This window comes from Perca fluviatilis, chromosome 15 (assembly GCF_010015445.1).
Source record: "Perca fluviatilis chromosome 15, GENO_Pfluv_1.0, whole genome shotgun sequence".
Taxonomy (NCBI): Eukaryota; Metazoa; Chordata; class Actinopteri; order Perciformes; family Percidae; genus Perca; species Perca fluviatilis.
In genome coordinates, this window is record NC_053126.1 from 33,174,156 (window position 1) to 33,240,472 (window position 66,317).

Below are 66,317 nucleotides of genomic sequence, written 5' to 3' on the forward strand. Positions count from 1 at the left end.
ACAAGACCTACCAGAACCCTCTGGGGCACCTTTGTAGTTGGCTTTGTAATGTGTGTTACACTGATTGTATACCTGACAAGACCATTAAATGCACAGGCTGTGGGCGCATATGCAAATCGCAACAGTGTTTTGAAAACCATAAAAACCCGGCGTGAAACCGGGCTTATACCCTGCAATAAAATCAAATATTGCCGAGTCCTGTCCGCACAACATATCGTGTGTCGAAAAATCCACACAGCTGTAAAAACCTAAATGCCTACCATTGTAGAGAGCCTTTAGGGGCTACTCCGCACTCTTGCTATATAACAACCCGTTGAGCGCAAAAGTAGTGATAAGTATATCTTTTACGATTTGAAACACGTTATCAATGTGAAGGGCCATGAAGCTAATTTTTGTATGCGTTATGGATATGGGCCGGTCAAAAAACTGCTCTGAAAACAACAAACTGTGTTCGCATCATTCATTAAGAACTACAGACAGGAGAAATACAGAGGCTATACTTTTATAGCACACAATGCATCAGGTTTTTGACAGTTATATAGTTTTAGAGTATCTGGTGAGTCAGAAACTTTGTCCAACTATTACTATCTGCGGTTCTAGGGTGCTTCTGATGATCGATTCTACTTTCAATCAGCGTTGGATCGATTCGTTCAGTTTTATCCCTATGGCTCTATCTAAAACACCGGCAGCCATGGGGTTCTCCGATCTTCTCAAAGGCTTCTTCCCCACGAATTTAACAAGCGAGAGAATGAAATTATATTGGTCCATTATCCTGCACCAGCTCTATATGGTTATGATGCTATGAGTGGCGCCTCTAAAAGCGTTCATGGAGTTAGTACGTTCCGGTCAGCGACACACCTTTTGACTTTTCGAAAGAGCTGCTCAGCTATTGTGTTAGCGATGTAGCGGTTTTGATTAAAGCATGCAAAATATACAGAGAGGCCTTCCACGAGTGCACAGGCCTAGACCCGTTTGCATACGCTACATTGGCCTCCTCATGTATGGGTGTATTTAAAACGTTGTTCCTCCCCAAAGATTCTGTTGCTCTGACATCAAGAAGGGCCTACCTTAGGCAAAACAAGACATGTTCTGATGTTTCAATACAGTGGCTTGAGTATGTTTGCAGACAGAGAGGGCCTTGACATACAGCACGCTCTGAACAGAGGTGAAAAGTCATTTGGTCAGTTCTTTGTAGATGGCTATTGTGAAGACACACACCGCGTGTTATGAATTTAATGGCTGCTTCTTTCCCGGCTGTGATAAGTGCTATCGTCAGGTGAAATCAATCCTCTCACCAAAAACAAAAAAAACACAGGGTGAACTGCTATCGAGTTCCATAACAGAGTGTCTGCTCTAAAAATAAGCATCAGCTGAAAGTTGTGGTGATGTGGGAATGTGATTGGAGACAGGCTGTGGACAATGACCCAGGCGTTAAGGAGTTCATGTTAACATATGAAAAGCCAGGCGTCTCAATCCACGAGAATCCCTCTTTGGAGAGCACACAAATGCAATGAAACTGTACCACAAGGTAGAAAATGATGAAAAGATCAGATACTATGATTTCACAAGTTTGTACCCAACTGTTCAGTCCAAAAGAGATTATCAATAGGACACCCCAAATAATACACAAGGATTTTGATGACATAAACAAATACTTTGGCATTGTGAAATGTACAGTAGCACCTACAGAGGCCTGTATCACCCTGTGTTGCCCTACCACTGTAACGGTAAACTGATGTTCCCTTCCTATGTGCGGCGTGTGCCGTTGAGATGAATCAAACAACACCATGCACACATAGCGATCAAGAAGAGGTTGTTGTCCAGCGTTTGGGTGACGTTTGAATTACAGAAAGCCATAGAAAGGGTATAAGATTGTTTCCATTGCTGAAGTTTGGCATTTCCCAGAAAAAACTGATCAGCTTTTTAAAGCCTATGTTAAAACATTTCTTAAGCGTAAGCAAGAAGCTTCAGGATACCCTGGGCATATCAAAGCGGAAGGCGAAAAACAAAAGTACATAGATGACTATTATGCACCACGAAGGCATTACGTCTTGATCCGACCAAGATATGTTTTAACAAAGCTGTCAGGCATACAAATAAATTGCTTCTGAATAGTCTTTGGGGCAAATTTGCCATCGCGTAGCAACATGACTACTGCTGAGCTCATAACCGAACCATCCCGCTTCACACAGCTCATGTTCAGCGACACTTTTGATGTTACGCCAGTTCTCATTCATCTCACCAGAAGTAGCGATTGTCCAATGGCGATACACAGAGGGTCGCATCCAGAGTAAAAGATGTGAATGTTTTTATAGGGGCCATGACCACAGCCTATGCTCGCATGGAGCTATATGATTTGTTGGATAAACTGCAGGAACGTATTTTTATATGTTGACACTGACAGCATTCTGTTCACAAGCAGAGGCGGCGAGTGGATCCCACCTCTAGGTCCTTACCTTGGCGATTTAGCGGATGAACTAAATAGGCGCCCAAGTCTGTGGGGCTCCTACCGAAGATTATATAACTGAGTTTGTTTCGGGGGTCCTAAATGCTATGCTTATAGGACCGCTCAAGAAATACACAGGTTAAATGCAAGGGGGTGTAACCCTCAATGCCACAAATGCCAAAGTGGTTACACATGAATCGTTAATTGGGCTTGTTCAATCCTTTGTGACCAAGCAGCCGCAGCTATCTAACCATCTGACCACAACGGCCTTCACAATAACCAGCGACAAAAAACAGTTCCATCTCAAAAAGCGACACACTCACCAGGAAAGTACAGGTTCGTTTACAATAAAGCGGCAGCGTGCTCCAAGACTATACAACTGTACCTTATGGCTACTAGGGATGTTTCAGGATTTGATGGTAGGCTTCAACACCCTTTCAGCCTTGTTATCAGTGGTCCCTCTAATTGTGGAAAAACATACTTTGTCAAAGACATTATTGAAAACATGTCGATGCGTTATTTCACAAAAATCGATAACATTGTATACATCTATTCATGCTGGCAACCAATATACGATCAATTGCTTAAAACGTTGAATATAAACTTTTGTACAAGGTCTCCCGGAATCGTTCTGCGCGACGAAACACTCTTGCCTACTACTAAGAATAATTTGCTCATTATAGGCGATTTAATGAATCAAGCCAGTGATAATTTGGAAGTTCAAAAAGTTTTCACCCAGTATGTCCATCATAGGCGTCTTAGTTGTATATATCTAGTGCAGAATCTGTTTATTCAAGGTAAAAGCTAGTTCGTACAATCAGTTTGAATACAAACTATATGATTATTTTTCAAAATGCTAGAGATCAACATCAGATAAGCTTACTGTACGCAAATGTTCCCCGGTAATAGTAAATATTTTTTAGAGGCTTTTAACGATGCAACTAGTTACACCTTTGGCTATCTATTGATAGATTATAAAACCACAACCCCGATATTTTAAGACTCAGAACCGCTCTGATATCCCCACAGCAGGTTGTATACGTTCCTAGAAAAAGGTGTAATAATGTCAAACCCGAATGGAGATGTTTACATTGTTAGACATGCTACATAAGGCATCACCCGAAGGCGAGGTGTCATTGTGAACAACGCTAGTCAGACTTTATTAATGCCCTTTGTGAAATATCTTTGAATGTCTTACAAGGTCACATACCGTTGTCTAATATTCAGTACAAGCTGTTAAAAGAAAAAGAAGTTATTAGACTGATAGCTGATAAAAAAGTTAAACATTTAAAAAAAAAGACAATCAATCAAACAGGAGGGTTTCTACTGCCTCTACTGGGGGCTGCTATCCCATTCATAGCAAGTCTTATCAACAGGAGTTGAGATGGAACACACTCAGAAAATGTTTTTGGTTCCACAAAATCAATTAGCAGCATTACAGCATCCTCAAACATCGGACTCCTCAAATGTATCTCTGCGACAGTCTGTACAAAGAAGTGAATTGGACCGAGCCATGAGTGATATATTGAAACAGCAGGACATTGATGTATATGAAAAAGCTAAAAGATATTCAAGTATTCTACAGAGGTACCTGGTCATGATAAAACAGGGTGAGCAGCGAAGCGTGTGATTACATTATCAATGCCTGAAGTTGATTCAAAGGATTCAAAAGATGGAAGAAAATATGTTAAAAACAGAAGTGTTGAAACATATGCCTATAAGAAACAAAAGAAATGCCGGAATACATATTGGCTTCATTATCCCGACACAATGACCAGATATCTTGGACAGATCAAGGGGAAATAGTTGTTGGAAATAAGAATGTGCCAGGTAGTCATCTGTATGATCTGCTGAAAAGTGTCACAGCCCATAATAATGTTGCAGACCGCTCTAGACCAAAAGGGTGGAACATATTTTTAAAAACGTTAGCTAGTTTAAATGTGCCAATATCCGTAATCCCAAACACAAGAGTACGCCGTTCTATTGAGGCTTTTAAAACGGATACATCATCTGGAAGTAATACACAAGCGCCTTATGATGGCTTTACGATCCGCGCACTCCTAGAGCATTAAGAATGGCCCTGTATTTAATACACAAGCGGCATCTGATTTGTGGCGCCCTCGTACTCCTAGAACCTTTAGTATTACACCATCCATTACTAAGACTTCGTTGGGCTAGTTTTTTAATCTTTTCTATTATTACACTAATTTTTTATATTCTACTTTTTTAACCTATTTTTATTATTTTTTATTATTACACTAATTTTTTATTATTTTACTTTTTAAACCTATTTTTTATTATTATTTTTCTATTGAGATGTGTTTTCTATTGAGGTGTGTTTTCTTTATTCAACTATGTGAAAAGTCAGTGTTGTATGTAAACTGGTGACATTAAATGAATGTTTTACATAAATTTATTTTTATTTTTTAAATCTGTTTTTATTATTATTTTTTTCTATTCAGGTGTTTTTTTCTTTATTCAACTATGTGAAAATGCTGTGTTGTATGTTAACTTGTGACATACATTTTATATTTTATTAAATTTTTTTTTTTCCATTGAGTGGGTAATTTCTTCAGGCATATGAAAATGCTGTGTTGTATGTAAACCTGTGACATTAAATGAATGTTTTACATTAATTTTATCTATTGAATGCATTTTTCCTGTATAATTTGTTTTAAAAATAAAAAGGAATGCAAAATTGAGACATGTGTAAGACATGTATATTCCACATTCTTTATTTTTTTGAAAAAAAAAACATCATTACACCATTTTTACACAATTTTTTTTTTACCTATAGGTGGCGCATGAACATTGTACACATTTAAATTTCTGAACATGACACACATCTGGATGTATTCTGCTAACAAAATGACTAACCATTGTATCGTTGCATACAAGATTGGCACCATACATGCTCAATACTTTTTGTATAAGGAATCTTTTTCTGAATGTGACATAAAAAGAAAACAACAGTGCTGTCCACATGTTGTAGAATAATTATTTTTGAACTTGTTTTGCTGAATGGCACATCTCCACACTGTTTTTAAGAGGGAATTGCTAATTTCCTGAGGGAAAAAAGGTAGGTGGATGTCCAAAGCTATCAAAGAACAAACCATGCTTGTTCTCTGTAATGTAAATACCTAGCCAGTGTTCACCGGGCATATTACTGGGTTGTGTATTTACAACTAACATAGCGGGGTAATTTACAAACTACCGGTTTTGGGAGATGATCACATGGCATTACTCCTAAGAAATTTGTGTCTCTATTCATTCTTTTTCTGAGTGCCGCTAGTGAGTTCTATCGTATTCATCTTTAGTAATGATCAATAGGACTTGCCTTCTGTTAGATATTTCGATTACAGAATCAAAAAGCGGAATAGCAGATAAGGGTCACAGTCCTCGGAAGGGGGTTTCTGAACCGCACTTCCAAGCGAAGCGTTACCGTTCTTAATCAGTGAAACGTTTCCTGACCCCACCGTCGGGTTCCAAATTAAAACAAAATAGCGTATAACCAGACCCAAAATCAGATCGGTGTTATGGCTAGTGACCGGTCTTTTAAATGGCGTCCTGTTGATTCAATCAGTTGATAATATTCCCGTACATATTGTCCTCTTTGAAAAAAGGGCTGAAAAGGACGGGCTGGAGTGAGACTGTCCATCTGCATAAAGGCTAATAAATTCTGTATTATAGTTTCCAAAATTAAAGGGGTTACGGGCATACGATCCTGTGTATGCTTCATTATCTGAAAGCTATGACTACAAAATTTAGGAATCTGTCCTATGAACAGGTTTTCTTGGTTGCAAACACGTGTGCCTGTAGGTATTGAGAAGGTTTTTAGAGATACTCTGTCAATAGCATATTTTGCATTAGTATGCTGTAAGGCACGACTATGAGCTAGTCTTACAGTTAGTGTACCTATTATTTTCTTGACAAATAGACTAGCAGACATTATTTTTACAGCGAATTGGACATTCCCAGGGGTCATTAGTACAAAGTCGTCTTTTTGAGCGGATGAATTTCAAAGACATGTCAACACCATTTAGCAATAGTTTTTCTTGAAAAACAAATCTGCATGTACTGGTGCTATTAATTCCACAATATGGCTTTTCGGATGTGTATTCACCCCTTTGTGCCAACCCCTCATTATACGCCTGTGATAGATGTCTCATCCATTTTGCCAGCTGTGTCCTTACAAAATAGCCCTGTGCTAAATTGCGTAATAGCGTGTCCTCTCCATAATTCAGAAGACATTCTATAAGGGGCTCTATAAGGATGCGTATTTGAAGACTGTGTGATCAGTCTATCACCCAACATTATATCTACTTGTGAAAAAGACTGCATCAGGATAGTTTATAAAACCTACATCAGCTGCGTTAGCCAACAATGTGCCATCAGGGTTTGTAATCCTTACACGTGTATACAAGTATGAATCGTTAAGGTCCTAGATAATCCTCTCCGCTAGCCGAAATGAAAATTCAATAGGACCGGCCGTCCGTTAAGAGCTGACATTGGGGGATTTCTACAAATGTTGATTTTTCGATAGATGTTTGTGTGTAATACGGTACTGTAAACAGATCCAATTCTGTCTTCACACACTCTTCGGACTGATTATGAATAAGCGCCATGATTGATTCTGTAAAATTAAAATATGTCTTTTGTCAGGGGCCAGAGGCGCCGGTTCGGAGCTCGCCTGCTGACAGATGCCTTCTTTTGACAATCCTCCGTTTTTGGTGGCGTTTTTATGCTTTTTGTTCACAATCCGGTTACGCCCACATCCTGGTGGGGCTCTTTTTAATGCTTGCGTCTGTACACCATTAGCCCATTTCCCTGTTGTCTGGATGCCACGGCATTCCTGACATTAGTCCTAACATCACCAATAAAACCACTTGCTGCTGTTTTCAGATGAGGTTTGGCTATATTAAACCCCTTTTAAAGGGGGACAGCCATCGAAATAAATTTCTGAATATCCCCCTAATCCATGTCCGTATTATGTGTGTGGCGGAGCCTATGAATCCCGGCAACTCTCCACCAGCTTGATTCATGTAATAGTGCATATATCTTCCATCATCGGATGTGTAGCGTTTCCTCATCATTTCAATGCTGTTTCACAGGTCTAAAATGTAGTTTGACAATTACTTTTCCTTATGAGAAAGGGATGTGTGTTGGTTCTGATCGTCTCCGTAGTTCTATTTGAATATCAGTAAATACCCCGTCGCGTGGGCCAACGATGTGTAGTGAGGACTGTCGTAACTAAGGAGTGGGCATACGTTTGCTCTCATCAGAGATATTTATACAGCGAGTAGGGGTACATGACTATCACCGACTAGCTGGTAGTCCACAATGTCACTATAAATAAATATATTATAACGACCCCCATGAATGTCTGCGGGTGTGGAGCTGCACATTTTAAATGAGGGGCCAATGTGAATTCGAACACAGAGTCTGGAATGAACCCAAGAATTTCGCCAGAGGCCCTTAAACACAATATTCCAACCGTCTCCTCCCGTGAAAAGAATCTTATTAGTGATAGGATTGTGGGTCATAGTTATGTGGGCTAGGGTTGGGTTAGCAGCACATTTCATATTATATTCTTTAACAATGCTGTCGATGCGTATTATAAGAACCAACTGTTAGCCTTAGCTTGTTGAACATTTTCGTTTTCGGTTCGATGAAATCAACCTTGGCATCATTCTCAGTGAAACTATTCCAGACCCTGGGGTATTGAATTTCAATAAGACCAACTTCATACGGCTCTTGTAATATGAGTGGTTTTAGCCAGTTTTGTTCTGAATTGCCAAATCTTATTATTTGGATAAACTAATTGTGAGGCATTACTAGGCGGCGTAACAAAAAATCCGTTCTTATTCATAGCTCAATACCTTTCACTAACAAAACACAATGACTAATATTACAAGACTGGTACAGCGCTTTTATCTTACATCAACTATGTCTTTTTCAGAGAGCCATGAATTGAATTTCTGGGGCCATCCTAACCATTTCACAAGTACCAAGCTTTTTCGTCCTGTTTTCTTTCGAGCCAGCACTTTCTCAATTTTAAACACTTTGTTTTTGTCTACAATTACAGACTGTAACTTCGGCTTCGTAAAGGTAACTGTCACCGGCTCCCCACTATTGTCTTTCAGTATATAAACAGGAGGAGTTCTACCTATACGTTTTGATATTGTAAAAACTCATCTGTAAGCGTCTGTTCGTAACCTTCTGAAAACGCCTCTGTGCTTTGATATCCTAACGGTGTCCCCCATCTGAAATTTAAACAGCACTGTTCCATGTGGTTTCAGTTTGTACAGAGTGTTAAAGACAGTTTTCTCATTGTCTTTACATACGGAGGACGGAGCCATTTTTATTGACCTATGGTATGCAGAGTTGTAAGCAGCAACCATATCTTGTACTACCTCAATATAGCGGTGCGAGTTAACAGCCGTTAAATATCTCCACATTCTGGTTTTGAAAGTCCTATTGAAAGCGGCTCAACAACACTTGCTTTTGTTTAGATTCGATGTGGAAAAATGGTGAATTTTATATTGTGTCATCAATTTTTGAAAAACCTTATTATAAAATTCTTTTTCCAGAGTCTGTTTGAAGCTTCCGGGGTATCGTCCTTGTTCCAATATTTCCTTAAAGGCACTTGTCACGCTAGGCCCGATTTGTTTTAAGACATATTACCCAGGCATATTTAGAAAACACATCAATACATGTCAATAAATACTGCATTATCGTTTTCCGTTGAATATTCAGACATATCGACCAAATCAGCCTGAAATTGCTTATCGATACCATTAACAATCACTCTGTTTCTTAGGAAGTGTTTCAATGCAAGCGTGCAGTGTATATGCATCCTGCCTCAGCAGAAACTTTTAACCCGTGGGGATAGTTGGAGACAAGCCGGTACATTCTTTGACGGAATCACGGAGCCTCTGTACACCTCCTAACCCTCCTGGGTTGGACGGATCATAGTATATTTTGTGCATAACCTTCTCCATGATTCATTTAAAACACAAGTGAAACACATTAGAGTTATGTCATTCTTTTTTATTTTTTACAAAACACACTCAGCAGCGTCCATATGCATATCCATTTATGCCACACAACACATACCAATCAGTATATCCACCTTATTTTTCAACTTTGAAGCTAATTAAAGCTATTTTCTGTGAATGTGTGAGACTTTGGTTCGCGGGAAATCTTGAGATGGAAGAATAACAAAGTGCTGCTATTAATGATAAAAATTGATAGGAGCTTATTGACCCAGAGCAGCAGAAGATATCACGGCAAATAAAGCAGTTAAAAGGTTTAATGGAGCAAAGGGTATTATGAGAGAGAATCTACTGGGTAGTGTCAGGGTGAGAACCTCCCTATTTAGTCTGAGGGCTTGTGGCGAGCCGACAGGGGAAAGGAGATCAGGTCATTGGACAGAGAGGGCAGAGCAGAGCGAAACATGGAGGGTTTTCCCAGGTTTGGAGACGAGGCTGGTGGTGAAGGGGCTTGAAGCCAGCTGAGCAAAGCAGGAGAGGCAACAGGGCAGAAGCCCGGGAACTCATGGGTTGTACCGCCTTGAGAACTGGCACAGAAGAGGTGATCAACCGGGTTTTAAGTAATATTACCAGGAGTGAATCATGAAGATGAGCTACAGCTGTGAAGACCGGCTGTGTAGTGTTGAATCGGTCACGCCCCTTGACCTACTACCCTCTGGACTGTCTCCAGCACTCCAGGTGGAAAAACACAGAACACAGACAAACAGGGAAAAAATCACCCAACTCAGGGCGGAGAGAGAGCAAACCATAACAAAAAATATTTGTGCTACAAACTAGTGTTTACAATTATGACAAATTCAATACATCTAAATAATAGGGTAGGGTAGAAAAATACCAGTTTCCAATATCAAGAAGCATAACAAGCTTTTTTGTACAGCTAGAAATAACTGTAAGTGGATCACATCGGAAGCCAGACACATTCCATTTACAAATGTCCGTGAGGAGGACACACAGGTTTCTTAATTCAAAACCAAAAAGCATTTATGGGCAATGTTTGTTTTGTTTTAAACTGCCACAACGATGACACAATCTGACCTCTGTTGTGTATCCTGTTTCTCCCCTGTTCTGTGTGTAATTCATTGTCGTTTTCGTAGTGAAATTGCTAAAAGTGAAGGAGGTGAACGACATCAGGGAGTACGAGGACGAGGAAGGCAACAACGCGGCAGCTGGCCTGCTCAGGGAACCTCAGGCAGAAAACCACGATGATGATGATGATGCTGCTGCCCAGGGGTGAGCTAACACCAACAGACTGCGTGTCATTTGAGACCTTAGCGCAGGGTGGAATAATGCCACCAGCAGACTGCTGAGGTTTTCACTGTAAATGTTGAGTTTGAAACCAAACCAGCAGTAGCTACAACCAGGGCATGAAATTAACACCCGCCCACCCGCCAAATGCGGGTGAATTTTGCAATTGGCGGGTAACACTGTCAATCTACCTGCCACTTTGGCGGGTAGCCAATGAGAATTGAGTGATTCAGATGCCTAACTATCGGTAAGCAGGGTACGCGGTTGCTTACGGGCCTGGTCCAATCAGGGGCCCGCATCACTGGAAGACATTGATTGACAGCCGGGGCTCCATATCGCGCAGCAACTGACCAAGCGGCAGGGAGAACGGGTCAAATTCATTTCCTTGTTTATGTTATGAAGACGAGACGTGTGTGACTCGAACATCTCACATTACCAACAAAACGTACAGCGAAAGACCGTGCAAAACATTTAAGACCGTCCTGCCAACATGTAGACATTGTAACATCAATGTACGCTGGAACGATTTTTCACTCTTAAGTCTCTGAACCTTGCTGCTGTTTCATCTTGTCAGCTGTCTGCAGCGGGCGGGCCTGTTGCTCCGTTTCCCCCGTGACTGACGCTCACACACAATCACACACACACACACACACACACACACACACACACACACACACACACACACACACACAATCACACCCGGTGGATGCAGGAAAAAACGCAGATGAGACCTACAGGATGACCTAAATTGTGGATAGCTACTTAATTGTAAGTGCAATGATAAGTTAAAGTCCAATATGAAACCGTATGAATGTGAGTCCCAGCCCAGGTAAGGTTCCTAGAAAATCTCAGCCCAGAGTAATTAATTAATAGTACTAATTATTATTCTCCCCAAAACAAGTTTCCTTTTGATTTATTTTTTTTTATTTTTAAGAACTATACAAAAAAGTTGCAACTTCTTTGCAACAACTCATGTGTTATGGTCCACATTCACCAGTGTTTTTTTGTTGTTGTGGTGCGCGTAGGCTACTCCTGATTTTGTCAGTCCTCTCATCTCTTATATGCAGTGGTGTAACGAGCCAACACCGGACCCCTATGCAGTATTATCAAGGCTGGACCCCCTACTACAGCACGTGTGCAATATCCATGAGTAGGCTACCATGAATAGGACAGGACAGGATCATAGAGACACAGAAAGTCCTGTTTTTCACCTTTTATGAGGCAAAAATAAAAGTAGCTGGTAAAAAGTCACTTTGGCAGGTGGATTTAAAAATCCACCTGCCAAAGTGGCTGGTGGTCAAAAAAGTTAACTTCATGCCCTGGCTACAAAGTTCTTTTTGAAGAATGTCCACAACAATAAGTCATTACTTGTAAGACAGGTCATTATGGAGATATTAACTCCAGTAAACAGTGGCTTGTTGCAGTGTAGTTTGACACCAGTGTAGGTAGTTCTAATCAGGGTATCCGTGGGGTCTTAAAAAGTCTAAAATTTCAAAATAAAAATTTTAGGCCTTTCTATTATTAATTCTATTATTCTAGTATTGTGTTCTAGGTCTTAAATAATTTTAAAGAGTTTTTTTTTTATTCCATGGTGTTGTAGTTCTTTCTTTCGATAGTCCACATATAATTTGCTGTATATGTACAGATTATTGTTACTCTGTCGCTTTTATTCAATTTGAATGATTTTGTTTACTTTGCAAGTACTTTTGTGACTCTGCATTTCGTTGTACTTTAATGTTGTGATATATAGTAGGTCTTAAATTTCATTCATAAAGGTCTTAAAAAGTCTCAAATTTGACTGTGTTGAAACCTGCAGAAACCCTGTCTAATGCCAGTGGCAGACCTAATGCCACAAGACAGAGAACTTTAACGAAATAAATATTTCATGAATACATTTCAGATTTTATTTTATTTGCACACTTAGCCAGGTGTATTGTACTATTCTTAATAAACAAAAGAGACTACAGCCATGCTAGCAGCTCTGTGAGACTATACAAAGGCACAGCGGTGCGTTGAGCTAAATGTTAATGCCAGCTTGCTAACATGCTCACGATGACAATGCTAACATGCTGATGTTTAGTAGAAATACTATTTACCTTGTTCACCATCTTAGTTTAGTGTGTTAAAATGCTAACATTTGCTTATTAGCACTGAATGAACAAAACACAGCTGATGTTAACGGACGTAACTTTTAGCTGCTAGTGTGGCTGGTATAACCGTGGTCTAACAAGATAGTTCAACATGCCAGCGTAGGCTCTAAAAAATAATAAACACAGGCCTCACACCAATTTACTTACAAAGAGATATGGTCTACATAATATCACGACATGACACAGTCTTCTTTCTGTTGTCAACCAAATTCTGCGTTATATAAAACCCATGATTCTACATAAAAAGCAGCTTTTTTTGGGAATTATGGCATTCATTTAGGAATTGGCTGTCAATGCCACTGCCATAAGTTTGATACCCCTTAATCATTCCATCTGTATTACCACTGCTTACAGACCATACATTTATGTTGTAAAATGGTACACACACACACACACACAGCACTTTTCAAAGTCAGTTTTGTAGCCAAACAAGTCGGTGTCCTTTTTTATACCCATCTTAGCAGTTATTGTAATAATTACTATGCCTCTATAAAAGGTTTAAGTATCTAGAATGATAAAGGGATTTTTATGAGAATTACACATAGTTTAATATTTATGTGTTACTTAATGGGGGTCTCTTCTAATGTGAAAAAAGTACTCAGCATTTTGCAATATTGAGCTTAAAACAAGAAAATGCTACCTTGACTAAAAACCAAGTTTGTGCCTTTTTATCTGAACTTATGGATTCATCTCTTTATCTAAGGAGTTGCCTTAGTGTCATGTCATGTGCAGCTCTATCATCTGCTGCTGATTATCATGGTAGCCTTTGGCCAGTTTGGAATACTCACAGAAAAAACTGACCCTGTCTCTAAACTGTTGTGTTGTGGTACAATCCAAAGATTTGATAACTCAAGCAGACACTTGCTCCTGAAGGTGTAGATGCAGAGAGAGCAGGTCTCCCACTGAGCTTGTGTAACTAGCGGCCCTCACAGGTAGATAGGATCAAAGAGCCTGAGACCGTATGGAGATGGGATTATGTGGCACTCCTTATCTGCCTGGCCTTGACCACTGCTGATATCCTCTCTGCCTGCTAATGCCTCACATCTGCTGATCACCTCTTCTGACAAGCTTATTCTCTCCTTCCCCTGTCATTTGCTCTCATTACACTGACTCTCTCTGTTGTCTGAACTTGTCTCTCTGTTGTAGAAAGCACGTGCAGAATGGACGTGCAGCAAGACAAGACGCCCTCCTTGGACGGCTCATGCTCAAAAAACATGGCTGAAGGGAAGAGGGTCACCAAAAGAAAAAAAGGAAGGAAAATATCAAGATTTTACTCTTTTTTTATTTGTTTTACAACATTTAAAGGTCCAATATGTAATACTGACAGCTAGTGTTTAAAATAGTTACTGCAGTACAAATTCAAAATACTGGAGAGAGTCGTCTCCCCCGCCCTATGGCGTTATATATGTGTCACATTCCTGAGCGAGTAATTGTATGTTTTGAGCGCAGAGAACTATATTTTGAAAGCACATTACATTACATTTTGAACAGAAATTTACACTCGCAAAAAATTATTTAGTTTGAGTAAAGAAAAACGTATTTCGGGCACAATAAATGTAAGCTGCTGCGCTCCGGTCCTGTCTCCCGCCTCTCAACCTCTTCTCGCGCTCACTCTAGACACGCTCGCTCAGATTTTCACAGCCAAGCAGTGTGCCACAAAACCAACCAATCGCAGAATCAAAAAGGTCAATTCTGATTGGCTGTTGGTCTCCAATTAGATTGCAATAAGAAACAAAAAAAAAAACTAGGAGGAACCGTCTTTTTTCAGTCAACACTTGTTGGTACGGCAAATACCGGTCTACAGTGGAGTACGGTTTGTTCACTAATGTTACTGGATTAAAACACATTTCGGTCGTATTTTGTTGTTACATAGATATATCTATACACAGAAATGTTTATATATTTTGTGTGTACTATAATGCCGTTGTTTTGTTTGACTCATATCTCCTTATGTTTGACTCATCCTTCGCAAGCAATCTAGCTAGCTCACACACAGCAGTTGACATGTCATCTGAACAGGCCTCGCAGCACTGTAACTAGCTAAGTTAGGTCTCGCAATCCGAGACTGAACAGCAGTAGACCTGTCACACTATAGCCACATGTACGTTTTTTTATATTTTTGGTTACATTACCGTATTTTATTAACCTGAATTATGTTGCTATATTAGCTTGCGAATGAGCTATCCGTTGCTAATGCTAATTTATCTCAAAAAGCAGAAACGTTAGCTAACTACTGCCAAGATATGATTTCACGAGACCAGAGAGGTGTTATAAGACTCGTCAAGTGTTGTCATCTGTCTTAAAATGAAATCATATCTTGGCGGCGTCGTAACGTTCGTCCACCCTTTTGACATAAATAAGCTAGCTAGCTAACGTTAGCAACGGATAGCTACTTTGCAAGTCAATTGAACCAACCTTAAAGAATTAAGGTTAATAAAACACCACATTGATGTAACCAGTATTACAAACTTCTTTTAAGTGGCTGTATTGTGACATTTTAGGTTTGTTCAGATGAATATGTTGGATGCATAGACTGTATCCATGCTGTGCTAGCTAATGTTAGATTTCTTGTGAAGGATGATGTTGGTCACACACGGAGATATGTACAGAAAACGGTGTTGTGATTAACACAACTATTAAGGCATGTCTGTAATATACCGGTCGGTCAATAATATAAAATACTGTGGATCAGTGTTTCCAACCCTTCTGGTCTGAGGTTCCCCACATCCCTGTCATATTAACTCACATACCCACCCCGTCAATTCCCAATGTGTTCACACTATCCTATTAAAGTGAATATTCTTACATTTTCATGCAATTGAACTATAAACATTTAGGTTGGTTTGGTCAGAAATTCTACTAGCTTGGCCTTTTACTTGAAGTGTGGTTAATGTTTTAAAAGTCATACATTACTTTTAACTAATCATTTAAACTGTTAGCTAAGTCAGTAGGCCACTTTTAGCTTTTATTTCTACCATTGATTACTTCGCTATATGTTTACATACATACATATGTGTTGAGCTGTTTCAGCTGATATATTGTTTTAAATCAATCATAATTAAATTATTTTGATTAGTTAAGCTGCTCCACAATCTTTCCAAGTACCCACTAGCTACAGCAGAGATACCCCTTGCTGGGGAATCACTGCAAGAGGTTGAGAGCAAGGGAGACAGGACCGGAGCGCAGCAGCTTTTACCTGCGAGCAGAGAAAGACATGCAAATACATTTATTGTGCCCGAAATAGGTTTTTCTTTACTCAAAATAAATAATTTTTTGCGAGTGTAAATTTCTGTTCAAAATGTAATGTAATGTGCTTTCAAAATATAGTTCTCTGCGCTCAAAACATATAATTACTCGCTCAGGAATGTGACACATATATAACGCCATACCGCCCCAGGTGTACATTAGATAATAGTCAACAAATTTTTCTGAAAGTTTATTAAATCATCACGTATGTCAGTATTAAACCTGTTTGAGTCATGATTCACTCGCATCTTTAACCCAAGTCTTTAAATTGAGTCTCTAGTATCATTAACTCGGATCAGTTGAGTCCTACTACAATTCAATCTAAAATGATAACAGCGCCACACATAAACCTCTTGCAACATTAGCTACTACTAGTCCTAGCCATCTTAGCTGCAAGAACTTTATAACAACAACTCCACAAGTCAACTCAAGCGACTGAGTGAGCAGAGAGACAGTCTGAGACAGGTTATCCGACCCGCAGACTCAGAGCCGGAAGCTCTGAGTCTTGAGACCATGATTCACTCGAGAACTTGCGAGCCCTGGATGACTCAAGTTGTAGATGCTTGCGCAAGTCAGTCAATCCCGCGCTTCAGCTGGCTACGTTGTCATGAGTGGATCTGTAGCAGACGAGCGAGTGAAGTCTCTCTTCAAGCTCAGGGTAAAACAAATCCACAACGAAAGCCATTCTTTCACTTCTGAAATAACTTACAATACAAAATTAGTTCTACTCGTAGCCTAGCTAGGCCTACTGTAGGTTTGGTCGATTTAAAAATATGTCTACATTGAAAGCCTATATATTGCTTAGGCTACACTAAGTTAAGACAATAAATAAACAGTCTGGCTCAAATGTTTTCTTTTCCGTGACTAAATGGCTCTCCTGTGAGCAGCAGCATGAGGTGGCGAGTGGGTGTGCGCAGTAGGACTGAGTTTCCTTTAGCCATTTAGTGATTCAAGTGACTCGCACAACCCTCAGACTCAGAATAACCCAAATCCTTAAAAGGAATCGAGTTTGCCAGGTCTAGCTAAGACACCTGTGTGTTTGGTAGCGGGATGTAATGTTACTCACACAAGCAAAGGATTTCTTTCTCTGGGTATCAGGCAGCAAAGGTGGAACAAGACCCAGACTCAACGGGAACATTTGAAAATGTAAGAAACAAACATTTATTCTCTCATCTTAGTTAGAATGTTTTCATGAGTTTGTAATGAAGCTCAGCGTAAATTCTTAAAGGAAAACTTCATATACCTTTTCCATCACTCATAGTGATCAGCTGTTTCATGGTACATCACTTTTCAGTAGTAATCAGATCCAGCTGTGTCGTGGTTAGTTAAACCAATCAGAGTCACGAGCCTATCGCAGCATGACATCCTGCTTTAAATGTCCTTTCTGCGTCGCGGTTGGCAGTTGTCGTTTTGGTATAGAATAGGGCAAAAGCGTCCTCCTGCCTCCTCCTTCTGCCACCGGTGGTCACACCCTCGGACTCGGGTATCGTTTGCGCTTGGCTGTCGATGGTTCCTCTGCTCCTTCATCACCACCAGTGTCTGGACTCCATCGGGGGATATGTTTGGGTTTCCTTAACCCTTTATGACATTTGGTTTCGATGGAGTCCTATATCCAGAGACTTGTTACATTTACATGTTTGTCTGTACAATAAATATGTTCATAATTGCAAGGAAGTCTCTCCTGATTGAATTATTTTTAGAATAACATTCAACACAGAATGACAACAGATATTCCAGTGCACCAATAAAATAAAATACTCTTTCACTTCTTACTCACTTGTTCTCACTTGGGGGGCATCATCGTCCTCTACCTCGTCAACGAGGGAGGAGGTGGAACCTCCCATGATGCCGCTGGCTCAGGAGGAAGTGCCCTGAAGGAGGAGGAGACAGACGGAGAGTCAGCATCTACTGGAGGAATCAACTATTCTAAAAAGTGATTCACTTGTTTAAATCACTTCTTTAACTGCATAGTGGATGGACCTGGGAGAATGTGCTGAAAATAATGCAACATTATGTTATTCCAATATGGTTATGGTATCACATTTATTAGTCATGTCTGTGGAATATAAAATCAGGTTATACTCTCTAAATTTGGAGACAGTAGTTTTGGTTTTGCTTTGGCCAAACACACTAAGGGCCCTATTTTAACGATCTGAAACGCAAGTATGAAATTAGCTTTGTGGGCGGATCTCGGCCGCTGTTGCTATTATACCAGCGGGATAAATGACTCTTGCGCCCGACGCAAATCTTAAATGGGTTGGTCTGAAGTAGCTAGGTGTGGTTTGGGCGTAACGTGAAAATAACCAATCAGAGCGTCATCTCACATTCCCTTTAAGAGCAGGCGCGCTTGTTCCATGGCTGATTGCTATAATAACGGCGGATTTGCCTGGCGCACGCCAGCGGGAGCTGTCGGAGATGCGGCAAAGTAATAAATGCCTGTCTTGGCCGGGTGGCGATGTTGCTGCGGCCTCTCGGGCGCATCTCCTCAAGTCTGGAGAGGATTGCTGCAGCCATGAAGTGTTAGCCTCCAAACGCACCACCTGCACCTGTTGTGCCCCTTCCTCCTCCACCCACTCCATCTCCGTCCACCCGCTCCACCAGGAGCGCATCGCGCATTACTCCCGGACCAGATTCCGTCGGAGTGTCCAATCCCACCGTAGCTCAACATTACGTCTCCTTAAGTCCTCTAATATTTCCTCATTTATGTCATCAACACATCCATGATTCATGGAAATGTTGTGTAAAACACAACAAGCCACAAAGAATGCTGCGACTTTTTGAGGACTGTACTGTAAAGTGCCTCCTGATCTATCCAAACACCTGAAGCGCATTTTCCATAATATTTTTCTCTGTAATTATGTATGGTTTGCAAAAATGGGAACTGCTGCGTCTGTTTAGATGAGAGAAGTGTATGCGCGTTGTGCACACGCTACGTTATGGCCAAGCATGCGCCCCTAAAATAGCATCTGAATAACGCGCTACTGACTTTAGACTAGCGCCACTGACTTTAGACCAGGTTTTTCCTGGTCTGTGGTGGAATTGTTTTCTGAAACTGCAAAATAGCACCAGGGAACATTTGCGCCGAACACGCCTCCTCTTTTCGCTGAACCGCGGAACTGTGGAGGGAAAAGTCTGCTGTGCGTTGGGTGCAAAATAGGTATGATACATGCGTCGGTGTACAAAGGCAATTGCGCTGAGTGCAAGATAGGGCCCTAAATGTTTCAGAGTTCCCTCAGAGATAGAAACCAGAATTTAAGTCTTTCATTTTCTATGGAGATTTATAAAAAAGATGTGTGGAACAATCACACTTGTGTTGTGTACATTATGATAAAACAGTATCACCAGTATTTGTAGGAGAAATAAAGTGACACACCCTCTAAACATGGATATATTAACTAAGAAATAGAAGAAATAAGTTCATATATTAAACCCTTGCCCCTATAACATACAAATCAGTCTACCAGAAATTGTTGGGCAGGGTCATCCCTTTTTTCCCATATCATTTTGGAGGAGTTAGTTAGGTTATTTGTAACCCAACTCCTGGGTTAAAAAGTGCCCGGGACCAACTAATTTCTGGGTTATTTCAACCCAGAAAACGGGGTTGTTCTTTTGACCCAGAAGTTGGGTTATTTTAACTACAATGTTGGGTTATTTTAACCAAACATTTGGTCAGGTATTTAACCCAGAAGTTGGGTCAAAAAGAGTAACCCCATTTTCTGGGTTGAAATAACCCAGAAATTAGTTGGTTCTGAGCCCTTTTTAACCCAGAAGTTGGGTCACAAATAACCTAACTAACTCTTTCATAATGATATGGGCAAAAAAGCATGACCCTGCCCAACAATTTATTGTACTTGTTTGCATTTGGCAAAAACATACAAATAGACATTATTTTTTTTACAGCCATGAAACATGCAACTAAACCTCTGCATTCTTATCTGACGCATCACACTCCTCTATTATGGTGTGGTGGCCATTTCAGTAGATTTACTCACTAACATTGTTGTGGAAACACAATAAGCATGGAAACTAAATGCACACTTCCTGCATTACTTCAAATACTAAGTTACTCATCTAGTGTGCCTAGTTCCTTTGCTCTGAAATGACGATATGTACATACGTTGTATCAACAGTCCCACCCCTCCTCTGAGAGAGGGAGTGTTCTTCTTCTACGGGGGTAGGGAGGGAAGGAGGTGTTTCTTCTTCCTCTTCTTCTGAATTTCTGGCAGACTGATGCGTATGTTATAGGGGCAAGGGTTTAATATATTAACTTATTTCTTCTATTTCTTAGTTAATATATCCATGTTTAGAGGGTGTGTCACTTTATTTCTCCTACAAATACTGGTGATACTGTTTTATCATAATGTACACAACACACAAGTGATTGTTCATATTGTAAACTATGTTGACATGATAATATAATAACTCCATAAAATACACCCCTCCAACAAAAAATACATATATATATATATATATATATATATATATATATATATATATAGAGAGAGAGAGAGAGAGAGAGAGAGAGAGAGAGAGAGACAGCAGTGGCGGTTCTACGGAGGGCCAAGGGAGGCCCGTGCCTCCCTAGACATGTCCCTGGCCTCCCCTGTGGCCCCCCCGTGCTGACCAAATACAAAATTATGAATTTATTATGTTTTTACACACAAGCGGCAAAAGCGTAACTAATGTGCGACGCAACGTTCTACACGGGTAAATTAGAGCGGCGCACCCAAACACTAGCCTGCAGCCTTCTGCCTGCAGCCTGCAGCGTGTGGTGCTGCTCGGTGAATGAGACAGCAACTACTCTTGGAGAGAGCAGAGGCGCTCCGATTTCTCCTGTTGGTAAGCTAAACCATTTCATCTCGGAAGTGACTTGTTGTTCTTGATCATAACCGTGTTCCTTATGTTCCTCACGCTGATAATGAAATCAAGTTTGGAAATGTCTGGTCTCGATGTGTTTAGAAACTTCATCATATCTCAACTCATCGAAGCCGAAGCGAATATCCAAATGTCAGTATCGTTGCTAGGTCTACACAATGTCGTGATGTTAACCACGTAACTTCATCCATCTTGGCTGTTGCATAATAAATACAGTACAGGCCAAAAGTTTGGACACACCTTCTCATTCAATGCGTTTTCTTTATTTTCATGACTATTTACATTGTAGATTCTCACTGAAGGCATCAAAACTATGAATGAACACATGTGGAATTATGTACTTAACAAAAAGTGTGAAATAACTGAAAACACGTCTTATATTTTAGATTCCTCAAAGTAGCCACCCTTTGCTTTTTTGATAGCGCTGCAAACCCTTGGTGTTCTCTCAATGAGCTTCATGAGGTAGTCACCTGAAATGGTTTTCACTTCACAGGTGTGCCTTGTCAGGGTTAATTAGTGGAATGTTTTCCCTTATTAATGGGGTTGGGACCATCAGTTGTGTTGTGCAGAAGTCAGGTTGATACACAGCCGACAGCCTTATTGGACAGCTGTTAGAATTCATATTATGGCAAGAACCAATCAGCTAAGTAAAGAGAAACGAGTGGCCATCATTACTTTAACAAATGAAGGTCAGTCAGTCCGGAAAATTGCGAAAACTTTGAATGTGTCCCCAATTGCAGTCGCAAAAACCATCAAGCGCTACAACGAAACTGGCTCACATGAGGACCGCCCCAGGAAAGGAAGACCAAGAGTCACCTCTGCTGCTGAGGATCATCCGAGTCACCAGCCTCAGAAATCGCAAGTTAACAGCAGCTCAGATTAGAGACAAGATGAATGCCACACAGAGTTCTAGCAGCAGACACATCTCTAGAACAACTGTTAAGAGGAGACTGCGCGAATCAGGGCTTCATGGTCAAGTAGCTGCTAGGAAACCACTGCTAAGGAGAGGCAACAAGCAGAAGAGATTTGTTTGGGCCAAGAAACACAAGGAATGGACATTGGACCAGTGGAAATCTGTGCTTTGGTCTGATGAGTCCAAATTTGAGATCTTTGGTTCCAACCGCCGTGTCTTTGTGCGACGCAGAAAAGGTGAACGGATGGATTCTACATGCCTGGTTCCCACCGTGAAGCATGGAGGAGGAGGTGTGGGGGTGCTTTGCTGGTGACACTGTTGGGGATTTATTCAAAATTGAAGGCATACTGAACCAGCATGGCTACCACAGCATCCTGCAGCGACATGCCATCCGTTTAGTTGGACCATCATTTATTTTTCAACAGGACAATGACCCCAACACACCTCCAGGGTGTGTAAGGGCTATGTGACCAAGAAGGAGAGTGATGGAGTGCTGCGCCAGATGACCTGGCCTCCACAGTCACCGGACCTGAACCCAATCGAGATGGTTTGGGGTGAGCTGGACCGCAGAGTGAAGGCAAAAGGGCCAACAAGTGCTAAGCATCTCTGGGAACTCCTTCAAGACTGTTGGATAACCATTTCAGGTGACTACCTCTTGAAGCTCATCAAGAGAATGCCAAGAGTGTGCAAAGCAGTAATCAGAGCAAAGGGTGGCTACTTTGAGGAATCTAAAATATAAGACATGTTTTCAGTTATTTCACACTTTTTTGTTGAGTACATAATTCCATATGTGTTCATTCATAGTTTTAATGCCTTCAGTGAGAATCTACAATGTAAATAGTTATGAAAATAAAGGAAACGCTTTGAATGAGAAGGTGTGTCCAAACTTTTGGCCTGTACTGTAGATTTGAGTAAAGTATTCAACAGGCTATCTGCCCGTGTAGGGAGGGATGGTTAGGCAACGAAATATAATGCATGCCCCTACGTTTTTCTTCTTCTAATAGTTATCATGAAACGAGAAAGGGACACAGCGTCCTTTTTTTGCCCCAGTAAACAAAAAAGTCAGAAAAACAGCAGTGAAAGAAACAAATCAAGGTGTTGAGGAGTAGGAAGAGGGTAGAGCCAGAGGAGTCGGGGGAGGTTGGAGAGAGGGCATGTGATGAAAGTGAGGGCTCTGACACTGAGAGGGAAATTCCAGAGGGTGAGAAGGATGAAGAAGAGGGTGAGAAGGAGGAAGAAGAGGGTGAGAAGGATGAAGAAGAGGGTGAGGAGGATGAAGAAGAGGGTGAGGAGGAAGAAAACCTACAGGGACAGAGAGAGGAACAGCCAGAGGGACAGCAAGTGGATCCATGTGGATCAAGTAATGCACCATCAGGTTTGTGATGAAGGTTCTTACTATTTGCAAAGCAGTGCTATTACAATTTCATTGTAGGCCTACTGTGTGTCCTTAAAATGATGCTTTCTGCTGTAAATTCTTTTTTGTGTCAATATGGCTCTGTTTCTTTTTTTTTTAAGTACAGCCCAGCTTGAATATATTTCCAACCATTTTGATGGGGGACAGAAGACGCAGCTTCAGGCCAAACTGCTATAATCTTCATCCATGGCTTGAGTATTCTGTCATGATGGACTCTACATATAGCTATGCATGTAGACGTTTTTCATTTTGTATTGCCCTACCTCTCTTTCACCTCCACTCACACTTGTACAAAATAAATGTTTATATGATTTTAAAGTAAAATAAAGTTTATAATCTTCAAATATCATTTGTTGCCATTTTTATGTGCCACTCTGGTTAAACACTGGCCCCTCCTTGGCCCCCCTAGTAAAATTTGTCTAGAACCGCCACTGAGAGAGAGAGAGAGAGAGAGAGAGAGAGAGAGAGAGAGAGAGAACAACCCTGTAACCCAGAAAATGGTTACTCTCTGAAAAAATAACCCATCATTTTAACCCAACACAAATAACCCAGAAACTGGGCTGAAGAAATAACCCAGGAGTTTTTAGAGTGTACTTGAATTAATGTCAGGGAAATGTATCTGTACCACACTCTTGCATAGTAAACTGAGTTTGGACGGCCCTGTCCATGGTGAATATTTATAAACCTTACTCACCCTTTGTGTTGCTCTTTTATTTTGAAGGTAACTTCCCTGTTTCCGGTCCAGCCAGTGTGGCTAACTGTGGCTAGCTTGGTGCAGCTCTCCTTCAGCTCGCCGCCGTGAACAATGTTCTTTTTCTCCAGAGACATTTCCAGGACAGGACACCGGGCAGCCGTATCGACCGCTTGTCCAGTCAAGATGAATATCTTCTTCTCCCATTACGGTCCTGAATGATGCAAGATAAACACTGAAACATGTCTGTTTAGTTCCATCTCCCCCCCACCAAACTCCATTATAAATCTAACAGTATAATGTTGCTGGACTTACAGACATGTGTAAACATTGTTAAAAATGACAAAAAGGAGGAAGAAATATGAACAAGAAAGTCATAAAAAAATCAAGTCTAGGCACTCAAGGTTGGTTACAAAAAGTGATAAAAAGGCCTTTATTAAATAGGGCAAGACATTAAAAATACACCAACGCGTGTCAGCTTGAGCCTTCCTCAGGGTGTAGTGACACAAAGGGAACATCAGAGTGATTCTAGCTTGCAGGTGTGTATAAGTGAGAGCATGATATGCTCACCCTGTTCTCCAGGGACATAACACCACAAACCCAATACACAACACATGGTACAAAATACAGCACTTAGGCCCCATCTTCAATCAAGCAAAATGCAGAGTACAGCCAGCAAAACATGGCAACATATACTTCAGTGTTTTTAGAAACATATAAAGAGGATGGATGAATTACAAAAAAAATTGTTAAACATGAATTTAAGTTTTTCTAATGAATCGTTGCTGCTTTCTGATTAATTCAGCATAGCTTTATTTAAAGAGCACTTTTCACAGATAAAATCATAATGTGCTTTACGTAAAAACATACAAGATAATACATATTAACAACTAAGTAACACAAAACAAAGAGAAGTACAAGTACAAAAGAATTAATGAAGACCAGACAGACAGTTTAACTGCTGTACTTCCCCAGATGTCTTTATAATCTTTATTTTGTTTGTCAAAGAGGACACTATGCTGCGAGATCTAATGGATCGATACCCACATTGTTGTGTGACAGTATGAACAGAGATTGACGTCTGAGAGAATCTATTGATTGCATTAAACAAAAGTCATTTAATTGGTTGACTTGTTTTAAATCGGCATCCGAAATCTGCAGAAACCTAAACAGTTGTGGAAGACTAAACAAGTGAATAATTCGAATTCGGTGTGTAAAGGAGCATAGAGATAGATGGGCTTGAATGTTTAAATTGACATGTTATAATAAATAACATGTCAATTTAAACATATAACATATTATAATAACACAAATTATTCATGTTTGGTCTGTAGTGTGTGATGGTGAACAGACTGAACTTTGATTTCCGCAGCTGATCTTCAGTCAGTGTTTCTGTCCACAGGAGATACTCTCAGTCTTGCAGAGGACACAGAGACACTGAGGAACCAGAGGGGACCCTAAACCCAGAATAAAGAGGTTGAGTGAATGTGGTGTTGAAGGTGTGGAGGTGGATCAGTGAGTCAGAGGAGACTGTGTAGAAGGACAGAGTGCCAGCAAGACAATCCACATACACTGCTACTCTATTAGAGACAGAGGAGGGAGTGAGGGCTGTTCTTCTGTTATTGTGCCAGACAGAGTAATTATCACCATCAGAGCACCTCAGACTCCAGGACTGATCATTCCATCCAAACCCACAGTCTTCACTGTCTCCTCTCCTTCTGATTCCTCTGTAACTCACTGATATATGAACCCATCCTCTCATCTCAACCTCCCAGTAACAGCGACCAGTCAGACCATTTCTACACAGCAGCTGTTCCCAGGAGTCAAATCTGTCTATGTGTCTATATGACTGATCCTCTCCCACATATGTCACCTTCCTGTTGTTGTCAGACAGTTTGAGGTTTCTGTATAGTGTGTTTGTGTCCAGTTCCAGTTCACAGACATCTGATGGAGAGAACAAGACACAATACAGCTGCAGGTTATCATCTTTTTATTTATTAACAACTTTATTGACAATTACTGAAAGAAAATCATTTAAACTTTAATTTCATATTCAGCTGTGAATGATGTTTAACAAACTTTATCTTCAACAATCCATTCAGTTAAACACATCTGATGGTGATTTACAGATTTACTAGCCTGGAAATCCAGACCCAAATCCGAAAGATTAAGGGTCTGGCACTGAGTAATGAAAAAGGCCCAACTCAAGGGGCGGCACCAAGCATGCATTTGAAAATCTCACTGCACTCAATTGGATAACACTACGACCAATCACAACAATACACAGGGTGACGTATCCAGAGCCCCATACGTTTCGCTACCAGCGGAGCTAACTGGTAGATTAAACTGTCGTCATCTGTTTAGCTTACCTTTGGCGCTCCTATATCAGATACACCTATGTGATTGGTGCAGCATGACTACAAGGGCATAGTTAATGACATCATTACTGAATGCCAGAATGACTCGCTGAGCAAATTCAAATTGTGCTCTCGCAAGAACTCTGGATTTCCAGGGTACAGATTTACAGCTGTCTGAAAACTGACTGAAAACACACAATCACAACAAACAATGTTTTATTATTAAGATTCTGTCTCTCAGCCTGTTTTCCATTTCCACCTGATGACCTGCAGCTGGCTCTAAAACCATGTGTAAGCTGTCTTAAGTCAGTGTGACGTGCACACCTTCTGTTTATAGAAATACCAGTTTATGTGTGAATGTATTTGTGCGTATGTGTCGTACATCTGGTCCCAGGTCTCCATTCAGGGAGGTACTGGAAGGTAAATCCACCTCAACTCACTTTATTCTACATCTTTTAGATATCAGCTATGTTGTGTTGTGTTTATGACTTGTAGGTATTTAAACACTGATTTATTAAAATCATCCGGAGAAGAAAACTCATCAACTTATATGTCAGAAGTACGAGTTTACAAGCAGTACATGAAGGCAACAACGCTCTTCTCTAATATCAGTGACAAAAGAAACAACGTTAGCTTTCTATTGGCTTGACTGTAAATAAAATATATGTATTAGTTGTGTTGGATTACTTTGTTTAGTTTGTTGTGTTTGTGAATTTTAAATTGATTGATTGAATTCTTTCCAGCCACACTGACAAAAAACAGATCCTGGCTGAAACTCTGGAGAAATTCATCATCGTACTTCAGTCAAGAAAATGTAAAATCTAGTGTAACATGCAGCTGAGTTCTCATGAATCAAACTTTAAACACACTCACACTTCCTCAGACCAGGTCTCAACCACTGCAGTCCACCATGGTCCGTCCTGTAGGAAGAAACAAAGTCAGAATCAACTTCATACACTTTCACTCAGATCCTCCATTAAACATGAACCAGAGTTCATCAGTTAGTGACAGAGAAACAGTGTGAGAGCTGCTGTTGTATATCTATCTGTCCATACATGAGTGTCCAGTCTCCAGTTTGGATCCTTAAGTCCAGCTGACAGCAGCTTCACTCCTGAAACTCCTGGATGATTGTAGCTCAGGTCCAGCACTCTCAGATGGGAGGGGTTGGAGAATAGAGCTGAGGCCATAGAAGTAGAGCCTTCCTCTGAGACCAGACAGCCTGAAAGACTATACACACACAATCATGCACATAGTCATTGTAAACTTTCTAGATTAAAACAATTAATGTTAGTCATTCATGTCCGTCCAACCATAACTCCTGCATAGTCCATTCAACGTAGCTGTGAATACTCACTATGTTGAAGCTGAGAGTCTGCAGTGTAAGCATGTAATCATTGTTTGATTTCAAATCCAGAGCCAAAATAAAATGTTGTCATTGTCCAAATACATTTGGACCTAACTGTATATCCAAGTCAAGCTTATGTTAAGCTCTCTCAGGCTAGAGGACTTCTAAATCTCTTTTAATATTGTTTAGTCAGTCTAATAAATAATAAACACACAAAGAAAATAACATCTCAGAATAACTTAACACTAACCTAAGAGTTTCCAGTCTGCAGTGTGGACTCTTCAGTCCAGCTGACAGCTGCTTCACTCCTGAATCCTGAAGCTCGTTGTTACTCAGGTCCAGCTCTCTCAGACTAGAGGACTGGGAGCTGAGAACTAGGGATGAGCGAATACAGCATTATCTGTATCTGTTTACCATATGAATTATCTGTATCTGTATCTGTACTCGGACTGGGCGGGGCCTAACCCGGAAGTGGGCGGGATTTAACCCGGAAGTGGGTTGGCTTGTCTTGAAATGGGCGGGGCTTTGACCGGTATGTTATTTTAAGCATGCAATTGATATGGGTTGATCAGAAATTGTTATATTTATTGCTGATTAGAAAACTATTTACATGACAGCATCAGCATTGAGCTTCAGATCAATGGTTTTGATCACGATAACAAACAAACTATATACAGAACAAGTTTTGCAACAATGAATACAACACATGCATTTGCAATTATGAAGTAAAATGTAATGAACAAGAGTTTTCATACTCAACATAACTTTCTTTTTTAACTTTTAATTTTTTTATGATCAGTGTGATTATTTATTTTTTTTGGTTCTTTTTTTTATTTTTTTATTTCCACACCAGGTATGTGTGTGTGAGAGAGAGTAAGAGAGAGAGAGAGACAGAGAGAGAAGAGAGAGAGAGAGAGAGAGAGAGAGAGAGAGAGAGAGAGAAGCAGAGAGAGAGAGAGAAAGAGAGAGAGGGGTAGAGAGTGTTTGTGTGTGTGTGTGTGTGTGTAGCTTAATTTGTAAAATTATTTATACCAAAACTACCTTTATTTTTTTATAAAATACAGCAAGAAAGTGTCAGACACTCAGTGCGTGAAGTCAAAAAAACTGGTTAGAGCCAGCTGACGGTTTAAAAAAAAAAAAAAAAAAAAAACTCAGATGACAGGCAGAGAGAGGGAGAGAGATTATGCATGTGTGTGTAGCGAATTCATTTGTAATATAATTTTATTATGAATATGAATTTTTTTATAAAATACAGCAAGAAAGTGTCAGACACTGTGCGTGAAGTAAAAAAAAACTCCGCCAGCTGACGGTTTAAAAAAGAACAAAAATCTCCGACAGGCAGAGACACAATGCGAGTCACATTCTACCAAGCACCACGTCTGGACAAACCCCACGTTTACCAGAACTCTACTGGTTAATAAGTTAGTACTACAAACCGAAGTAAAAAACAGAGAGAGCGATCTGTTCTCTTCTCAGTGTTCAGTGTGTGAGTGAGCAGAGCGGGACACACAGCAACACAATAAATCTGTATGTGTGTAGGGGAGGGGCGCTGTGACTACTAGCCTATCACAGAACGCAGACACAGTCAGCTACCCAATGAGGATTTTTTAAAAACTCCATTTAATCTGGATACTTGTGTGTGCACGTACAGAGCTCTGTTGGAGGCTTTGACCACTGGCAACAGCCTCAGAAGAGCCTCCTCTGAAGCAGAGTATTTCTTCAGGTCAAACACATCCAGATCTTTTTCTGATGACAGTAAGATGAAGACCAGAGCTGACGACTGAGCAGGAGACAGTTTATCTGTGGAGAGACTTCCTGAACTCAGGGACTGTTGGATCTGCTCCACTAGAGAACAATCATTCAGTTCATTCAGACAGTGGAACACATTGATGCTTCCCTCTACATACAGATTCTCACTGATCTTTTTCTTGATGTACTCAACTGTTTTCTGATTGGTCTGTGAGCAACTTTCTGTCTGTGTCAGCAGACCTCGTAGGAGAATCTGATTGGTCTGCAGTGAAAGACCCAGGAGGAAGCGGAGGAACAAGTCCAGGTGTCCATTTGGACTCTGTAAGGCCATGTCCACAGCAGTCTGGGAGAAACATGTTGATTTGTCTCTCAACACTTCAGACCACTTGGAGGTTGTTAGGTCTTCTGCCAGCAGGTTGACTCCAGAGTTGATGAATGTCAGATGGACATGAAGAGCAGCCAGAAACTCCTGAATGCTCAGATGGACGAAGCAGAACACCTTGTCCTGGTACAGTCCTCTCTCCTCTTTCAAGATCTGTGTGAACACTCCTGAGTACACTGAGGCTGCTCTGATATCGATGCCACACTCTGTCAGGTCTGATTCATAGAAGATCAGGTTGCCTTTCTGCAGCTGCTCAAAAGCCAGTTTTCCCAGAGACTCCATCATCTTCCTGCTCTCTGGACTCCAGTGTGGATCTGTCTCAGCTCTTCCGTCATACTTGATGTTTTTCACTTTGGACTGAACCACCAGGAAGTGGATGTACATCTCAGTCAGGGTCCTGGGCAGCTCTCCTCCCTCTCTGGTCTTCAACACATCCTCCAGAACTGTAGCAGTGATCCAGCAGAAGACTGGGATGTAGCGCATGATGTGGACGCTTCGTGATGTCTTGATATGGGAGATGATTCTGCTGGCCTGCTCCTCATCTCTGAATCTCTTCCTGAAGTACTCCTCCTTCTGTGGGTCAGTGAACCCTCTGACCTCTGTCACCATGTCAACCCACTCAGGCAGGATCTGATTGGCTGCTGCAGGTCGTGTGGTTATCCATAGGCGAGCAGAGGGAAACAGTTTCCCTCTGATGAGGTTTGTCAGCAGCACATCCACTGAGGTGGACTCTGTAACATCAGTCAGGATCTCAGTGTTGTGGAAGTCCAGAGGAAGTCGACACTCATCCAGACCGTCAAAGATGAACGCGACCTCTTCAAACCTGCAGATTCCTGCTTCTTTGGTTTCACTAAAGAAGAGATCAACAAGTTCCACCAAGCTGTACTTTTCCTCTTTCAGCACATTCAGCTCTCTGAAAGTGAATGGAAATGTGAACTGGATATCCTGGTTGGCTTTGTCTTCAGCCCAGTCCAGAGTGAACTTCTGTGTTAAGACTGTTTTCCCGATGCCAGCCACTCCCTTTGTCATCACTGTTCTGATTGGTTCATCTCTTCCAGGTGGGATTTTAAAGATGTCTTCTTGTCTGATTGTTGTTTCTGGTCTGTCTGGTTTCCTGGATGCTGTTTCAATCTGTCTGACCTCATGTTCATCATTGACCTATGCAGTCCCTCCCTTTGTGATGTAGATCTCTGTGAACATCTGATTCAGAAGGGTTGGGTTTCCTGCTTTAGCAATCCCCTCAAACACACAGTGGAACTTCTTCTGCAGCTTAGATTTGAGTTTACGTTTACCACCTGCAGCAGGATTTCCTAAATAAACACACAACAAAGAAGATAAATACGTCAATGAACATATTTAAAGATTTCCTCAGAGAATGAAAACATGAATATATTTTGGTCCATCTCTTGAGACATTAAAGGTCCCATTTATCCAGCATGATAAATCTTTAGATAAATCCTCTTACTGCTCTGCAGACGGTCAGCCAGCTCCTCCTGCTTCATTCTCCTCAGGAAGTGCAGTGTGATCTTCAGAAATGCCTCTCTACTGCTCCTCCTCTGCTCTTCATCCTCACTGTCCATCATGTCCTCATCCTCCCTCTGATTCGCTAAGCATTCTGGGTAATCTGGACTCAGAACCTTCTGGATCTTCTTCAGCTCGTTCTTAACAAAAGTGTAGATGTCCTCCTCCAGCAGCTGGAACAGAAGATTATATGAATGACAAATCAAACTGAAACCCTGGAAGCAAACACCAGATCCATATTGGACAGACAATTCAATGGTATAAAAAGTACAGCATGGAGATGATTGTGAACAGAATAGATGTAAAAGTAGTTGTTGTACATGTACAGACCATAAATATTTAGTCCAGGTGTGTTTGATGCTGCTGGGCAGACTGACCACTAGGAACCTCTGAGCTCTCCTGGTCCACTCTGTGGAGGAATCAGGAAAAATTAGCTCACATTATGTCTGTCCACACAGAGACAAACACAAGGTAGAGGTCCATGAAGTGATGTTTGGGTTTTACACAGTGAATCAGAGGACTCCCTGTAGTGGTAAACATTTACTAGTCCTGCTGATTATCAGTTTGAAATCCTCACGTTTGATCATCAGAGTGGCGTCCATCTTTGAAGACTAGAGGTTCACCCATAGACTCGTTACTCTTCATGGACACACAGCTGGGTTCAGGTTCTTCCAGATTCCTCCTGATAGAAACACAAAATAAATTCTGCACTGCACCCACAATACACTACAACAAAACCAAGTCATTGGTTTTGTACATCATCTGTACAGTATATTTGTATCCAGGTAGTTATTGTTAACATTGTGTATGATCCATGATTAATATTTAATTTATACATGTTTTAAAGCTGTATTAAGTGCAGTGTGCAGCACAGGCTTGAATATGATGCTGTGGGGTGACTATAATGGTGGAATGGTAATTCGTATTTATTTATTTTTTTAAACATTTGTTTATTGATTTTTCAGTGTCATAACAAAATCAAAAGGTTGGAATGGTAATGCTAATGTCTAATAAGGATAATATATGCAAGGACTTCCAAATGCACGATTACAGTGAAGCAATAAAATAATAAAAGTTTTCAGACTCCCTCCAGTTGTGCTCAAACAAATATGTATAAAAAGAAAATCAAAGACATAAAATAGGGCAGTAAAGGTAAATACACTCACCTAAAGGATTATTAGGAACACCTAGACCAAGATTTCTCGTTAATGCAAGTATCTAATCAACCAATCACATGGCAGCTGCTTCAATGCATTTAGGGGTGTCGTCCAGGTCTAGACAATCTCCTGAACTTTAAACTGAATGTCAGAATGGGAAAGAAAGGTGATCTAAGCAACTGTGAGCGTGGCATGGATGTTGGTGCCAGATGGGCTGGTCTGAGTATTTCACAATCTGCTCAGTTACTGGGATTTTCACGGACAACCATTTTTTAGGGTTTACAAAGAATGGTCGGAAATGGAAGGAATGGAAGGAAAAACATCCAGTATGCAGCAGTCCTGTGGGTGAAAATGCCTTGTTGATGCTAGAGGTCAGAGGAGAATGGGCCGAGTGATTCAAGCTGATAGAAGATCAACTTTGACTCAAATAACCACTCGTTACAACCAAGGTATGCAGCAAAGCATTTGTGAAGCCACAACACACACAACCTTGAGGCAACTGGGCTACACCAGCAGAAGAACCCACTGGGTACCACTCTTCTCCACTAAAAATAGGAAAATGAGGCTACAATTTGCACAAGCTCACCAAAATTGGACAGTTGAAGACAGTAAAAATGTTGCCTGGTCTGATGAGTCTCGATTTCTGTTGAGACATTCAGATGGTAGAGTCAAAATTTGGCATAAACAGAATGAGAACATGGATCAGTCATGCCTTGTTACCACTGTGCAGGCTGGTGGTGGTGGTGTAATGGTGTGGGGGATGTTTTCTTGGCACACTTTAGGCCCCTTAGTACCAATTTGGCATCGTTTAAATGCCACAGCCTACCTGAGCATTGTTTCTGACCATGTCCATCCTTTTATGACCACCACGTACCCATCCTCTGATGGCTACTTCCAGCAGGATAATGCACCATGTCACAAAGCTCGAATCATTTCCAATTGGTTTCTTGAACATGACAATGAGTTCACTGTACTAAAATGGCCCCCACAGTCACCAGATCTCAACCCAATAGAACATCTTTGGGATGTGGTGGAATGGGAGCTTCGTTCCCTGAATATGCATCCCACAAATCTCCATCAACTGCAAGATGCTATCCTATCAATATGGGCCAACATTTCTAAAGCATGCTTCCAGCACCTTGTTGAATCAATGCCACAAAGAATTAAGGCAGTTCTGAAGGTGAAAGGGGGTCAAACACGGTATTAGTAGGGCGTTCCTAATAATCCTTTACGTGAGTGTATAGTTCATAGCACATATAGGGCCCTATCTTGCACTCAGCGCAATTGCCTTTGTACACCGACGCATGTATCATTCCTATTTTGCACCCGACGCGCGACTTTTTCCCTCCACGAACGCGATCGCGGTAAATTAGGGAATGTATTTGCGCTCCTGGGGGCGGTTCAGCGAAAAGAGGAGGCGTGTTCCGGCGCAAACGTTACTTTGTACTATTCTGCAGTTTCAGAAAACAATTCCGCCATTGACCAGGAATAACCTGGTCTAAAGTCAGTGGCGCTAGTCTAAAGTCAGTAGCGCGTTATTCAGATGCTATTTTAGGGGCGCATGCTTGGCCATAATGTAGCGTGTACACAACGCGCATACACTTCTCTCATCTAAATGGATGCAGCAGTTCCGATTTTTGCAAACCATACATAATTACAAAGGAAATATTACTGAAAATGCGCTTCAGGTGTTTGGATAGGTCAGGAGGCACTTTACAGTACAGTCCTCAAAAAGTCGCAGCATTCTTTGTGGCTTGTTGTGTTTTACACAACATTTCCATGAATTATGGATGTGTTGATGACATAAATGAGGAAATATTAGAGGACTTAAGGAGACGTGATGTTGAACTACGGTGGGATTGGACACTCCGGCGGAATCTGGTGAATCTGGAGTAATGCGCGATGCGCTCCTGGTGGAGCGGGTGGATGGAGATGGAGTGGGGGGAGGAGGAAGGGGCACAACAGGAGCAGGTGGTGCGTTTGGAGGCCCACGCTCCATGGCTGCAGCAATCCTCTCCAGACTTGAGGAGATGCGTCCGAGAGGCCGCAGCAACATCGTCACCCGGACAAGACGGGCATTTGTTACTTTGGCGTGCGCCAGGCAAATCCGCCGTCATAATAGCAATCCGCCACGGAACAATACGCCTGCTCTTAAAGGGAATGTGAGATGACGCTCTGATTGGTTATTTTCACGTTACGCCCAAACCACACCTAGCTACTTCAGACAAACCCATTTAAGATTTGCGTCGGGCGCAAGAGTCATTTATTCCGCCGGTATAATAGCAACAGCGCCAGAGATCCGCCCACAAAGCTACTTGCGTTTGGCGTTTCACACTTGCGTTTCAGATCGTTAAAATAGGGCCCATAGTGTTGTTCACCAGATAGAGTAGCAGAAAAGCAGGAACCGGATGTTATTGTGTTCATCAGACCAGAAGAGGAAGTCGCACCACACTGACCCCCTCCCTCTTGTGTCTGTCTGTGTGTGTGTGTGTGTGTGTGTGTGTGTGTGTGTGTGTGTGTGTGTGTGTGAAGATGGCAGTATCGGAATGTAGGAGAGACCTCCCTGCGGAGGAAACATAAAGTCTCAGGGAAAGCATACAACTGGACAGAGACTTTGCTAACCAGAGCTCCGACTCCTTCTGTCTGAAGCTAGAGATACTTAGTGTCTTTTGTGAACCCACAATTGTGTTGTAACTTTTATGCTGGACTCAGTAAACTTTGCTTAACTGAACTCTTCATCTCAGATTGGTCCTTGTGTTCTGGTAAACTTAAGTCCAATATAAGAAGACATGGGAATTAATTAATAGGAGTCAGATTTGACAGGCCTTAGGGCCTCATTTGGACAAAATTCTCACTACAGTAGCTATAGCTATAGCTATATACCAAATAACACACTACAGCTCCTTATTAAATTAAACAGCCTTCTTACTGCTGTGATCTCAGTAACAGCAACCCAAACATAGTTCTCTATTACACAACCATTGTAAACACTCCAATAATAGTTATACCGTGTGACTACACACATAAGCACAATAGTAGTGTAACACTAACAATACTAAGCATTAGCATGCTGCTAGCGAACTTTATGCTAACATACTGGATTTCAACTGAATATCCCAGAACATACAACATCCATATAAACCTAAAGCACCGAAATACACATATATAAACATTTACACCAGTGTACTCACATGTCTCTGAACACACACATGCACGGATGGCCACTAGGGGGGTGAACCTTCACTGGCCTCACGGTTACATTAGATTACAATTATCCTGTCAACGATTCAATACGATTCAATATCCCGATGCATCATGATGCGCCACCTCCTCAAATTTATTATATATTGCTACACAGTTTCAGTAACAAATTCAAGAAGTCAGATATACACTCACGTAAAGGATTATTAGGAACACCCAACTATTACCGTGTTTTACCCCCTTTCGCCTTCAGAACTGCCTTAATTCTTTGTGGCATTGATTCAACAAGGTGCTGGAAGCATTCTTTAGAAATGTTGGCCCATATTGATAGAATAGCATCTTGCAGTTGATGTAGATTTTTGGGATGCACATCCAGTGCACGAAGCTCCCATTCCATGACATCCCAAAGATGTTCTATTGGGTGGAGATCTGGTGACTGTGGGGACCATTTTAGTACAGTGAACTCATTGCCATGTTCAAGAAACCAATTTGAAATGATTCGAGCTTTGTGCCATGGTGCATTATCCTGCTCGAAGGAGCCATCAGAGGATGGGTACGTCGTAGTCATAAAAGGAACGACATGGTCAGAAACAATGCTCAGGTAGGCTGTGGCATTTAAACAATGCCCAATTGGTACTAAGGGGCCTAAAGTGTCCCAAGAAAACATTCCCCACACCATTACACCACCACCACCAGCCTGCTCAGTGGTAACAAGGCATGACAGATCCATGATCTCATTCTGTTTATGCCAAATTCTGACTCTACCATCTGAATGTCTCAACAGAAATCAAGACTCATCAGACCAGGCAACATTTTTACAGTCTTCAACTGTAAAATTTTGGTGAGCTTGTGCAAATTGTAGCCTCATTTTCCTATTTTTAGTGGAGATGAGTGGTACCCAGTGGGATCTCTTGCTGGTGTAGCCTATCCACCTCAAGGTTGTGCGTGTTGTGGCTTCACAAATGCTTTGCTGCATACCTCGGTTGATCAATCAGCTGGAATCAGTCGGCCCATTCCCCTCTGACCTCTAGCATCAACAAGGCATTTTTGCCCAGAGGACTTCCGCATATTGGCTGTTTTTCCTTTTTCAGACCATTCTTTGTAAACCCTAGAAAAGGTTGTGCGTGAAAATCCCAGTAACTGAGCAGATTGTGAAATACTCAAACCAGCCCGTCTGTCACCAACAACCATGCCACGCTCAAAGTTGCTTACATCACCTTTCGTTCTGATTCTGACATTAAGTTTGGAGTTCAGGAGATTGTCTAGACCTGGACGACACCCCTAAATGCATTGAAGCAGCTGCCATGTGATTGGTTGATTAGATAATTGCATTAACGAGAAATCTTACAAGTGTTCCTAATAATCCTTTAGGTGAGTGTATATGAACTCCCATTTGTATTGTATCTGCTCTTACAAAGACATTTCCTGAATGTAGCGGAGTCTGAACACAGAACACAACAGAAAAAAAGGCAAAAATAAAAAAGCAGCAAACTGAAAATCAACACACAACATCTGTAGGCAATAATCGATTATGGTCTAATGATGCAGAATCATCCACGTCCGCATCACGATGCATCGATGCAATGATTCATTTCAACACCCTAATGGCGACACAGACGACAACTATACACTTCAGAAATATTTACGATGTGCTTCTCCCACCACTCTCACTACTAATTTAAAAAACAAACTTATCAGCGCATACAAGTGTCCTCTCTGTGACCCTAAAACAAAGGCTCTGATTCGCTGATCCCCGTTACCCCGAACATATAAGTTCTTCTTTACAGTTTTAGTATTTGACCAACAGTCTAAGAAACATTATATTTATATCATGGCTGTCCTATGTTCCATCAAATGAAGACTTTGTTTGTTTGTTTGATTTGGATCCCCGTAATCTTCCTGCAGTCTATTTTGTGACAATACAGTTTACATAATCGCATTGAAGACAACAGACACCTTACATCTTATTTCACATTACACAACATTTCATAAAGTCTGAACACAGAACACAACAGGAAAAAAAGGCAAAAATAAAAAAAGCAGCAAACTGAAAATCAACACACAACATCTGTAGGCAATAATCGATTATGGTCTAATGATGCAGAATCATCCACGTCCGCATCACGATGCATCGATGCAATGATTCATTTCAACACCCTAATGGCGACACAGACGACAACTATACACTTCAGAAATATTTACGATGTGCTTCTCCCGCCACTCTCACTACTAATTTAAAAAACAAACTTATCAGCGCATACAAGTGTCCTCTCTGTGACCCTAAAACAAAGGCTCTGATTCGCTGATCCCCGTTACCCCGAACATATAAGTCCTTCTTTACAGTTTTAGTATTTGACCAACAGTCTAAGAAACATTATATTTATATCATGGCTGTCCTATGTTCCATCAAATGAAGACTTTGTTTGTTTGTTTGATTTGGATCCCCGTAATCTTCCTGCAGTCTATTTTGTGACAATACAGTTTACATAATCGCATTGAAGACAACAGACACCTTACACATTATTTCACATTACACAACATTTCATAAAATACAACTCACATATTTACATAATTACAGCTGATGCAAAGTCACTGTTTTTTTGCGCTAATGGACAACCAAACGCTGCTGCCCTGACAGAGCTCCAGGGCCTGCAACTCCCCTCTTACTGCTAGCTAAATGGCCCGTGTATGTGAGCGAGAGCGCGGTCAGCGAGCTTGTTACACCAGCAATCTCTTACCACAGTTCCAGTTAATCGTTTAATGTGTGTAATTATAATGTGTTGAGTTATTTAAACAAACGATTGGGGAAATAAACGGTGCTTGTCCGCGAGTCTCATTGATAGAGCCTGCGGCTGGATGTAGCTTAATTTTTGACGTAATTCGAGTATATTTACAGTTTGAATTTCGTAACGCCACGTATACAACATCTAGTCAAATGTCTTATAACGCTAACAACGGTGTCCGATTTCAACTTAATGAATATTTGTGTATTTCAGAGGAATTCTAAGAGGAGGCTGGCTAGCTCTCGTTAATAGAGCTACATCCAGCCGCAGGCTCTATAGATGAGACTCACGGAAAAGCGGCGTTTATTTCCCCAAACGTTTGTTTAAATAACTCAACACATTATAATTACACACATTAAAAGATTAACTGGAACTGTGGTAAAGATTGCTGGCGTAACAAACAATCGCTGACCGCACTCTCACTCACATACCGGGCATTTAGCTAGTAGGAAGAGGATAGCAGGCCCTGGAGCTCTGTCAGAGCAGCGGCGTTTGGTTGTCCCTAACCGAAACAGCGTGACTTTGCGCGGGTATGGAGTGCCGTGGGCTGCCAGCCGTGGCAGGCTCCAAGTACTTCATAGCAGGCCGGGGTCTGTGAAGGAAGGCAGGCCGGGGTCTGTGAAGGATGCAGGCCGGGGTCTGTGAAGGAATGCAGGCCAGGCGGCGAGGCAACAACACAGGCAGCACCAGCCGCTGAACTCCGACACACAGTTGGACAAAATTTGCAATTAGCCATCCATTTTCGTAAAGCGGCCCATATTTGAGCTTTACATAGTTGATTTCTCGCATAAAAAAATTTCAGAAGTGAATTTTGTAATGGAATAGCAGAGACCTATGCAACCTAGATTCAGAAGACTACCTGATCTCAGGTCAGTTGTGTAGCCTATGTAAATGTTGGGGCGTGACCGTTCTCTTAATACACCCATGGGTGTGACAAAGGTATAGGTCTTGGGAGGTTGACGTCAACTTCCAGCTTTGTTGAGATTCGCCCGTTTTCAGCGGCAGTTTCAAAATATGAGATTTTCATAGTAAAGGGGCGTCAATAGGATTTTGAGCTCCTATGTATGTCTATATATTTACCCACCAAACTGTCGTTATTCAACTATGACAGGGTAAAATCAGTTTTGCATTCTATCACGTTTAATATTATTTGGGAGTAAGTTCCATTCACACATGAAGTTATTTGGTTTTCACTTTAGGTAAAATAAAACAACGTCCCGCTGCATGCCTCGCTGGGTAATGATATGCATTTATACTAAAGGCTTTCAGGCATTTAATGAGTAAAAGTACTTAGTTACTTTGTAGTACATCCTGACCCTTCAGACCCACAGCAGTCTGCTGAAGTCTCTCTGATCCTAACTTTAGACCCTACACTTTATTTTGAAGAGATTCCCTTGAAATGTCAGCATGTTAGGCTACTGTGTCTGTCTTTATTCTGCCGCGCCCAAAGGTTTAATACCCGAAAATTAGAAAGTTGTTACGTTAAATAGAATAACAACGTCCTCAGTGATCCATTGTTTCTCACAAAGACTGAATTATTGATTCCAATCATCAATAATTCGACAGCATGTTGATTCATGTTGAGTTTTCCCCAAACACTGTGATCAAACAACTTCAGCACTGCTCCGGACTCACATCCCATCATAAACAGCCACAAACAAACTGTGAAGTAACAGTAACTTCAGTACTGCTCCAGACTCACATCCCATCATAAACAGCCACAAACAAACTGTGAAGTGTAAATGTGACAGAAAACGAACTTACAGCTGATTCCCGGTAAGAGACTCTCCAGAGATGTTACGTAATGTACCGAGGCTTCGGAGAGTGTGTTGAATAATCTGGAAAGTTTTCCGTTAAGTGATCTTAGTTTAGTTTTCAGACCGATGACATCACTGATAACGCCCAAAACCCCTAAACAGTTGAGAAATTATTGTTCCTGACTAAAACGCAGAAAGTCTCCCCTGACCCACTACATCCTTTTTCTACAACACATTCACTGCCCTCTGCCCAGTTAAACCACTTCCGGTTTTAGAACACTAATATTAACCCTGCTGCCATTATTATGAAACAAGTATTATCCAAGGGATTGATTACATACATTTGATGCATAACTACTGCTTTGTTATAATTATGTGATGCAATCTTAGGCCTACCTTTCAGTAAATAGACACCATGTTGACTGTCGGGGGGATTAGGAAATTCCATTCTTAATTTAACAATTTAAAGTTTCTTTAAAGCCCCAGTGTGTAACGTTTGTAGTTGTTTATTATCAAAATCTTTATTGCCCTTCACAAACGTGTCCTTTTTCATGAATATTGACCACCACCAGCAATTTCAAGTATTCCTATTAGCTTGGAATTTTACATTTGTGCTTGCATGAACTGGGGTAGACGCTCCATAATGATGCGCCATCTTGAAATACGTTAGCCGGTAAGGGACATGCAGGCTATACTGCTCCGCCTTTCGCATTTTCGACTCACAGCTGCTGCTAATGGGTATCGTCGCTTCCCGGCCCCAGCAAGTTGAAGAAGGAAACACATGCGTAGGACCACACGTATTCAAAATCCACATTTTTTTCTTCTTCGCCCAGAAAAAGAAAACGGATATTGAAAAGAGCGAGAGACTGGAAAAAGAGTGAACATTGGAGCTGCTTTGGAGGGACACACCAAATCCCAACTAGTTAATTCTCCTCCGGACCGCTGCAGTCTCCTTTTCTCTCTCTCCCCTCTCCGTCGGTGGTGTCCGTGCCACTCTCCGACATGAACTCATGGATGTATTAAGAGAACGTGTCAACTCCAACAATAACGGCTGATAGACGGCCTTTTGTACATCTTCGCTTTTTGAAGCGTGAAGGCCACCGTAGCTGCAATACTGTGTGGCGAGAGAGAGTTGATTGCGACATATGATCTCAACGCTAGATGGGAGTAATTCTTACACAATGTAGCTTTAAACTAACTCAGATTAGACGACTGAAAGGATTTTAGTTTTAGATGTTTAATTACAGAATGTGCATGAAATCCATGAGCAAAATTGTCATTCATTCTGTCATTGCCTTTTTTATGGATAGTTATAGTGAATATTTATCAATTCCCTTTTTGCTGGGCACCCCCCAGAACCCCCCTCAAGGACCCCGGACCACACTTTGGGAACCACTGGTCTAATGGACGCACAGCAGCGCGCCACTGAGAATCATTTAGAAACACTGGAACGGATATTTGTTATTTTAAATAAACAGGAAACACTGATAAATGAAACTGCCAATTAGATTAATTTACTTATTAATGCCTGTCTGTTCCACTTTAACCCCGTATGACTGAACTTTATTATTATTATTATTATTATTATTAAGGTTGGTGAAATGATGCACCACTACAACTAAATTACATTTTGTTAAAGAACAACAATGACATGTAATGTAACAAAAAAGGTAAGAAGCAGTACTTACAGTTTTCAGATGTCTCTCTGTTGCTTTAATGTGTGTCATGTTTTCTTCTGTGATCAAAATTGAGTTTTTATTCTCTATTCCCTTGTTCCATCTGGGGCGCACCCACTAACACATAATTAAAGAAGGAAACTCTGAGAGGTCAGACCTCTGCCAAGTCATGATCTATTTCACAATGTTAACCGTCTTAAGGGGAAGTTCACATGACTTCCCCAGTGGGGAACACTTTTTTCGATTACTCCGACACCACATGACTGCAGCACAAATGTTACCTTATCTCGCAATGTTATTGAAAGTAAAAAATTGTATCTGCTCATTATTTGGGTCCTCTCCAAAGTTTAATGGGTTCTTCCTTGGCCCATGCTTCACCACTCAATAAAACACCTTTAAAGGAACACGCCGACTTATTGGGAATTTAGCTTATTCACCGTAACCCCCAGAGTTAGACAAGTCGATACATACCCTTTTCATCTCCGTGCGTACTGTAAGGCTGTCTGACGGCTCCAGCGGCAGCAGGCCAGCACATAACATCCAGGTGACTGGTTCCAGCAATTCTACTGCTAAAACAACTTACAGAACATAGAGTTTCCCCAGAGATAGAAACCAGAATGTAAGTCTTTCATTTTCTATGGAGGTTTATAAAAACGATGTGTGGTCTCTTCCTTTCTCCTGTGAAGTTTCTGAATGTTAATTTTCTCTTTTGTTTAGAAGAACAACTTGTAGAACATAGATGGTAGTGTGGGACAGACATCACAGACATTGATTAATAAGAGATGGAGGAAAGGAAATGATCAGACAGAGACACATTTTTATTGACCTGCTTTTATGTTATGCTGTCTTTTTATTGTCTTTTGACCCTATTGCCTGCTAATTTAATTTTGTTTATTGAATTGTAACTTTTTCTGTCCTTTAAAGCTGCCCCATCTTCTGTTTTACTATTACAATGGTGTGTACATAATGTGTGTTGATGTGTATGTGCTTTTATTTGTGATACAGACACACATCTGGAGACACATGTTCTCTGTCTCTATCAAAGATCACTTCTTGTGTTAATATAAAATCAAATCTCAAAGCATGTGTCTCTTTCTGTGTCTGATTTGTCTTTTATCTGTCTTTGAATGACAAAATAAAACATTCTCATCAACACATTAAACTAATTCCAGGGATTAAAAGTGAATGAATACTCTGTGTGTGGTTTGAAGAATGCATGCAGCCAGAGGGAATTCCTCTCTCTGTACCTCAATGCAGATGCTTCCTGCTGATAGTGAAGTTAGACTTTAGGTAAGCTGCACCTGCAGTACAGCTGCTGGCTGAATGAGAAACTGCATGAGGACATTTAAACAAACAGCAGCAGGACAGGGGACAGTTGGACTCACCTCACTGCAGACAGGACCCTATGTGGAAGAAGGGGATGAATAATCCTGCCAGATGTCTGAGATCTCCATGTATCCTCTTTCATTTAAGCACTGATGTGCAGAGCCACCACCGCTCTCCTCTCACCATCACTGTCAAGCCGCTGGGGGTTGCAGTCTTATTTTGGCATTGGCAGAGACTGCTGAAATAAGACTGCAAGTATCTGTACACAAAGTGGATTTGGTGAAATAAAAAATGGATTGCCGTGTCTTCACATCGGGTGCAGTCCTATTTCAGCAGGCAGTCATTTTTAATATACACAGAATAAAACATCTACTCTTTTGATGGTCAAAAAACACAAACAATCACAAAAGTGGAACAACTAGTTATTAAGGGTCGGGGAAAAAATTGATACAGCAAAGTATCGCAATATTTTCTGTGGCGATACAACACAGTCTCATTCCCTACTCGTCAAATGTCTGACGCATGGTCAAGGACCCCTGGCGTCAAGTTCCAACGAAAGAAGTGTACCTTTTGCGTTGTTTTTCGACGTTGGGGTCCGTCAGATAGACATTCATGTTAATCCCTCACCGTTGGATATAGACGAAAGAAAAAACACATCCACTTAACTCGAAATCTGTGGCAGTTTTGCTATTTTTAGGCCAGTAACTGCTGTTTTAATCAAGATTCATTCACGAGATCTTATCATGGATAATATGTATTTCTTTTAATGTTATTATTTTGGTCTATTTTGGCCAGGGAAGCCAGATTGCTTTGTTGTTTATTAATATTTTTAAAACTCTAACGCTACATCTATGAACATTTATTTTTATTTAGATGTTATAGTATGTATTTCTTTATTTTAATACTATTGTTTTGGTCTTATTACCGGTGAAATAATACAGTATGCTGTAAAACAGAACACTACAATGTGATCCTAGCTGGGTGCATTGGAAGCCCATATCCCACAATGCAATGCATTCATATTAGAGAATCGGACAGCGGATCAGCGGGTCTTTAACGCCAGTAACGCTTCAATGTACATATATATATATATATATATATATATATATATATATATATATATATGTATATATAATCAGTGGTTTTGTCACCAGCAATAACACGTTGCTCAGTTTTGTTCCAGTAAGTTATTCACCGTAATAACGTTTTAAAAAATCAGCAGAATACTCCGGAAGTGACGTAATAATTACCGCTAGGTGGATAAGAAAGATAAAAATACATAATATAAGTAATATTGATGTTTTTGTCTAACGTTGTATTTGAGGATTTAAACAAAAAAAGATAACAACAATAATAAAATACAGTTTCATGTATTTGTCTCATGTACTGTTTTCTCGGTCGGACGGCCGCCGGCGGCAATCTGAAATGGAATGAAGCCCATTCACGGCAGACAGCAGGAACACAGGAGCTGAACATGTCCTCCCACCCATCCCGGAAGAACTACAACTGCACAAGCTTTGTAACAGGTTCGGCACGTCTCTAATCGGAGTTGTAGTTTTAAAATATATTGGTATATTTCTCATAAGTAGAAGTTGGCAGTGTAGAGGTTTGGATGCACCATGGTGTTTTTGGGGATGGGGAACACACTGATGTCATCAGATTTTAAAAATCAAATTAAATAGGTGAAAATAGCTTATTACCATATTTGATAGTGCTTACAGTGGGTAAACTTTGGTGACCATATCTACATGACAGCTGACAGTCCAGAGCTTTCTATAACAGCTGGTCTTATGTGTGTAGCACCTTCTGTTACTAAATGACAAGCCTTAAAACATGTACTGGGTTCAAGGTTCAGAGGTCAATATTTCAAAGCAGGAGAAATGTATCCTCTTCAGACTGACATATGTTACTGTCGAGGTTGAGTCCTTTTCAACGATGTGTTTGCTATAGTCCTACAACTTTTTAATTTTTACATATCATGGAGACCACGTTGCAGGCGATACTTTATTAACCCCAGAGGGATATCTGCCTTGAGTTCAAATGCTTCACACATAACACTTGACATGTTGTTTTATCATACAGCTGACATTTACTTACAATAAAAAAACATCATAAACAAAGTGATATGTAACCAGACTGAAGCACATCACACAGCCACAATCTATTGCTCATCTTTCACAAACAGCAGCAAGAGCAACCTACACACAGCCCTATATGCATCATATCATGATGCTATTGCACAACCCCTGCAGCCTCAAGCAACATTAAATGGCGGACTTCCTGTTGGGTTTAGGGTATGGCTCCAATGACGTTTTTTGTACATCTTGAGATAGTACAAATAAAATTGCATTTTTAAATGAAGATGCATGGAAAATAAAATAAAAAAATCTTCTCTTTGTAAATTTATTTTTCACAACAGTACAAGTCAAAACAAATGCAAATTAGTCAAACAACCCATTAGGCTGTATTTCTAAACACTCAATTGTAGCTTATTTATATAGTATATATAAAGCAAATCAAAGTGCTTAGAATAAAACACTATTTTTTCATTATTGGTATTTTTATTGTGTAAATTAAAACATTATTAAGGTACATAACTTACTGGAACAAAGCTGAGCAATGTGTTGTTGCTGGTGACAAAACCACTGATTATATATACGTACATTGAAACGATACTGGCGTTAAAGACCCGCTGATCGCTGTCCAATTCTCTGATATGAATACCCGCATTGCATTGTGGGATATAGGTTTTGTATGCGCCAGCTCAGATCACATCATATGTTTTACAACATACTGTAATATTTAACCGGTAATAAGACCAAAATTATAGCTGCAAGCCGCGATGGACGGGCCCTCGCGCCTCTGTGTGCGTCGGGGTTACCGGCGGACGCCGATCCTTGCGACCGTGCATTCGCACGGCACTCAGACACCACAAATTATCACCAATGAAAAGTGAACTCGTGGCCTGAGTAAGTGGGCGTGGTTAAAGTTTAGGGGGCGGCTCAGTATAATATGTAGACCACACATTATAAGTTTCATGTAAATCGGATGATGTTTGTCATATAAGGCGCATTTCCTGTTGCCAGCTGTGTCCAAAAGTCAATTTTGGCCGTAGGTGTCCTCAGGCCTGTACCCTTGTCAAGCGTGAGAAATTTCGAGCAGATACGACAACGTACACTCAAGTTACAACAACTTCTTTGTTCATCGCTAAACACTCAAAATGGCCGCCATGCCATCACGTTATTTTTTACGTGTAAAAGTCACATTATTTTCTCGGGGAAAGGACGCCGGGAGGCGGCTGAAAAGGTCGCTCCATAACCCGGGAGGCGCCCGCGAGGCGGCCTGTTGGGGACCCGCCGGGAGGCGGCCGAAAAGGACGCTCCATAAGCCGGGAGGCGCCCGCGAGGCGGCCCGCTGGGGACGCCCCACAATAACGGGATGGCGGAGGTTGGGTTTAGGAAAAAACTTACGGGGAAAAGGCACCTTAAACACCGGAGAAAAGGCGCCTTAAACGCCGGAGAAAGGGCGCCTTAAACGCCGCGGAAAGGGCGTCTTAAAAGCCGGAGAAAGGGCGCCTTAAACGCCGGGGAAAGGGCGTCTTAAACGCCGGGATGCCATCCCCGGGAAACAAAGGGCCGCAAACCGGACGCAATCCCCGCTCTCCCGGGTGAAAGTCCTGTGTTGTTTGACCCATCCACCACCACGACCAACCTCCCTACGCGGATTTTCGGCTTTTTATATTACTCCCTACAATTTCGTTCTGTGGCCACGAAATATGCTTCCCATTGAAATACATTACTTCACATTTTCGTGTTGTCCACCACGTAAAAAACGACAAAAACGTCTCCGTGAACACGTATCAATAGATTCAAATAACGTCACATTTACACGGACTTCCATGAGACCGGGCTGGTTCTTTACCACGGCCATTAACAACAATGGCCTGCCTTCCTTCATAGACCCCGGCCTGCTGTGAGCTCGATTGAGCTCCGTCCCACCGGCCCTCCATACCCGCGCAAAGTCACCGTTTTGTGGGTTAATGGACTACCAAACGCCGCTGCCTGGACAGAGCTCCAGGGCCTGCAGCTCCCCTCTTCCTGCTAGCTAAATGCCTGGTGTGCGTGAGTGAGAGCGCAGTCAGCAAGCTTGTTACGCCAGAAATCTGTTACCACAGGTTCCAGTTAATCTTATAATGTGTGTATTCATAATGTGTTGAGTTATTTAAACAAACGATTGGGGAATCAAACGCTTGTTGTCTGCGAGTCTCAATGATAGAGCCCGCAGTGAGCTGGAGTCCATCAGTGAGAACTAGCTAGCCTCCTCCTAACAAGACCTCTGAAATTCACAAAAATGCATTCAATTGAAATCGGACAGGTGTTAGCTAAGCTTTATAAGACATTGGGGTAGATGTTATATAAGTGGCGTGACAAAATTCAAATTGTAAATATACTATAGTTATGCCGAAAGTGTAGCTAGCTAGCTGCAATCACTTCCCATTGTATTGAATCGGACATATAGCTAGCTAGCTAACTGCTCGTCCTAACAAGACGCCTCGCGTTCATAAAAATGCCTTAAAATCAAATTGGACACAACGGTTAGCTTTATAGGACATTGGGGAAATGTTATATAAGTGGCGTGATGAAATTCAAACTGTAAATATACTATAGTTATGCCGAAAGTGTAGCTAGCTAGCTACAATCGTTTCCCATTGTATTGAATGGGACATATAGCTAGCTAGCTGCTCGTCCTGACAAGACGTCTCGCGTTCATAAAAATGCCTTAAAATCAAATTGGACACAACGGTTAGCTTTATAGGACATTGGGGTAGATGTTATATAAATGGCGTGACGAAATTCAAATTGTAAATATACTATAGTTATGCCGAAAGTGTAGCTAGCTAGCTGCAATCATTTCCCATTGTATTGAATGGGATATATAGCTAGCTAGCTAACTGCTCGTCCTAACAAGACGCCTCGCGTTCATAAAAATGCCTTAAAATCAATATGGATTTACACATTCCCTGCATTTTTCATCAGATTGCCTCAAGACCTTATGATATCCTTCGCAAAAGGCATTTGAACACATAACATTCATTGTGACTACTTTCTTTGAATTTTGAGTGATTTATCCAGCTTAGTCACACTTCTTTTGTTTACGGTCAAAAATGACCGACATAGGAAATGAATGGGAAAGAGTATAATTTTCATCCAGGAGATAAAAGACATCTCCATACAAACACTCGATGAACTTTCCTGTGCTTGTGTACCCATTCACAGGTGCAAAGCTTCCATTTGCAAGGGACACTGCACCATGACTGCAATTTGCCATTCTCGGTATGTGAAACAGATATTGATATACTGTTCTGATATCTTTGTTAATTATTGTCAGAAAGTTTGATGTGCAATATGTATATTTTTGATGATGATTGATAGCTATTAGACTGATCAGTACACTTCATTAAGCTAGTTTGCCACTGTTATCTTGGGTTGTGCTACATGTAAGTTTATTTTAGTTTATTTAGATAAACAATATAGGTTATTCTATGTACACTGTATAACAATACATTACGTATTTCCTTTATTTCAGCTTACATGTTAGCTACTGTATATACTGCTGCATTACAGTGTTGTGTAGTTATATTGTTTTTACAATCATGATTGTATAATGTTTGTGACTCATCAATACGTAAGCAACTGGTCATTGTGTTTCATTTCCCAGTTTCACCCTTTCTAAATCCAAACTGAGTTACGACAATCCCAGTCTCCAGTGCTTGATGGTGGATGGTGTTTAGCTGCTGGTCAGATTGCACAGGGTTACATGCATGCAGGAAAAGCAACATTTCATGGTAATATTAAAATAACAGAGGTGCAGAGATTACCTGGAAACTACCAGAAGCATTACAAGGTAATCTCTGCACCTCTGTTATTCTAATATTACCATGTAATACAATAGAAAAAGACAATTTAGCATTTTGCTGTACTGATTCCTGGTTGTTACAGTAATATTACCATGTAATACAATAGAAAAAGGCAATTTTGCATTTTGCGTTACTGATTAATGGTTGTTACACAGAAACTACCAGAAGCATATCCAGGTAATCTCTACACCTCTGTTATTCTAATATTACCATATAATACAATAGAAAAAGGCAATTTTGCATTTTGCGGTACTGATTCATGGTTGTTACACAGAAACTACCAGAAGCATATCCAGATAATATCTACACCTTGTAATTCTAATATTACCATATGATACAATAGAAACAGGCATTTTTGCATGGAAATTACACGGAAACTACCAGATGTATTTCCAGGTAAGACGTCACAAGATTAAACATATCATTTGTAAAGTATTACCTTGAAACAAAAGCGAAATGTTTGGAACATAAAGGGTGGATGAATTTCAGCATTATAATATGGTAATTACCAATTTTAAATTCCAAGAAGTTTTATCTAATTTGGAAGGTATTACACTGAGCCTATAATACTGTGAAAACATCAACATATATTACCATAATACATATGGTTATTATTGAACCCTTTCGTACTTATTACATTGGTAATTGCATGCTATTACATCTGTTACCTCATCACCTTATTACCCCAGTATTACATCTTATTACTGTGATGTTTTCATTTAAATAGTTTTTGTCTTTGCATTTTTTCCATTAAGAGTCAGTTTTGAAAACAATTTAAATGATTGAAGACCAGAATCAAAGCAACCTCTCATCCCCAAAAAAACAGATGTGTGTATTATTATTAGCATCACCAGTAGCCCATTTTCTCATTATCTAATGTGCTAAACCTTGCATTTACCTTGGCCCAATGTATTAGCAGCTGGATACTTACTTTCTCACTTTCATCTTTAATAGCCATTTTCTATCCTGTTTTCTCACAATTACACCTTCATTGCTTTTACAAAAAACATCCGAGACGAGTCATCAAACCAAACATTCGTGTCCTGAGGCAATGTGTAAACCTCCAGTCTGATCAGGGTGTAGCCGCTCTCCTTCAAACTAGCACAGACCTGGGCCTCATTCAGTGGGATCGTAGGGATCTTTAAGTCAGGCCCCGCAATATAGTAACTCATTCCCAGAGTTCCGAAGAGCAGGAGGTGGCCACAGGGCCGCAGGAGCCTCCCAATGTGGCCCAGGGCCCTGGTGAAGGCAGCCAGGTCAGGGCTGGCACTCTCCAAACAGTAGCAGGACACAAGACAGTCAGCCCCTGCTGAAGGAAGGACGTCAAGGGCCAGAGGCTGAGGGCGGTGCACGTCAATGGGGACAATGTCCATGATGACCTGACGTAGCCTGGCAGCCTTCTCTGTCCATGCTGAGGGCCTGTTAGAGACAATGAATCACCAAATTAGAAGAATTTATAAATAAAACAGCTATTGTAAATGCACACAGCATTTACCTGCACTAGTTAGGTAATTCATACTTTGTGTTGACTCAGAAGCACACTGCATTTCATGATAGTGATTTAGATGTTCATTAGCTATGGGCATAGCTCTAGGGATGACATTGAAGGTCTGTTGGTCACTCGGTCCACCACTTTGGTCCCGATTGAAATATCTTTGCAACTTTTGCATGATTTGCCATGGAATTTTGTACAGACATACATGGTCCCCAGAAGATGAATCATAAGAGCTGTATGATCCCCTGACCTCTCCTCCAGTGCCACAAGCAGTTCAAAGCATTCATTTATGCTGTGAAATATTTCTACATCTACTGGATGAATTGGTCCAACATTTGGTACAGACATTCATGGTTCCCAAATCATGTATCCTACTGACTTCCTACTCTGACTTTTCATCTGCAGTAGCACCAGGTCAAAAATCTAAATGTCTAAACATACTGCTTTATGACCAAATACTTACAAAACTAATGATATTGTCATCAGCCTCAGCTGTATTTTTGCACTTGCACAGTAGGCAAAGTACAAGTATGAGTCATAGCTCAAAAAGAGGATTCATTTTTAGAATTGTGAAACCAATTATGAGGGAAAACGGTATTACCACAAGGAGGGAGAAAGTAGAAAAAGGATCTCCAGAATGCTATGTAAAAATCAATGTAAAGTGAAAAGAGTAGAATTCTTCTCACTATAGTACACCATAAATTACAAATATAAACAATTTCCTGATGATGATAGTTAAACATTGAGTCATTCGTAGTTAGTTATATTTCAAAGATATCTCAAGTCTTTAAAACTGAGTTTATAGGGATCTGGTCTTACTGTCGTCCCTCCAGCTTGCAGACATGCTGCAGGAATGGTGTCCAGTCCAGGCTGCCGCCTCCCTCATCCTGGAGCCAGCTCCTCAGCTCCTTCCTGTTGACCTCCAGGAAATCTGTGAGGAGCACCTTGTTGAAAACCTCACAGCCACTCATCACCTGGTACAAGGTGGGACCAGAACCTATGTCCACCAGCAGCTCACCACTCACATTGCCTGGAAAGGTGAGAGAGAGGAGAATTAAGACTCTGAGAAAGAGCTAATTGAGAGTTATTTACCAAAATGCCTTGATTAATATGCAGCTTCTATTTAGATATCTCAACAGAGTTATCGTATTAGCTTCCGAATGTTAATAAAATGAAAATGATTTTAGGGAAGAGTGCTTGGATTATAAAGAAATATTCCAAAGAGGAAGAGAAAGGATAGGCACATGTTTTATCTGAAAACTTCAAAAGTTATCTGGTATTAGGTCTAATCACACTTTGCCCTTTATTCTACTTCATCACCTTAATTCTTCAACAATTTCATTAAAGTTATATAAGAAATACATTCACACTGTTATAACTATGGAAAGTGTCACTGTATTACTACATACTGTATTCTGAAATCCCTTGTTGCACCAATTTGCTGAGATAATATAAAATTTCTGAATGAAGAACTTCCGGATCACATTTTTGATGGCACCAAATTAAAGATAAATACATTTATTTGACATTTTATACAGTTGTCACTTTAATTCTGCCTGACATGTTTTGTCGAAGTGTTTATCTCGAAAAATACCCAACATCTGAAACATTTGCTACTGACAGAAATTAAATTATTAGTGTTGTATTAAACATACACATATATTATTATTGCAACCAATGACCTATTTTAATGAACACCAGCAACATAAGAGATTATCATCATTATCAGGCAATGTAATATTCTAACTCAATTTAAAAACTTTTTAATAAGCATAAACTGTTTTTGGAATGAGGTTTACATGACCCATCACCCCATCTCCTTACCTTCAGTGAAAGCTCTATGTAGGCATGCCAAATTCCACGACAAAAGACTGTCCTTTCTTTCCAAATCAGCCAGTGGTGGAGTGTAGTTATTCTGCAGATACACTGCAGGATCAAATCCCTGGTAGCAGTCTGCCATGGCCGCCACTCCATTCTCTGCTCCCTTTTCTTCCATCCTCCTGTTGTCTTTATGGCTCTACCTAACACCTGTGTAATGGTCAGCCTTCAGGTGCACCGTCAACCCCCTTATATACCTGTGTATATCTGGGTGTGTCTGTGTCATTTTGTGTGTGTCTGTGCTTTGGTGAGTTTCACTGGGCCAGTGTTGCAGCACTTGTTGTAGCATTTGCTCTGTTCATGTTCTTGCTTCATCCAACACTAGACACGTTAGGAAAATTATGATTTACAAACTTTTCCTTTTGTTATTATTAAACTGTTTACATAGAATAATATTATACTGATTACTCTTTTCTCTCTGTGTTAAATTAAACTGTTGTGTGGATATTGTTAAGAAACCAAAAGACTGCTTGCTCCCAAAAGATAACATGGGAGTCACTGTTTTGTCCTTGTCTGAGCATGATGTGTTCCTGAGGGCATACATGCCCTCCCAGACTGAAGATAACCACTGAGGACATTGACTCTGTATTATAACTGCATATCATTGATTAAAAAAGCGGCTATTTGAGGCTATGGTTAGTCATTTGTGTACTTTGATCCTTGTTATATTTGCAAGTAAAAATTAACTTTGATGTAACTTCAGTGGTTCTGTCTATCCTTTGATAATGTAATTATTATAACAACTTGGTCCTTTGATGCCGGGTCTCAACAATCCTTCCCCTCCTTCCAGGCTTCGGGTCCTGAAACACCGTGCAAGGGGGAGTCATTTGCTGACTCCTTTAACTATGACCTCCAGCTTGAATTGCTGTTTTTACAGAGGCCATTTCCCGCTGGAAGAGAAGGTGACGGGATCCTGTTTTGAACAGCTGACAGAAACACTGAAGAGCCCTAGTTGTGATACATTTTATTTCTTTATCTGGAAAGGCTGCTTGTTTCAATAAAACAGTGATGATGTCTTTAATGCCTAGAGTATAACTCTTTACTTAGTGATGGGACAATCAGAGAAACAAAGCAATAACAAGTAGGTCGATAGGAAAAGGACAATACATGTCCCTTGTCTTGTGGGAAGACTACTGAACTAAAAATATCTGCCTGGATGAGATAGATTTTATTTTCCTTGACTACTTGTTTAAGACAAAACTGTGATGATATATTTTAGTGCCTAGAGTATTCTTTAGCGTTTACCTAGTGACAAAGACAATCAGAAACAAAGCAGTAACAAGTGGTCTATCTGGTAAAAGGAAAAAATAAATATCTACGGTCTGGTACCAGACACTAGTCCATAGTCTGTGTCCATGTGAGAAGACTAAAGGTAATAACTAACTCCGTGCAGCACGTTAAAAGAGATGAGCTCGCTACTCTAAGAGACAGGGTGAGACTGTAATAAAAAATAAAATAAAAGAGGAGGTACATATAAACTGCAATCACTTGATTGAGATAAGAGTGTCTTGTGACGTGATTCACTGCACAAGGTACGCAGCTGGGGTGAACTCTATACATTGCTACCTGACTCTTAATGAAATCAAGCAATTCAGGAGTAAAGTTAAAGATAAATGTTATAAATTATATATTATAATTCTTTTTAACTATAAAGATATAATATACTTTGTATATAAAATTGTTGCAAAAGACAGAAGGAAAGTAATACGAAGAAAAAGAGAGCAGAAAGCTTGGAGGAAGCATTAGAGAGAGGGACAGCCAAGGACGACAGCCAAAGACGACAGTCAGCGAGCAACTGGTTCAGATTTCACTATAGGCACACCCAGAGAGGAGGAGTCTGACAAGACTGAACTAGAGCCTTCATTCACATAGCAGCTTCAAAGACCACAGAGAGATAAATGTACTTTTGAATTAGGATAATGAAGTTCCTATTGATATTACTGTTGTGGGTTCAGATTCACTCAAAAGTTAATCATGTTTGACCTATTGCTTGCCTTTACCTGAGCGATATTTAAATGATAGTTTTTTGCAAAATGCCAAAAGCTGATGATAACTGTGAAAGTATAAAGTAAAATGCTAAAAAAAAAAATAAATACAGTTGATTAAAAGTTTTAAAATTTAACTGCCGCAACGGACACAATTTATGTAAAATCAGCAAATATGATAGTTTACGGGGATAAATTGTCCATATCAGTTACAGTGTTGATGCACAAACTTTACAGATGTTGCAACACACCACATGTGTCGTTGGCAAAATCTAAACAGGGAACACAGAAGGATTTGGGAAGTTTTGTGACAGCTTGTGGAGAGACTGGAGATTGGGAACCATCGGGGAAGGGCATTAAGAAAAGCGAGAGATTAAACGCCTATTACAAATATTTGATTGTAAGTCTCCAAACATCTTTTCGCAAATAACTAACCTTTCCAAATTTTAACCTCCAGCAGGAAGTCAACTTTTGCTTTATGTCAAATGACATCTTGGTAACCTCACCATCAGAAAATGACTGTAGGACAGACACCCTGGCACTTCTAACATTCTTGTCTGAGCAAAGACATAAGGTCAATAAGAATAAATAACTGTAGTGGACAACTGTGAAGTATTTGTGCTACAATCTATCTCAGGAGGGTAAACATTTCGATGAGAATCGAAAAACTGCTATATTGCAAGCAACAAAACCTAGAATAAAAAAGACAAATGTCAATTTTTTGGAATGACTAATTGCTTCAAAAGCAAAATAATCAGTAGCAGAGTTTTGTCAAATGCGTTTAAAAAATTATTGTGTTGTTTTGGTTGAGACAATTAGAATTATATGTATGTGTAGGATTATTATGTATATGTATTGTATTGTATTTTTTGAAGAACACGGGCTGTCGGCTGGACCTGGCGGAGGCCACCCTGTGCTTTCCAGGGGAACGGCCTGTCAACATGACCCCACCCCCCCTGGGCTTCAACTGTACGACACCCCAGATAACCACCTTGTTGGCAGACACCGCCGAGGGTTCCAGCGACCCCGTTGGGAGGACCGAGGGACCCATCTACCGAGACCCCCATAGCCCCCTGCCCCCCTCACCCCACCTAGGGGCCCCACAGTCGGCACATGACGCAGCTCTCCAGTCCCTGCGACACGTTTTGGAGCGCATAGCAGCTGCGGGTCTCAAGCTACATCCGGAAAAGTGCCACTTCATGCAGAGGGAGGTGTCATTCCTGGGGCACAGGCTGGGCAGAGATGGCATTGGCACAGTGGACGACAAGATACAAGCGGTCAGAGACTGGCCCACTCCAACTGACCAGCAACAGCTGAAAAGTTTTCTGGGCTTAGCCTCTTATTACCGGAGGTTTGTGAGGGGGTTCTCATGCGTGGCTGCACCGCTGTTCAAGCTACTGCGCAAAGGCCAAGGCTATGTGTGGACTGACGAGTGCCAAACAGCATTCACCTCGCTACAGAAGGCGCTGGGGGAGGCCCCCGTGTTGGCTCCGGCTAACCCCTCCCTCCCGTTCATCTTGGACTGTGATGCGAGTGGCCAGGGAGTGGGCGGGGTACTGGCAGAGCTAAGCCCAGAAGGAGAGAGAGTGGTGGCCTATTACAGCAGGGCTTTTAATAAGCATGAACGCCGTTACTGTGTCACACGCAGAGAACTCCTAGCTGTGTTATCATCTATTCGCCACTTCAAATACTACCTCTGCGGGCTGCCGTTCACCATCAGGACTGACCACTCTGCCCTCCAGTGGCTCATGTCCTTTAAAGAACCGGAGGGTCAGGTGGCACGCTGGATGGAGGAGCTACAATCCTACGACTTTAAAGTGGTGCATAGAGCGGGAGCCTGCCACTCCAACGCTGACGCCCTGTCCCGCCGACCCCGCTGCGGAGGGGCGGGTTCCGCCACTGTGATCGCAAGGACACAGAGACAGGGAGCTACAGGAACAGGAGGCAGCCCCGGTCAGCCGGGCCGCGGTGGCAGTGGGCTGCGAGCTGACTGAAATGTCACCGATGCAGTGGAAACGGCAGCAGGAGGCCGATATGGACATACAGCCAGTGCTCCAGTGGGTGGAAAGGCAGACACGGCCACCTTGGGAAGAGGTGGCGCCGTGCTCCACGGCAACAAAAGGGCTGTGGGCAAAGTTCCAGGCCCTTCGGCTGACTGAAGGGGTGCTACAGCGGGCCTGGAAAGATCCAGCGACGGGAGAGCTGAGGTGGCAGTTGGTGGTCCCCAGGGCAGAGAGGCTGGCCGTGCTTAAGGCAGTGCATGGGGCCACGGGAGCCGGTCACTTCGGAGTCACCAAAACTCTCCGTCGCCTACGTCAGAGCTTCTACTGGGGGCAATTCAGAAGGGACGTAGAGGACTTCTGCAGGCGGTGTGACAGCTGCACAGCAAAGAAAGGCCCACCTGAACAGTCCCATGCCCAACTCCAACAGTTTCCATTCGGCACACCCATGGAAAGAATCGGGTGGACATAGTCGCCCCACTCCCGGTCACGGACAGCGAGAACAAGTCGCGTACTGTCAGTCATGGACTATTTTACCAAATGGCCAGAGGCTTATGCCCTCCCTGACCAGGAGGCAGAAACAGTAGCCGAAGCCCTACTGGAGGGCATGGTCTGCCGGTTTGGGACGCCCCAGACCATTCACAGCGACCAGGGGCGAAACTTTGAGTCGCGGGTGTTCGCTGACCTGTGCCACAGACTGGGCATAAACAAAACTCGTACCACCCCTCTACACCCACAGAGTGATGGTTTGGTGGAGCGCTTCAACAGGACCCTGGTCCAGCAACTGGCCATCATCACCTCTAAACACCAGCGGGACTGGGACAAGCGCCTCCCACTCGTGCTGATGGCCTGTCGGTCCGCTGTCCAAGAGTCAACCGCCTGCACACCAGCTCTGCTAATGCTGGGTAGAGAGCTCCGCACCCCACCAGCATTGGCCTTTGGCCTCCCCCCTGACACCCCAGCTGCGCCACCAGGACGCGAGTATGCCCGGAGACTGCAGGACCGCCTGGAGACAGCCCACGACTTTGCGCGGCTGCAGAACGCAGGGGCAAGACAACGCAGAAACTACGACCTGCATCACAAGGGCCGCCACCTGGACTCAGGAGAGCTGGTTTGGGTCTACAGCCCGCAGAGGAAAAAGGGCCGTTGCCCTAAGCTTGACAGTGACTGGGTAGGCCCCTGTAGGGTGTTGGAACGGCTAGGGGAGGTAGTATACAGAGTACAGCTACCCCCCCCGCGGCAGACGGGTGGCTGTACACAGAGATAGATTGGCCCCCTATCATTGAGACGCTTCCACACGGCCCCTCACAGACCCCCACCACACCCCCTTCCCCAGTACCACTCTCTCCCACATTCCTGGCGGTGAGGAGTCCCACGCTCAATGTCACAGGCCCGGCACGGCCCCAGAGACAGAGAAGGCCGCCGGCTCATCTGAGAGACTTTGTTTGATGTGGTTAGCCACTTACCTGAAGGACTGTTTGTTTTCGACTGTTTATCTGTTTAACTGTTTAGCCGTTTTACCTGTTTAAACTGTGGGCCCGTAGTTGTTGTTCCCTCGGGGTCGAGGGACTTTGACGGGGGGGGGGTAATGTAGCGACCGGCCAATCACCTACGTATGACCCCCTGCAAGCTGAGGTTGGCAGCCTGGTGAGAGGGGGGCGGTTCCCGGGGGGGTATATAGCCAACGGAGAGAGGAAGTTCGGTCTCTTGGGGAGTTCCGGCCAAGTCTCGGCCCTCTCTGTGTGTTGTAATACCTGTAGCTTTTGTTGGTAGCTAATAAAGGAGTTAACTAGACTCTGACCCGTGTATGATTCATTACAGTATGTTTATGAAATATAATGTTCTATTGTCATCAAACTGCCCAACAAATAGACCTACAAGTCCAGCTGAAATTATTAGTTGTTTAAACACTTAGTGATTGACAGAAAACTGCTTTGATCATTTCCAGTTTAAAAAATGTGAGGCCTTTTCTATATTGTTGCATTTTAATACCTTAAAGGTGATGTGACGCGTTTTTTAGGCTACAACATTTTTTGTCACATACAGCAAACATCTCCTTACTATCTGCTAGCTGCCTGTCCCCTCAACACACTGTAAGACTGTAGACAGCCCAGGCTCCACAAATGGCAACAAAAACAAACTGCGCCAACCTGCACAATGAACCATAACAAACAGTGTTCCAGCCAATAACCGAAGTTTTTAAAAACAGTAACCATACTTGCAACCACTTTGTCGGCATTGCAGTGACTTCAACAAAACTGCAGAGCCGACGTAGTTTGCACCATCTGCACCTCTGCGTGTGTGTGCGAGTGTGTGTGTTTGTGTCAGAGCTCTGCTCTCTGTCAACTTTCAGAGAAGACAGATAAGCTTGCGCTTAACTGCTCAGGTACTGACATTTCGACATATAACATATGTAAAAAAGGGGGCAAATTTACTGGTCAATGGGAAGCCTATTTCGTGGCCACAGAACGAAATTGTAGGGAGTAATATAAAAAGCCGAAAATCCGCGTAGGGAGGTTGGTCGGGGTGATGGATGGGTCAAACAACACACTTTCACCCGGGAGAGCGGGGATCGCGTCCCGTTTGCGGTGCTTTGTTTCCCGGGGATGGCGTCCCTGCGTGTGGCGTTTTGTCCCGCGTGTTACTGTGGCGCGTCTCCCGGCGTTTAAAGCGCCCTTTCTCTGGCGTTTAAAGCGCCCTTTCTCTGGCGTTTAAGGCGCCCTTTCCCCGGCGTTTAAGGCGCCCTTTCCCCGGCGTTTAAGGCCCTTTTCCGGCGTTTAAAGGCGCTTTCCCCGGCGTTTAAAGCCCCTTTCCCCCGGCGTTAAAAGGCGCCTTTTTCTCCGGTGTTTTAAGGCCCTTTCCCCGTAAAGTTTTTTCCTAAACCCTACCTCCGCCATCCCGTTATTGTGGGGCGTCCCCAGCGGGCCGCCTCGCGGGCCGTCTCGCGGGCCGTCTCGTGGCGCCTCCTGGCTTATGGAGCGTCCTTTTCGGCCGCCTCCCGGCGGGTCCCCAGCAGGAAGCCTCGCGGGCGCCTCCCGGCTTATGGAGCAACCTTTTCGGCCGCCTCCCGGCGTCCTTTCCCCGAGAAAATAATGTGACATTTACACATAAAAAATAACGTGACAGTTACACGTAAAAAACACATCTCCGTGAACACGTATCAATAGATTAAGAAAAACGTGGACATTTACACAAACTGCCGTGAGACCGTGTTACCATATTAATTAGGCAAAGGATTTGAATGCTTCTTCCACTATGACTATAACCTAATATAACTATAACCTTACTAATTAACAAACCTTAATTAATTTACTAACCCTTAAATAGCAACACTTTTTGAATCATTGATATCATAGGTCAGACGTAGAAAATTACTGTGTTTCATTAAAAATGGAGAAATCCTCCTTTCTTTACAGAGGCTCAGACGACAGCTGAAGGAGGGGCTTCCCAGAGAATTACACACACACACACACACACACACACACACACACATCTTTGGCTTACATATGTTTGTACTTTTGTTTTCTTGTTTCATGCTACTGTATACAACACCGTGCTACTCTTACAAACAATGTTTTGCCCAATAAATATTTTCTGTTTTACTGTAACATTACATTGTTGTTTACAACCACTCTCAACAGATTACTGTCACTCTAGAACATTGTAAATGTAGATATAGCCTATGAAAGAAAAAAGAGCTTTAGATTTAGAACAACAGTGTGTACATGGTATATCCAAAAATGTACTATTATGAAAAAAGTGTTGATGCAAATGCTTCATTTTGAGATGTGTTTATGGTATTTTGAATGCAGTGTTTCATTTTGAAGGAGATGTGAGGCATTTTGCATTTTGTGTGTGCAGTTTTGGGAATTGTGTGTAGAGTTTTGAAAAAAAGGAGACTAAAAATGTGTTTAAGCAGTTGGAAAAAACTGTAAGCTGATGTTGCAAAACATTATATTTGGTGATTTTTTCTTTCAAATATTTATTGAACTTTTTGTTGCTTTTATACAGGTTTTTGCTGTGTAACACAAAACAGAGTGTTAATGGCTAAAACCACTAAACAGATTATTTATATAAACTGCGTTATTGAGTCATGAGCTTTGTCATGCCTTATGGGATTAGTTTTGTGACTTTAATTCCAAGCAAAACTTCTCAAGTATCAAACAAAAAACACTAACTCAAGCAAAAATATTAAAACGTGCAAACAAAACATTTGTGTAGTTGTAAACTATTGGTCTTTTATTTGTTTGATATTATGTCCTTTTGTTTACAGTTCCCTCTGCTTCTTTCTCAATGATCAGTCTTTTGCTTTCTCCATCATGTTTGCAGTCATGCTCCCAGCTTTCTCCTTTGCGCTCCCTGAGTTTTTGCTTGCGATTCTGACACAGAAATCTCGCGTGGGCGGGTCTTACAGGGGTGCGTCCCCATTGGCTAATGAGTGTTTAGGGAAAGTTTGAGTGACAGCTCAGCCTCAGTGCAGGTAAACTAACGTTAGAGACTCAGAGTCTGGTCTGGAGGACACACATGCCACTCCACTGCGGATTACTACAAGATTAATAAAGTGTAAGTTTTGATCATATAGTTTTGATCATATATATATATATATATATATATATATATATATATATATATATATTTTTTTATATATATATATAATCTGTGATCTACGTTGCAAGTATGGTTACTAGACATTTGTTATTTCATTGTGTTAATTTACTAGCTAGCTAGTAAAGCTATTTAAGTTAGTATTTAACGTTAGCTATACTGCTAACGTTATCTAAAACTTGTAGCCATGGGAATCATGTATTCTTCGTGAGGCCTTACTCAATGGAGCTGTATTAATTATCGTCTTCTCTCTGTAGAGACCTGCAGGACCCGAGCAGAGCTACGATGCTCTCCCAGGTAACCTTAGGTTAGTAACGTAGCTATATTATGGTCTATTAGGAAAAATGATTATCCAGCTAACTACTAATTGTTGTGGTTGCTATTGGCCTGATAATACACAATGCTAGGGTATTTGTTAAGTTGTACAATGTAGAAGCTGTGAATATAATGTATTACATCTAGAGGTCGACACATACTGTACAATACAAATGCAGTGTTCGCACTGCTTAACTGGTTCATCTTTATAGTTTTCTGCTCATCTGTACTTTCCTAGTTAAGACAAAGACTGGCTATCCTAACTCTAATTACATGTCTTCTGTTGCATTTGCAAGCAGGTCAGCAGAAGGAAAGTGTTCATAGTGTTTTTAAAGCCTACACATTTGCTAATGGCTACTTAAGCAAGTTATTTTAATTGTAAATCACACAACCTTGGAAGCCTCAGTTATCAGTAAGAACTTTGTTAGCATTTGATTTATGTAAGAAACTTTGTTATAATTTTCTATCACAGCTCACATCAGGCAGCAGGCAGACCAACCAGGAGGACGTGGAGCAGCAGAGGGAGAGGAGCCTTCGATCTCTCTGTGGAGGAAACACTGTGCGAAGGCTTCAAACAGCCAGGGTATAGACCAGTAGCGTATGTATTGATCATATTTTGCTCAGATACTCAATTAACACTTACAATAACCTTTTTCTTAAGTTTTCATTGGTGTACTTGTAGTTTCTTAGTCCATTGTATGTCAATATATCCTACTACAGTATACTGTCCTGTAATTTAATTTGTGTTCACATTGTCTTACTGTAATTATATTTTAAAATGCACATAATATATTAAAACATTTTTTTTACATTCACCCTTGTCTGTTTGGTTCATTATATAAAACAGGAAATAAGGTTGAGACTATTATAATGATTTATTTTTAGTCCAGTATAAAACTTCACATACATAATGGATATTTGAACATATTTTGCTGGGGCCCCGGTGGTAGAAGAAGCTGGAAGTCATTATTTTCAGTACATCACAGATCAGGGTCAGTTTTTCATCACCAACAATACACAAACATACTGAGTAATTGGGTTATGTATATATTTCACATATTCAGTTTCACCTAAGGCAAGCTGTATTTCTCTGCTGCCCCACTAACACAGAACGTTTAGGGAACGTTGGGGAACGTTAGTTTTTGGTTCTCTAAAGGTTAGTTCGAACCAAACCAAAAACTAACGTTTAGCGAACATTCCCTCATGGTTATAACGTTCCCTAAACGTTAGGGGAACCAACCAACGGGAACGTTCTCCTGTGCACTGCATGAAAAGTGGGATTTTCGTCAGTATTCGGCACTGTAGATTGTCGTGGCAATTTACAGGCAACACCGAAAACAGCCGAAAATTGTCGGAAATTGACGTGGGCCTTGCTTGGCAGTTGTCCCCCCATGACCCCCCCTCCCTCTAATTCTAGGTGAGGCTTTCACATGTAAATTAAAATGCTGTGAGCTATACAAATGCAAATCAGGGTAGCAGGGGGGGTTTTACCCAAGGTGACATTTTTCTAAAAGGTATTAACTTAATTTTAAGAAAATCTCTTAAAATAGATCAGACTCAGTATAGCCTAATTGTAAACTCTTCAATTTAGCTTGAATTGATTTATTTAATGGAAGTATGCTAGATTAATTACTTTGTATGTCATTAGCAATGACCAATGTTATGTAAAAAAGATACAAAAAATATTTTTTTGTGACAACAATTAGTTTTAATCAGGCTTTGCCACAAAGGTAAAATGTGCATTCCATTATTTATTCACAGTCTCCTAGAGCTCAACCACTGTGCATAGTGACATGACTACAGTCTTTGGTCTTGCTCATCCAACATTGTGTGGTGGAATGGAGACAGAGGCTCCACTGTACAGTTTTCTAAGAGAAGTCTTTCTTCACATAAAGCATATCAGGTTTGTCAATGCATGACAAGGTCCCAACCATTTGTCTTCTTAAAATACTGGCAAATTCAGCACCATATTCAAATGTCCATGGCATATGAAGCTGTTGGCTCTGCTGAAATGGCCTCATAATCCAGACTTCAATTGTGCTTTTATTAACATTTCCCAGTAATCCATTATAACTCACTGTAATTCACCTCTACACCAGTGTGTGCGCTGTTCGCGCCCTGCTGGTTAATCTGCTCCACGGTCTCTCTCTATCACTCAGGAGTTGTTCAAGATGTTTGGAGCGTTTTTTTTCTCTCCTCCATATCACCTCCGGGGCTCCACAGATGCGCTCACAGAAAAGATCAACGTACGTATATGATTATTAATGAAACGGCGAGCTAGTCTGTACTATTTATTAACTCTTGATTGTACAGTGAGTGTCTTTGGATGTTAAACAGGCTACTTAGACTTGGCAGTAATGTTTTAAACCCCACCAACTTTAAACGCGAGCAGCACAGAGCTGTGGCTGCTTCCAGCGACATTCATTACAGAGCTGAGCGGGTGAGTTGTTTTATAAAAGTGTATTTTTTTATCTAGTAATTTTCAGAAAGCAGTCGCCGTCTTCACAACTCTGAGACAAACTGTAGCAGGCGCAACGAACCGGAACAAGGGTAAGATTTAAACAATATGCTTTCATTGACTGAATTTCATTTATTCTTCTGTATAAGGACATAGATACGTTAATAGGGTCAATATATAATTGTGGGAGATTTTGAGTTTGAATAATTTTGGGAAAAAATATATTTATTTACAAAATATTATTATCTTCCCTGATAAATCATCCCTGAAATATTTAGTTTTTAGTCATTGCCAAGCTCAGGCATAATTGATTTCAGATATTTAGTTTTAAAAACAAGAAGTTTACTCATTATTTGGTCAACTATGTTACGGACAAAACCTATAAGTTTTAACTTTAAGTAAATGGCAGACATTTAAAAAAATCATTACTCTTGGAAGAATATGTGTCTATTTACCTACCTTTTCAATTAAAATACCCAATTAATTAAGAAAATACACATTTTGTTCAATTGAAACCCCAAATTTCAAGTACTGAAGTAACCGGTCTGTATATTTTGTTTCCAAACTGCTTGATTCATGATAATTTTCTTGATGAAATTATGCTGAGGTATATATTTGACAGCTACTCAGTTTCTAAATATTTACTTGGAGATTAGGGAACCATTGAAATACATATATTTTTTAAAAAACATAATGGTAACTTAATTGACAGCCCAGTATCATAGTTGACAAAAGTAACATAGTTGACTGGACATGAAAAAGTAGGATGATGTATTTAACAAAAACAATCCATCCAATCCAATCAATTATATGTTAGCTAATCTTTTATTGCATTTAATCAAGACCTGTTGAATATTTCATGACATAAAGGAGAAATACAGACGCACATTAGTTTACAAGGATCAATCACAACTTTATTAACAAGCACATATCATAAGCAAGAGATCCTAACATAGAAAACAACAAAAGTATCAAAAACAGCACTTGCACAAAAATTCCACCATGTAAACATTTTGAAAATCTTCTTTGTGGAATGAAAGACAGTAGTGCATTGTATTGAACAAAAACTAATAGTGCACTGCAATAAGTAACAATAACCAAATAGTGTTTTATTCTGTTGGTTAACAGAATAAGTGTGCTGCCTTGGATCAACATTTTAATAGTGCAAACAGTTGTATCTCAAAAACATTCATATGTCAGAACTCAAGTAAAACATTGGCATACCCTCCAACTTCCAGGCACCCATGAAACTGGCGGAGACAGAACACACTAGGGCTGCCACCTCTTAGTCGATTAGTCGACTAATCGGTCGTTTTGGTCTTAGTTGACTAAGATTTCTTTAGTCGATTAGTCATTTTTTATGCTTATTCATGCTTAATTACTTATTTCCAAGAAACTTCTGAGCACATTTATGGTAAACACAAGATTTAAAGTGGTGCTTTTGCAGGATTAATTGTTGAGAATCTCAGTTTTACAGATGGTTAATTAACTACATTTATATTGTGCTTTTCTAGTCTTAACCACCTCACAAAGCGCACAGCTCTGTCAATTAAATCAACTAATCAATTAGTCGACAAAATCGTATAAGTGTTAGTCAACTAAGAATTTCTTTAGTCAAGGACAGCCCTAGAACACACTCCCCATTTTCTAACCCAAGAACATGGCCAATTATGGTTTGTTTTTCAATGACTTTGTCAAGCTCAATCAAGTAATCTTTGAGTGTGTGTGTGTGTGTGTGTTTGTTTGTATGCGTGTGTGTGTGTGTGTGTTTATCTGTGCGTGTGTGTATATCAGAGGTGTATAGTCCAGGTGCCAGAAAGTAGAAATCCTGTCCAGCAGCTGTCCCAACCATCCCTAAACCAGCTCCTCTACCAGGTAGATGAGCTCGTTAGTGAAAACAGCTGTTCTAGATGTAGAGGCAGATCCAAAACATGGCAGGATTTTTTGCTTGGCACCTGTATAACCTACACCCTGTCTATTATGTGTGTGTGTACCCTGTGCTTGTGCCACGTGTTTGTTAGAGTGTGTGTGTGTGTGTGTGTGTGTGTGTGTGCGTGTGTGTGCGTGTGTGCGTGCGCGTGCGTGTGCGTGTGCGTGTCGCGTGTATGCGTGTCGCGTGTCGCGTGTGTGGCGCATGTCCTTAGCCATGAAGATATGATTTGGCAATATCTTCCCACACATCTCTTTTTATTTCAACATGACGTGCTGTCACGTGCTGTGGGGCAGGAATCAACCTGAGCACATCCTCAAATGGATACCAGAGCGCATCCTCTCGCATCGGCCAGTAGTAACGATTGTGTCCCACTCTGTGCATACACTTAACATGAACATGTGTCTCACTCACTTCCACAATGGTTCCAGGGTAAACCTCATCGTCA

General features: G+C 41.2%; 1 protein-coding gene and 2 long non-coding RNA genes across 3 annotated transcripts; all 3 read right to left on the minus strand.

Annotated features, from left to right (window-relative positions):
* Window positions 1-26,921: 26,921 nt before the first annotated feature.
* Window positions 26,922-28,024, minus strand: LOC120574308. Its single transcript, XR_005641859.1, has 3 exons — window positions 27,985-28,024; window positions 27,445-27,616; window positions 26,922-27,309 (listed from the first exon to the last, which is right to left on the minus strand). It is a non-coding gene; the product is annotated as an uncharacterized LOC120574308 (long non-coding RNA).
* A 3,724-nt stretch (window positions 28,025-31,748) lies between these two features.
* Window positions 31,749-38,397, minus strand: LOC120574307. The gene is made up of 3 exons (XR_005641858.1): window positions 38,305-38,397; window positions 31,964-32,068; window positions 31,749-31,795 (listed from the first exon to the last, which is right to left on the minus strand). It is a non-coding gene; the product is annotated as an uncharacterized LOC120574307 (long non-coding RNA).
* An 11,737-nt stretch (window positions 38,398-50,134) lies between these two features.
* Window positions 50,135-53,371, minus strand: LOC120574299 (phenylethanolamine N-methyltransferase-like). Its single transcript, XM_039824599.1, has 3 exons — window positions 52,523-53,371; window positions 51,518-51,728; window positions 50,135-50,622 (listed from the first exon to the last, which is right to left on the minus strand). The coding sequence occupies exons 1-3, from the start codon at window positions 52,692-52,694 to the stop codon at window positions 50,184-50,186; spliced, it is 822 nt and encodes a 273-aa protein (XP_039680533.1). The 5' UTR covers window positions 52,695-53,371; the 3' UTR covers window positions 50,135-50,183.
* Window positions 53,372-66,317: the final 12,946 nt, after the last annotated feature.

Bases quoted from the DNA above. Each gene is read 5' to 3' on its own strand.
- LOC120574299 (XM_039824599.1), bottom strand. From the start codon at position 52,694: ATGGAAGAAAAGGGAGCAGAGAATGGAGTGGCGGCCATGGCAGACTGC. The intron at 51,729-52,522 runs GTAAGGAGATGG...TCACCTTTCCAG, and splicing joins ACATAGAGCTTTCACTGAAG to GCAATGTGAGTGGTGAGCTG. The intron at 50,623-51,517 runs GTAAGACCAGAT...TGTCTCTAACAG, and splicing joins TGCAAGCTGGAGGGACGACA to GCCCTCAGCATGGACAGAGA.